The sequence below is a fragment of the Ictalurus punctatus genome, chromosome 2 (assembly GCF_001660625.3).
Source record: "Ictalurus punctatus breed USDA103 chromosome 2, Coco_2.0, whole genome shotgun sequence".
Taxonomy (NCBI): Eukaryota; Metazoa; Chordata; class Actinopteri; order Siluriformes; family Ictaluridae; genus Ictalurus; species Ictalurus punctatus.
In genome coordinates, this window is record NC_030417.2 from 36,283,577 (window position 1) to 36,355,665 (window position 72,089).

At 39.7% G+C, this 72,089-nt stretch overlaps 1 protein-coding gene across 1 annotated transcript; it reads right to left on the reverse strand.

Annotated features, from left to right (window-relative positions):
- Positions 1–10,435: 10,435 nt before the first annotated feature.
- mylk5 (myosin, light chain kinase 5) lies at positions 10,436–55,107 on the reverse strand. The gene is made up of 17 exons (XM_053676419.1): positions 54,805–55,107; positions 34,131–34,262; positions 30,283–30,435; positions 29,757–29,912; positions 28,162–28,197; positions 21,511–21,638; positions 20,792–20,945; positions 19,793–20,104; positions 19,366–19,465; positions 18,036–18,239; positions 17,497–17,714; positions 16,259–16,382; positions 15,291–15,443; positions 15,080–15,209; positions 14,421–14,508; positions 12,239–12,361; positions 10,436–11,100 (listed from the first exon to the last, which is right to left on the reverse strand). The coding sequence occupies exons 1-17, from the start codon at positions 54,932–54,934 to the stop codon at positions 10,883–10,885; spliced, it is 2,559 nt and encodes an 852-aa protein (XP_053532394.1). The 5' UTR covers positions 54,935–55,107; the 3' UTR covers positions 10,436–10,882.
- Positions 55,108–72,089: the final 16,982 nt, after the last annotated feature.

A 72,089-nucleotide genomic window follows, 5' to 3' on the forward strand; every position in this document is an offset into this window, starting at 1 on the left:
TTTTGATAAGTCTCTTTTTTATTTCCTTTAATCAGTGTAGTCCTTTTGTTCGTTCATAGACCTTTCGTCTTCACAAACGCATGCAGCTAAATAAACCGAGTTTCCTTTCAAGACCCCACGAAAACACTCCACTCCTCCCGTCCATTAAAATATAGACGCAAACTGTCATCAGTCACTGTTGTGAGCATCACTGTTTTTCCTCCTATAAAGAATAATAATGCTAATGAACTGTGGCTCGATTTATTTGTATAAAAATAAGCATGTGGAAAGTTCAGAGTTAGGATTTCATATGCAAACAATGAAAGATGTGTCGAATTTCCATAATTCTGTCTGTTCTCTCAGCCGTATGTGATGTTCTGTTCTCTTGTGGTTATATTGTTGCAGGTTCTCAAATTACATAGGATTTTATGTGATTATACGAAACGGATTACTGCCCAGAACAACCAGGACGAGCCACATACAAATAGACTGAAGACAAGAGAATGAGTGTTATTCAAATAACTAGATAAAATACTTCTAACCCGATGACTAGAATCCATATTACCAGTGAGGGCTAAAGTTTGCAAACACTTACTTTTGCAGTGATGAAACCATTTAATGTAGGTTTTACAGATTTACTTCCTTCATTATCACAAAAACAAGCTGTGTATATTAAGATAAATGATACGTGTACTTTTGCATATGTCTCTAAAGATCTTTGCAGGTCTCCTACTGCTTATTTTGGAATTTTGTGAATTTTTGACCATGTTTTGTTGACGTCTTTTACTAACAAAGTAAACCAAAACATTTGCAATGTTTTGTTATCAGACACTTTAACAACGCAAATTCAAATAATCTTGATTATTTAACCTTGTCAATACAAACTGAGCTTGCTAATCAAATATTCTTAAACACACATGGGTTCGTCTGATCTAAGAGCATACATCTACCATCTCACTTGTCTATACGCTCCATCGACTTTATATCACAAGACGCGTCATGTGACGTCATCATGACGCGTGCTCAGCCTAAGCCCTTTTCGATTCACATGTGCTGAACATGAGTACAGCTAAAAGGTCTGATTTACCAACAAACATCACTGCGAAAGTCCATGCAGAACAGTTGCGTGCAATTGCAATTGCGCCAATTCAGTAGTTTGATGCAAAAAAAAGGTGCATCGCAAATTTTGAAGAAAAAAAAACAAACTCCGAGAAATCCTGTACAGACTGATAAAAGCAGATTTGAGGTAGACGGAACATCTGGTCTGGTCTGGATTAATTATAATGAGAAGCAAATTGAATGTAGCTCATTTTTAGAGTATTATTCTAACAAAAATAATGATATCAAGACAAGAATTTGAGTAGATGTGATTAGACACCTAGTTTACATAAACTATACAGGAATACTACAGGCATCGCAAACTCAGAAATCGAAGACAGCATCATAATCACCGGGCCCTCGGAACACTGAAACCTCTGCCAGTCCATTGGCGCTATAGAACGATATACGAGGACATATATTCTGGGTATATAATACAGGAACCAGACCACTATCATGCTCAGAATGATCCGGAAGGCTTTTCTCTTGGCTGGGTTGAGGGTTTGACCGCCATTTCCAGAGTCACTGGAAGACAGGGCTCTCAGCTGGGCGATGCTAAAGAACGTGATGGGAAGAATGATGATGTAGGACAACACCATGAAGACGGGTTGAAAAATGTCAACTTCATAAATGATAATTGCTAAATTTATGGCAAGGGCATAGAGCCAACCGAGTGAGATGACCAGCCACTCCCAATGGCGCCAGGTTTTGGCAGACATGTAGGTCACTGGATGAACAATGGCTAAGTAGAAGATCACACAGATGGCGAGGACGAAGACGGGCCTTGCTGTTAAGCTCGGGCTGAAGAAAACCAGGAGAATTGTCACAGAGAATTGACCGACATGCACGACTTCCAGACAAAGCAGCAAATGCGAGATGAAGAGGCACACGTTAATGAAGTTGATTTGTAGGAGGAAAATTTCAGCTGGTGAGAAGCTCCTTGTTTTATATAACCGCTTCAGAAGCTTCACGATATTGATTATGGTGGTCGGAAAACTTACCAAAAGTAGGATATGGTTCAGCACTAAATAAATGGTATCGTAAGGCTCTTCACAGGAAATGAGAGTCGAGTTTCGCTGTTGGTTTAGCATCAGATCATCCATTTTGAAGTCTGTCTTTTATTTCCTTTAATCAGTGTAGTCCTTTTGTTCGTTCATAGACCTTTCGTCTTCACAAACGCATGCAGCTAAACAAACCGAGTGCCGAAAGTTTCCTTTCACGACCCCATAAAAAAGCTCCACTCCTCCTGTCCATTAAAATATAGATGCAAACTGTCATCAATCACTGTTGTGAACATCACTGTCACCCTTCTCTTCTGAGGCACGTTAATGACTTGATTCATTTCAATAAAAATAAAGCTGTATTGAAATATCATGGTTAGGATTTGGATTTCATGTGCAAACAATGAAAGATGTCAAATTTACATAATGTCCCCGGTTCTGTCATTCATGCGTGTGGTATTTCCTCTTCTGGTTAAACTGTTAAACTTGTGGTCACTACTACTGCTACAAATTTTGTCCAAATTTCACCAAATTTGGCTCAGAAAATCTTTGCACCAATATGCAGAAAAGACATTGAATGGACTTTTGATTTTCGAAACGGTTCACTTGTAACAAGCCAACAAATATGGTGATGAAGTTGCCAATCAGGAAGTGACTGTGTGTCTCATTGAGAACTGTACCATTATCAAGAAACTTGAGACATGTCTTCAGGACTATGACCTGAGGCTACAAATCAAATTTCATGGCAGTGCCACCTACAGGTCAAACGTATCAACCCCGATACTGAAAAAGTTGGGGCAAAATGCAAAAAAACAAACAAACAAAAAGAGCCATTTGAAAATTCAGTTCACCCTGTACTATGTCGAAATATTATTAACACATTATTTGATGTTTTACTTTGCAAATTGAATTTATTTTTGAAAATATACACTCATTTCAAATCTGATGACTGCAACACACTCCAAAAAAGTTGGGACAGTCGACTGTTTACCCCTGTGTAACATAACCGTTTCTTTTAATAACACTTATTAAGCGTTTGGGAGCTGAGTGAAGACACCAGCTGGTTAAGTTTAGCAGGCAGAATTTTCCCCCATTCAGCCATTATGCATTTCTTCAGTTGTGTAATTGTACAGGGACTTCATTGCCTCATTTTGCGCTTCATAATGCACTACACGTCCTCAAGAGACAGGTCAGGACTGTAGACAGGCCATGCTAGCACCCGGACTCTCTGCTTACACAACCATGCGGTTGTAATCTGAGCAGAATGTGGTTTGGCGTTGTCCTGCTCTGTATGGCAGGATATGTTGCTCCAAAATGTGTACATATCATTCTGCATTAATGCTGCACTCACAGATGTTTTCGGCCTCGCCTTTTACGTACCGAGATTTTACCGGATTCCTTGAATATTTTAATTATATTGTGCGCTGTAGAAGGTGAAATGCCCAAAATTCTACCGATTTGCTTGCGGGGAATGTTGTTCTCAAAGTGTTGGATTATTCGCTGACGCATCTGTTGGCAGATCTCTGAGCCTCGACCCATCCTTGCTCTTGAAGGACTAGACCTTTTTGGAGGCTCCTTATATACTATGATTAGATGATTGCCTCACCTGTTTCACATCACCTTCTTATTTCAACTTCACATTGCTATTAGTCCTAAATTGCCCCTGTCCCAACTTTTTTGGAATGTGTTGCATGCATCAATTTCAAAATACAAGTTTATCTTCAAAAAAGTACGCAGTTGATTAGGTAAAACATCAAATACCTTGTCTTTATACGTTTTTTGTTTAAATACAAGTCAGTACATTTACTAATCACCCCTCTTTGCTTTTATTAGCGTTTTCACACTGTCCCAACTTTTTCGGAATTGTAGAAATGACATACACAAAATGATTTAATCTAATGGGTATCTTCGCTACTCCTTCTACAAATTACACCCAAAAAACAACAAATTTGGATAATATCATCTTAACACCTGTCTGCACAATTGTGTGTGAGGCCCTGTAAATGCTGCTTGCAGCTTTAATTCTTCTTCTCCTTCTTTTGCTTCTTCTGGATAGGGTGTCTATGGCAGCCCATAGAACCGTTTTGTAAAAAGTTGTGAAATTTGGCACACTGATTGGGGAAGGTCTAAGGAACATTCTGACAAAATTTGAGCCAAGTGCTGTCAACGCTTTAGCGCCACCAATGGGTCAAATCTAGACCTAATTTGGCAGTATGTTTATGGTCATACCTTTTGAATAGTATGTCTATAATTTAAAAGCCAGGCATTCCTGGATTCCCTGTTTCAAGACAAGTTTAACGCACCCTATGCCATAAATTTTTGCTTAATTAGATTTTCTGCCATCTTGGATTTTGTCCAAAACTGTTTTTTTTTTTTTGCGAGTCCTCAACAAATTTCATCCAATAATCACCAAATTTGTCATTCGTCACTGTCAGGCCTCACAAAAGTTAAAATAATTTGGAAAATTTCAAACGGTTTGTCCGTAATAGGCCACCAAATCTGACAGAGAAGCTGCCAAACAGGAAGTGAGGCTGTATCTAAGCAACGACTCTCCTCACTGACAGAAAACTTGATAGGCAACTTCAGGACCATAACCTGCGTCTATGCAACAAATTTCGTGCCAGTGCCACCTACTGGTCAAAAGTAACAATAACATGCTAAAAAATGCTTACATCTAACACTGTGAATGTGCGGCTCACCCAGTCTGGGTGCTTGGCCCCCAGAAATACTGTTTGCAGCTTTAATTTGATTCTCTCTCTCTCTCTCTCTTTTTTTTTTTTTTGGTAAATTTTACTAGTTATATTTTACTTAGTGCTTGTGAGTTTATGTCTGTGTTTCTAGCATTTCTGAGTGATGGTTTTCACTAACAGTCTCCCTAACTATATGAATGTCCCGTTAACTCTTAACAGGACTGCTTACAGCAAACACCTTGAGAGTCCATTTAAATTAAACATGTTATTAATCATTAATTCTTAAAGCACATTCAATTACTTCAACTAGAACATGCCAACAGGGATGCAAACTTGATAATGAGGGATAAAACTTTGAGCTTGATAATGAGGGTAATTGCTGAGTGAATTCTATTTTGTAAATAAACAGTTGAAAATAAGCAAACAAACTTTTGCTCTCCATTGTATTTTGTATATGATATAAACTTCTACTTCCAGGTTCTCAATGTCAGTAAAAACATTTAAGACTTGAGTTTTATTCTAATCTTGATCTTATCCTGAGACTTGAGTATGTTTAAGCAACAATGTGTCTGGTCTAATCTATTGTACATCATAATTAGCCTAATTCACAGTCATAAGGCTGGATAGTGTAAAATATTGTAGACTGGAGGTGTGCCACAGGAATGGGAATCCACAGGACCCAAGAAAGAAAGTGGCAGGAGCACACTGGGAAGCTTGTGGGATGTTGACAGACAGGATGGGTTGAATGGTCACATGGAACAACACCATGAAGACTAGTTAAGAAGTGTCAATTTTGTAAATGATAAGGGCTACATTTGTGGCCAAGGCGTACAGCCAGATGAGTGGAGTGACCGGCCACTCCAAACGGTTTTGTCAGTCAGAGATGAAGAGGCACACGTTAACGAAAACTTCGACTAGCGAGAAGCTCCTTGTTTTGTTTATTCTTCACGGAGGTTTCATGATAACCCCAATAGTGGTGGGAAAAGTAAAGAAAAGTAGGATATTATTCATCACAAAATAAACTGCATTGAAAGGCTTGCTTCAGGAACTGATAGTCCAGTGTTGCTGTTGGCTTAGCATCAGATTGTCCATGTTCCATGTTCTTGACCCTGGCCTGTTGGGATTACTCTTTTGGATTTAGCATAATTCGAATGGCTTCTCTTTTTTTTTTTGGCTTTGACTTTTGGACTGTATGTTGAGATTCTGTAAATCTGTAAAACATCTGTAAATGTTCTGCAGATGGAACTTCAACCTGTTTTACTCAAATTACTCAAAGGAATTTAACAAAAAAAAACAAAGTAACAAAAAAGCACTAAAACCTATTCAAGACACTGTTTAATCTGGCCTCAATCAAACCTTGAGTCGATCCTGATAATGGTGTACATATGTTTATGCAAAAATGTTTTCTATAGTACCTTATAAACAGCCTAATCCATAATCCTAGCAAGGATAGATTGAATAATATACTGTAGATGCACTATGTTGACAATCAATGATCCTGGGCAACCAAAGGAGGACATTGAGACATAAAAAAAAAAAACAACTATTACGTACAATTGTAAACTTTGAGGGGAATTTCAGGTAGATTGTATACTACGTTTCACCAACTGGACGCTGTGTTACACCTGGAAAAGTCTGAGGTTTATTAAAGATTAAACTGGCCGTTTCTATGTCTCCCTGTTGCCGTCAAAACGGTAAAGATTTTATTAGTATATGTATAGTATATGTTGCTCTAGTGCTGTTCAATTCAGCTCTGGATTAACTACAAGCACAGTATGCTGAGTATGATCCAGAAGACTTTCCTCTTGGCTGGATTGAGGGTTTGGCCGCCATTTCCGGATTCTCTGGAAGACAGGGCCTTGATGGGAAGAATGCTGACGTCCACACAAAAAAGTCAATTTCATGATCTCACATAGTGTGAGATCTTCACAAGTGTACCTGAAAGTGCCAAAAGTTTTATTTCATGACCCCCCCCCCCCCCCCTTCTTTTGCAATAAAATCTAGATGCAAAGACCGTGGAAGGAAGAAGCTGTAAATGAAGTACACGAGTTACACGTGTTAAAACCATCAATCAGTAACTGAAAACGTCCATTTTGATATAATCTCTTCTTCGCTGTGGAACGTTAATGGTGCGTGGCTGGATTAATTTGAATAAAAATAAACATGTCAAGGTTACGATTTGGATTTCATGTGCAAAGCGTAAAAATTTACATAGTTTTCTTCGGTTCTGTCAGCTGTGTGCGGTACTCTCTCCTCTTCTGGTTAAATTGTAGCAGGTTCTCAAATTACATAGCATTTTATTTGATTATGAGAAATAAATCACTGCCCACTGAAAGGAAATGACAGTCCCATACATGCAAGAAAGAAGAAGAGTGCCTTTATTTGTCACTGGTAGGAAGTTGGGGTCAGAGTGCAGGGTCAGCCATGATGCACCCACTGACAATCTCCTTAAAGCAATAATAATAAACTTTATTTTATAAAGCACCTTTAAAAGCAGCTTCTCAAAGCACTGTACACAAAATAAGCAGTACACAGAAAAAAAGTTAATAAGAATAACAACGATAATAATAATAATAATAATAATAATAATAATAATAATAATAATAATAATAATAATAAAAGAAGACATCAGCAGTCAAATGCAAGTTTAAAAAGTAAGTCTTGAGTTGAGCTTTAAAAACGCCAAAGGTCTGAGCTTCCCTAAGTTTGAGAGGAAGCGAGTTCCAAAGGGAAGGAGCATAGATAGAAAAAGCTCCGTCACTCATAGATTTTAAGCGGGTTTGAGGAACAGTTTATAGATTACACTGTGAGGAGCGCAGTCTGCGATTTGGGGTGTAAGGGATTAATAAAGCAGATAAGTACTGAGGAGCCAAGCCATGTAATGCCTTGTATGTCAACATCATGATCTTAAAATGGACACGGAACCTGACCAGGAGCCAGTGCAAGGCAAGTGGCTTGACTGATTTGAATAAAAAACACAGAGAGTTGCAATCAAAATTATTCAACCACCATTGCAAATCAAGTTTATTGTCAAAATGTACAGGCTCAAAATTGATTTCTCCAGTCTCAAAATTATTCAACCCGCTGAACAGAATCCCTCACAGCAGCACAAATATGTAAAGCAGGTGTTGTCTCAAGCACACCTGATGCAACTAATCCAGGGCTTCATTAGTTGCACCAGGTGTGCTTGAGCTGGAACACAAGAAATACCTGAACTGGCTAGGGGTAGGAAATGTGTGAAATACCTGGATGGGGCAGAAAAGGAAGCTATCCACGGCTGCAAGCAGATTTGTGAGAAGGCAGGTTGTGAAAAACCCTCGAGTGACTGCAAAAGACCTGCAGCAGGACTTGGTGGAAACAGGCACTGAGGTTTCAGTGAGCACTACTGACCCAAAAGCACAAGAAAAGTCGCTCAGAATCATGTAAATAAGCCAGAGAAGTTTTGGGATTCTGTTCTGTGGAGCAATTAAATTTTCGGTACGACGGACCAGCGGTACGTCGGGAGGAAGAAGAATGAAGAAAGAACACTCTGTCCACAGTCAAGCATGGTGGTGGCTCAGTGATGTTCTGGGGCTGCTTTGCATCCTCTGGCACTGGAAACCTGCAGCGTGTGGAAGGTGAGATGGATTCATTGAAGTATCAGGAAATCCTAGGAGAAAACGTCATGCCGTCTGTGAGGAAGCTGAAGCTTGGGCGTTATCGGACCTTCCAACAAGACAGTGATCCCAAGCGTACCTCAAATTCCACCAAGGCTTGGTTGCAGAAGACGTTCTGGAAGATTCTACAGGGCCATCACCATCACTTGACTTGAACCCCATAGATAATCTCTGGTGGGATTTGAAGAATGCGGTTGCAGCAGGCAAACCCAAGAATATTACTGAACTGGAGGCCGTTGCTCATGAGGAATGGGAGAAGATTCCTCAGGAACGCTGCCAGAAGATCTGCATCTCATTTGCAGCAGGTCATAACAGCAAAAATGCACTCTACTAAGTACTAAAGATACTTGCCATGAAGGGGTTGAATAATTGTGAGACTGGAGAAATCATTATAAGTTGCATTTTCAGTTGAATTTGGGGAAACGACTTGAAGCGTTCGTTTTGTTGAACAATTTCTACTGCTTTTGTTTGATTTGTTCATCGCAGACAGCTGAAAGTCTGTCATTTTTGACAATAAACCTGATTTGCAGTGGGGGTTGAATCATTTCGATTGCAACTGTATAGTGTAACATTGTCATGCCTATGATATGGATTTCATGTACAAGCGATGAAAGACGTTAAATTTACATAACGTCCATCTGTTCTGTAAGCCGTGTGTGATGACATGTTCTCTTGTGGATAAATTGTAGCGTGTCCTCGGATTAAAGAAAAATTTGATTTGATTAAATTTGCTGAAATACACACACACACACACACACACACTCACACACACACACACACACACACACAAAGCCACTGGACTAGACAGTATCCCTGGCCACGTACTCTGAGCATGTGCCAACCAGAGGTCTATTTCCTGCATTTTAAAATATCCAAAGTGCAGTTACGGCTAAAGTTATATCTGCACTCCGGTTTCTATCGTAGCTGGCATAGGAAATAGGTAAGCGTGAAATAGGTAAGTGTGACATGCTCGTGCATTGTAGGTCGATGTCAGACAGCAGTAGGCACAGTAAGAGAAATCTCCTCAGAGAAGAGAAATGACATCCTCAACTGAGCAAGGGTGCAATGCGATGTTGTCAACAGGGGCTGGTGGGGGTTGTGAACTCATCAGCTGGCCAGAGCAGGGTGGCAACAGCTTCAGCGGGGCAGGGGAAGAGCTATGTCCTCATAGGAACACGGAAGCGGAGCGACATCGTCAGTGGGATGATGAAGTGGTGCGACATCCCCGGTGGAACACGGAAGCTGCCCCGGGGATGGAGACTGACGAGGCTTAAGCTGGAACAGGCGTGTATAAGTTGTGATCGTCCAATGGCAAGCTGGAACGTGATGCATTACAGTGGATGGGGCCTAAACGAGGAGGAGGAGGCAAAAGACACCCATCCCATAACCGACATAGACACACAAATGGCACATAATACAAACAGAAATGCGAGAACGTAACAACATCGGGTCGGAGGAATTTTATCCCGTTCCTCAGTACAGAACAGCTTCAGCTCTGGGATGTTGGTGGGTTTCCTCACATGAACTGCTTGCTTCAGGTTCTTCCACAACATTTCTATTGGATTAAGGTCAGGATTTTGACTCAGCCGTTCCAAAACATTCACTTTATTCTTCTTTAGCCGTTCTTAGATGGAACGACTCGTGTACTCAGGGTCTTTGTCTTGCTGCATGACCCACTTTCTCTTGAGATTCAGTTCCTGGACAGATTTCCTGACATTTTCCTTTACAATTCGCTGTTATATTTCAGAATGCGTTGTTCCATCAATGATAGCAAGCCGTCCTGATCCAGATGCAGCAAAGCAGGCCCAAACCATGATACCACCACCGTGTTTCATTTTTGTCATGGCCTTTAAAAACAAACAAAAAAAAAGAGATAAACTCTGTAGCTATAAGCATGTTTAATTAAAAACAATTTATTGAAAGATGTAAAAAAAAAAAAAAAAAAAAAAAAGATTAAATAAATAAACTGTGGTGTAGCATTTATATAGTTATTCTGATTCATAAATCTGCCTTTATGAATATATTACCGGGTATTTATTTATTTTAAGCCACATGTTACATGTTGATCACATTGCACAAACAAGTCACACAACTCAAAGTGGGATGCAAAAGATACAAAATGGATGCGTGAATAATAACTGCTCTCAAACATCAAAATGACAGTGATGGATTTACACCTTATTCAAATGACAATTTCAGCATTGCATTCACATTGTATTAACTTTCAAATATACTCGACATTTTGTGCAACAACCTCATGCCCACGGGTTACAGGAAACCAACGTTTGTGTAGAAATGAATATTTCTGTTGAATAAAGAGGGATATAAAAAGTGACAGAGACCGTGAGGCACGTATGTGTGTGTGTGTGTGTGTGTGTCTATATATATATATATATATATATATATATATATATATATATATATATATTTAACAGATAGTTAATTTGTATTTAACTATCTAAGTGGTCCTGGCCACTACAGTGATTTTAGCAGAGCAGAGCGCGTCCCCGTGGTCGTTGGTGGCTTTGCATGTGTACGTGCCGCTGTGCTGCAGGCTGATGCTGTCCAGTGTGAGGACACACATCCCGTTTTCCTCATAATCCACCTGCACACTTCCATCCTGCTCCTCCAGCACCTCACCATCCCTCAGCCATAACACTTCGGGGTCTGGGTAACCTGTGACACATACACATACAGAGAGAGAGAGAGAGAGAGAGAGAGAGAGAGAGAGAGAGACAGAGACAGAGAGTGAGAGAGAGTTTGAGAGAGAGAGAGTGTGTGTATGTATGTGAGAGAGTGTGTGAGAGAGCGTGGGAGAGAGTGTGTGTGTAAGAGTGAGAGTAAGAGAGATAGATAGAGAGAGAGAGAGAGAGAGAGAGAGAGAGAGAGAGAGAGAGAGAGAGAGAGAGAGAGAAGAATTGGATTAGAGTGGATTTTTGTTGTTTTTCTGATGAACCACTGAGTCAGTGTACTTTTAAAAACGACCGAAAATGAACTACGGGAGACAAAGAGAGAAAAATATGCACAAATATGGAAATATCTAAAAGTTTCTTTTAGCACTGTTTCGGCAAGATACTTTATGAACAGCGGTGCTTGAAAGTTTGTGAACCCTTTAGAATTTTCTACATTTATTCATAATTATGACCTAAAACATCATCAGATTTTCACACAAGTCCTAAACGTAGATAAAGAGAACCCGATTAAACAAATGAGACAAAAATATGATACTAATAAGGAAAATGATCCAATATTACATATCTGTGAGTGGCAAAAGTATGTGAACCTTTGCATCAGTATCTGGTGTGATCCGCTTGTGCAGCGATAACTGCAGATAAACATCTGCGGTGACTGTTGATCGGTCCTGCACATCGGCTCGGAGGAATTTTATCCCGTTCCTCAGTACAGAACGGCTTCAGCTCTGGGATGTTGGTGGGTTTCCTCACATGAACTGCTTGCACTACATTTCTATTGGATAAAGGTCTGGACTTGGCCATTCCAAAACATTCCAAAACTTTGATGATGTTTCAAAGCATAAACATCTAATGATGTTTTAGGTCACATCTCTGCAGAAATATAGAAAATTCTCAAGGGTTCACAAACTTTCAAGCACCACCGTGCTGTATTTTTAAAAGTGCAAAAAAATAAATAAATAACCCCGGTATTATTCTCCATGGTATTTTTTAGATCCTGACCTGTTTAAACTAGCATGCGGATAAATGATGGCTTCTATGAGTCGCTCTTGATAAGAGTGTTCGCTAAATGCTGTAAACAAGAGACAAACGTGTGTGTATTTGATGACGGTGGCGTGTCTAACCAGTCACATGGCAGACGAGCTGTGCGGTGGAGTCCTCAAAGGCCGACAAGTCAAACGGCGTCTTAATGAACTCAGGTTTGGACTGCATCCTCTTCTCCAGGGACTTGAGGACGTGCTTGTTATCTGCAGCGAGGAGAGTACAGAGACCGTCATCGACCAGGGCAAGATACTCACTGGCACGACAAAGCCTTTTATGAAACACACGTGCTGGACAAAAATACACACACTTAGGTACAAAATAAATAAATAAATAAATAAATAAATAAATATATGAAATGTTCCAAGGTTTCATTTTTTCTTTAATCTTTCAAATATAAAGTCTATAAAGAAAGGATTTGTTCCACTGATATAGTGATGACACTGAATTCTGCAGGTTCTCCTGACATAAAAGTCAACTAAAAATAGGACAGCTTTTAGAAAAACAAACACTAAGAGTTTAAAAGGCTCTTAAATGAAGTGTAGATTAACCGAGGCTCTAAGCCGAGTCTCGAGTGGAGTCTTTAATAAGCATCCAAGACACACACACACAAGAATACAGACTAACCATTCAAGTCGCTCCTTGAACCTGTATTTTAATATAAAATGTCTAAATAAACTGAGATTTTCAGGATTACTTACACTTTGGATCTACTGTAGTTGCTCAGGAGTATAATCTGCACCACTTAAATCCTGACTCTATTTTAAAGCCAGGGCAAGTTAGGAGAAGCACCGACTAGTCAACTGGTCATATAATACGTCCACACTGTAAAACCGGATAAGTTCCTTTAACTCAAAAAAATCGGAGGAAACTAATTACCTCAAAATTTTCAAGTTGATAAATCAATTTCTTTAAGCCAAATCTTCAATTCAATTCTATTTGTATCGCACTTTTTTTTTTACAATGGTCGTCGTCTCAAAGCAGCTTTATAGAAACATATAAACATGGGATACAGGGAAGTTTACTTCAAGAGTCTCTGACAGTTAAGAGTAATGATAATGAGGCTTTACTGCTTAGCTATACATTACAGAAATTCTTTTATTTATACCCCAGCATGTTAGGAAGATGAGGTCAGAGCGCAGGGTCGGCCATGATACAGCGCCCCCTGGAGCAGAGAGGGTTAAGGGCCTTGCTCAAGAGCCCAACAATGGCAGCTTGGCAGCACAGGGGCTTGAACCCCCAACCTTCTGATCAGTAACCCAGAGCCTTAACCACCACGCCACCACACCGCTCCCATGCCTTCTCATGTTCAGGAATCTAGAGTGTCGATAAAATGACTGACAGGCGGCCCATCCAAACACAAGCAAGCATTCCGAGCTTTCCGATCGGGTTTTCTCAGCTGCTTAAAACACTCGTGCTTAAACGATTACTTTTCATCATTTTCTACATATTTTCCAGGTTATTTATATGTACAAGAAGGAAAACCCCCCCCCCCCCCCCCCCAACTAGTAAAAGTTAGTAGTCCTGCTACCTTTAGTCAAGTGTAATGTGCTGATAGGGCACTGCTGTGTTGTTCATTTGAGGCACATTAAGCTCCACCCCCATTTATAAACTCCATCCTTCTGCTGATAGTTAGACCGTAGTTATGACCTAATAAGCATGAGGATAATTTGGTCTTTCTAGCTCTGATCATGGAGATGCATCTAGAGAAGGACTTTTACGATTTGTAGCGCAGTGGATTTTTTGATGCCACTCACATTTTCCGTGAGTTCTACTAGACAGTCTTTTCGTGTCGACGCTCGGTCCTTCTACAGTTTGCCGAAGATCACGTGGACGAGCCAGAATGCTTAAATGAGAAGCGTCATGTTTAGAGAAAGGAAAACACTGCATTCCAGCGTAAGAACCTTATCCTGTCTGTGAAAGAATGGTGGTGGTAGTATCGAGGTTTGGGCCAGTTTTGCTGCTTCTGGGCCAGGACGACCTGCCTCAGAAGCGATTTATGATACAGGGTTAATGACACGCATTATTACGCTTCATTCTTTTTCATCAAACAAGAATTTTTTTCCATTATTACGCAGCGCAGTTACCATCACAACGCTAATTGATGGACATATTTTAAAGGTGGAGTAATGCATCTAATACTAACATTCTAGCATGTTTAAGTCGTATGTGTGTCCTATAGTCCAGAAAATAACGCAAACTTAGGATGATGTAGCTATGTTTGGTTAGGGAGAAGCGGTGTAGTAGGTCTGCGAGTGTATTTACCGTCCACGGGGCTAGGGAGAGACGCAGAGTTGTCGGATTTGGACAGCAGGGCCATCCTCTTCAGAGCCAGCACGGCTTTGCCTGTTTTCTGCACACAAAAGCAAATGGCTCCGTTACTCCCTACAACCGTGATTCACAAACGTTTTCAGCGACCAGACTATGTTTTCTTTTGCTTTTTTAAATAGGAAGTTGACAAGGGAACCATCAGGACTGTGAGTCAGGTAGTTTGATGCCTGAGAACGGATTTATTAACCCATCATACCGATGAACAAATAATCGTGTAGCTTTCTACCACAGCGCTGTCGAATTCTCAAACTGTTAAGTGTTACGAAGGCGTCCATTCATTTTCTCTAGCAGTAGCAGGTTTATATTAACGCACTCGTTCTTATTAGAAAGTCGTTTCTATAGTAACAACTGACACGGTGGACCCGCTACATAACAGTAAACAGGCTAATAGTAGACGGATTGAAAAAACGTGTCATTATTTAGCAAAGGAATGAAATCGAATTGTTGATAGAGCAAAGTTTTCGGTAAGGAGATGTTTATGTTAATAACGTTTACGGAAGGAGTCTCCAGTGTCGGTGAGTTTCTCGGTAACGTAATAATTTTGTGAGACCGGAGAGACTTTTTTTTTGATTCCCCGTATGAATTCTCAGTACCTTCCACTTCTGCCTGGCTAAGAACTTCTTCATCTTGTCTTTGGAGAGGTTCTTGGCAGCGCCGGGGTCTGCAGACTCCGACGTCGCCATCCAGGCATGAGACAGAGCTTCGTCGCAGGACATCCGCTGCCTGTGAGACGAGAGGACAGTGTGTTTCCATGTGTGTGTATGAGAGTGTGTGAGAGTGTGTCCTGATGCCCTGATGTCTAACCTGACATTTTTCTGCAGTAGAGATCTGATGAAGTCTTTGGCTTGGTTTGTAATATCCTCAAAACTCTCCTCGTCAAACTCCCACTGGGCCGCAGTCACTGAAGCCAGAGTCTCTGAATCGCTGTCTCCCTGGAACGGAGATTCCCCGCTCAACCTGTACACACACACCGCATACAAATAATACCATAATACCAAATTGCTACCAGTATTTTACTCATGCAATCATAGTAGGAACCACTAGATGGCAGGCTAGTAAAGGCATTTTTTAAAATTATTATTACTAGGATTATTATTTTAAATTTCCTTGAATGAGAAGGCACACCACAACTAAACAAAACAACAAAATAAATAAAGAACAGATAATCCTGGCTACGGATCCACCGGGTCATGACCCAGGAGCAGGATGAATACGTTACTGAAGTAATTCTGCATAATCCGTCCTTTTAGAAATAGGCTTTTGAACTGCTTATGCAGAAAGAATAGTATGCGTTTTTGTTTTACAGCCCGTACATTGTAGTCGTGTGTGTCTGACGGTATGCGCCTGCTGGTTCACCTGGTTAATCTTCAGGAATGCACAACTGACCGGATTGACTTGTTTGTATTGTTCGCGTTATATTGCATCAGCGGTTGAACTTTTGCACACAACTCCACGAGAACATCTTTCAGGACTTGCTCGAATGTCAGCGTCGCCTAAACCTGGGGTTAGGGTTAGGGTTCGGTTGTCATGTGTACTCAGAGCTACCAACAGCGCTAACTAGAACCACTGTTTGTTCAGCTCTAGATGATCTTAAGACATGGTTTGGAACATCAGGCGCTGATGTCCTCAAGTCCTGTGAGCAATGCATTACAGTAGTCAAAGAAAGAAAAAACAAAACAAAAGAAACACACCCACGCACACACACACACACACACACACACACACACACACACACACACACACACACACACACACACATTGCTGGGACTTACAGTATATAGCAGATCACTCCAATGCTCCACATGTCTGTAGTCAGATGCACAGGTTCATAGTTGATGACCTCTGGAGCCACAAACTCAGGGGTTCCATGCATCACCTTCAGAGGAGTTGAAGAGTCTGAGAAACACACACACACACACACACACACACACACACACACACACACACACACACCTTCTATTCAATCATACCCAACTGAACACACACTATAGCCGAACAGATTGCAATAGATTACACACTGACACACTTGCATGCAATTGCCCACTCGCGCTCTCACACTCTGACCCGTACACACACACTGACCCGTACACACTCTGACCCGTACACACACTCTGACCCGTACACACACTCTGACCCGTACACACTCTGACCCGTACACACTCTGACCCGTACACACTCTGAACCGTACACATACAGACCCGTACACACTCTGACCCGTACACACTCTGAACCGTACACACACTCTGACCCGTACACACTCTGACCCGTACACACTCTGAACCGTACACATACAGACCCGTACACACTCTGAACCGTACACACACTCTGACCCGTACACACTCTGAACCGTACACACACACTGACCCGTACACACACACTGACCCGTACACACTCTGACCCGTACACACACTCTGACCCGTACACACTCTGACCCGTACACACACTCTGACCCGTACACACTCTGACCCGTACACACACACTGACCCGTACACACTCTGACCCGTACACACACTGACCCGTACACACACTGACCCGTACACACACTCTGACCCGTACACACTCTGACCCGTACACACACACTGACCCGTACACACTCTGACCCGTACACACACTGACCCGTACACACACTGACCCGTACACACTCTGACCCGTACACACTCTGAACCGTACACATACAGACCCGTACACACTCTGAACCGTACACACACTCTGACCCGTACACACTCTGACCCGTACACACTCTGAACCGTACACATACAGACCCGTACACACTCTGAACCGTACACACACTCTGACCCGTACACACTCTGAACCGTACACATACAGACCCGTACACACTCTGAACCGTACACACACTCTGACCCGTACACACTCTGAACCGTACACATACAGACCCGTACACACTCTGAACCGTACACACACTCTGACCCGTACACACTCTGACCCGTACACACACTCTGACCCGTACACACACTGACCCGTACACACACTGACCCGTACACACACTCACCCAGCTTGCAGGCAAGCCCAAAGTCGATAATCTTAATCTGAAATCCGGTTCTGTCCTCGCACACGATGTTCTCCGGTTTCAGATCCAGGTGCACGATGTTCTGCTGGTGCATGTACTGAACTCCCTGCAGGATCTGACGCATGTAACCGATGCTCGATTGCTCCGTGTGCTCGAAGTTATCATCCACAATACGCTCAAACAGCTCCCCACCTGCAATGCTAAACACACACACACACACACACACACACACACACACACACAGACACACACACACACACACACACACACACACACTTTAGATTCAGCTTGAGAATAATGATAAAGTTAAGTCCATTTAACTCAAAAAATTGGAGGAAACTAATTACCTCAAAATTTTTAAGTTGATAAATCAATTTCTTTAAGCCAAATACGCTTAAATAACAAGATTGAGTTACATTTTTGTTATATTTAAGCGTTTTTTTTTATTTTTTAATTTTTTAAAAGGTGCTCATTACCCTAGAGACAGTACTACATACTAGTAATGCACTGCGGATACTCACAACTCCATGACCATCACTATTTCAGGCTTGCTATCGTACGCTGCCAGGCACTGCACCAGTTTGGGATGATGGAGGGAGTTCATCAGCTCGATTTCTTTCTTGGCAGCGTCTCTCTCTTTCGCACGCCGACCCTTATAGAACTTCCCAGCAAACACCTCACCGGTCTCCTTATGGCTCAGGCGATACACATGACCGAACTTCCCTCTGAAGGAGACAGAGGCAAAAAAAACAAAAACAAAGAAAGAGTTTAGGCAAGGCGACAGATATGGAGGGAAAAAAAAAAAACGGTTAACATTTAATATCAGTTCTACACTTAGGTTCATGTAACAACAACAAGTAATCTCACCCAAAAACATCAATCGTAATTTTAAAGCTGCGGTATGTAACTTCTTAGCTGTACCCTACATCAGAATACAGTGTATCTCGTGTCTTATCGTCTTGCGTGGAATGATAAACAGTGATAAGAAAGAAAGAAAAAAAAGAGGTAATACAGTAGTTGTCCAAGATGGCCACCACCGCAACGTCCCAGCGTTTAATTTCGATTAATTAGCAATAAGTGTTAGAGCAACTACACATAAACAGGAAACTGACAGGAAGCTCCACTGACATACAGAGGTTCCAGCTCGCACCTTTATATTTCGTATCCCCTATGCATATTATCTCGTTTGTTCCTCTGTGGAGAGCCATTGAAGTCGTCAGTAGGCTTTCCTACTACTGGTTGCCATAGTAACCCTTATCAGCGATTGACGCAACGAGCATTCCATCATCGTCTTTGTTTTTGTAATCGACTTTTTTTTTTTTTTTTTTTTTTTTAAACAAGCCACGTCGTTGTTTCACTAATCCCACCAGAGAGGGTAAATACAAGAAAAACAAAATGGCCGAAAGTCTGTGAAAACGCTTCTCTTTCTCGACGCACTGCCTAAATCTCTTAATAATCGAGTGTTAAAATAAAATCGCCCTCTCGTCTTGCTCTGCATCTTTCAAATCCAGGTCCGCTGGGATGCTTCACACCTCCGATATTCATAAACACCTCCACGCTACGAGGAAATGGAAAACGTCGGTGGTATTGATTCATCTGAATGGCAGCGTGACTGTGGAAACCTGTTTGGTAGTTTCGCATCCTGACCTCCCACAGATTCCCACAGGGGTTCTTTACCTGAGAATATCATCAACACGCTATGGAACTGACTGGAAATGTAAACGATTCCTCTCCCGTCTACATAACACTCGCATGTGTGCACACGCCTGAGCCTAGTCAGGGATTCGCTTTCACGTTTCTTGGCATGCATTGATTTGAGCGAAGTTCCTGGAATGGAATACGTTTACTTACACTCCCAGTTTGTCCAGTACGTCGTAGTGGTCAGTGACTTTGTGTTTCTCATCGATGGTAACGGTGACGTAATCGTTTCTCTTCTCTGTATGTGGCTCGCCTGAAGAAGGACACACACATTAGCGCATGTGATTAGCAAAACCATTAGCACAGAGGATAAAACCATTACATACAGCACGGTTTGTATGTGATGGTGTAACAAGATCTACGCGCTGTTGGAGTTTTCATTTTCATTTGTATTGTAACAACAAACAGAGACGTAGTGGGCATGCTGGAAGAGCCATGTATATCAGAATTTACTTTTTTTAAAAATGTGTAATCGTGAATTTTTCTCTAAGGGGATTTAACTTATTTAACTTTTTTGGAATAGGAAAATATTGTCTTGTCATTGACCTGATGGGTCACATTTACAAAGTTATGGTCTCACCTGCGCTGTCCATCCTGATCACCTGAGACTCTGGACCTGGGGCGCTGAGTCCCACAGCGTTACGGGCTCTGACCCGGAAGCGATACTCCGCCTGTGGCTGGAGTCCAGAGCTCGCCCTGAGGGACGTGCTTTTACAGCCGGCTGAGAGCTCGGTCCAGTGACCTGTCCCGGTCGAGCTGACTTGCTGAGCCTCTACCAGGTAACTTGTGACGGCTGAACCGCCGTCGTAACACGGCCCTGTCCAGGAGAGGACGATGGAGTGTGAGGAGAGCACACGCACCACCGGGGACGAGGCAGGAGGCTGCGGGCGCTCTATAACGCAAACACACACACAAATGACAAATATTATTAAACCTTTCTTTCCTTTAGTTTTAGACTACAAGGCTAATGCTGCTAATAAGTGAACAAAGCCAATAGCTACCAGTTTAGCATCAAGCAAACGTAGGATCAGTGTCTCAAACACACTTGCTGATGTGGTTTCTGACCCTGTATTACACACTGTTATCTTTACAAATGGACAAAAGGACATCACAGGTGTCAGTTCACACGAGCGTCCAACTAAGGTAGGACGCGTGGCCTAAAATTTGAAGAAGGAGTTGTACAGGTGAAGGGATTCCAAAGAGATTTTTTCTTTTCTTTTCATACAAACATTCTACGGACCTAGGCATGTTTCTCGAGTCGTGCCGTTGGTCCGATGCTAAACTGCTAGCTATGAACGTCCCACACTTCAATGCTACGTTTGCTTCAACTCAAGAAGCAAGCTAAAGACCCCGAACATGTCTTAGAGAAAGTGTAATTCTTTTTGGCCAAACAATCGTTTAAAAAAAAAAAAGAATCATAAAAGAAACCATGGAACGGAATTCGTTATTCGGTGTACCCATCAGAATTCTTACTCAACACCCTCGGCAATATAAAACCCATACAATACAACAGTACTTTCAGAATAATATGAACAATTTCCAGAGGACAGATCTGAAGTGCAACGTGGGCGGAGCTTACCGATGACGGACAGTGTGAGGGAGTGCTGGGCGGAGCCTTTACGGTCTCGCGCGACTAGCGTGTAGCGTCCGGAGTCCTCGGGTCGAGTCTCTGAGATGACCAGACTGCTGCTCTCACTGCTGCCCTCTATCCTGAACCTGGAGTCCGTGAGAACCTGCAGACAGATTTCATTCACCTCTATCATTATTTTATTCATAAGCAGTGGGCAACTTGGAATATTTTCAGGGTGATGGTGAGTTGGAACGACAGAGGGATTAGGGGTAGCGTAATATTCAGAGGAGCTTCAGTATATTGTTACTAAGTGAACAGAACTAGAATAAAGAAATGAACTTTTACTACATTTCCGTGACCAAATGCATACATTTTAATCCGTTGATTTTTAATTCCTCATTGCAAATCCCAACATTTGTTTTTCTTTAACACAACTCATCTGAAGTTAATTAACGAATGATATTTACTCCACTGTGCTGTTGAATTCTTTCACGGATGTTCCACGGTTCTCATTCACACACACATTAATGGTAGCAGAGCTGCCATGCAAGGCGCTAACGTGCCATCGGGAGCAACTTGGGGGTCAGTGTCTCGCCCAAGGACACTTTGTCACGTGGAGTCGAACCGCTAACTCTACGATTACTGCACAACCCACTCTACCACCTGAGCCACAGCTGCCCAAGTGTGTGCATGCACGTGTGTGTGTGTGTGTTTGAAGGTTTCAATACCTCTTTTTTGTTATAAATCCAACAGGAAACGATCGGCGGGTTGCCTTTGAACGTACAGCTCAAATGAGCCGTCTCGCCCGCCCGCACCTCCACCTGAGCACCAGAGGACGTAATCTGCAGAGGGACGGCTGCGAAGACAGAGAGCACACGGAATGCGGTCACCAGCCGAGTATGGAACCGAACTGCATTATATATATAAGAATTGTTTTTATATGTAATTATGTTGTACGTTTGTAAAGTTCTATAAGATACGACACCAACACGCTGTACGTCTCTAACATCCTCTTCGCTCGTTCGACCAGCTATCAGAGACGACAGACTGGTAAAGCTTTACATTTAGGTTCCCTTAACTGACATTATTTAACTCATTAGTTAACATGAACAGACAAAAGGCCTCATTTGTCAATCGTTTAGTAAAGTTTTGTGTCAACGTCTGAAAGAAATTTACAAACAAAAAGTGTCCGAAAAAGCGATTTTTTTTTTCTAGTTCGTAATCGCGTGTGCATTTTGATCGACCTTCGAGGGCAAAACGCATTCCCGACACAGCTCATTTGCATGTGGTGACGCCTACAAAACTCCGTAAAAGTACAAGTGCACAGAGGGCTGTGAAAAATGAAAGTAAATGCAGAAAGACAGCAGCGGAAGACATTTTGACTCACTTCTACACCAGTAAAAATATATAACAGTGTAACAACTAGCCCATGTAAAGGTCAAAGTCTAGAGGAAAATTACAGGAAAGGTGAATTAATGGTCAATAACCAGAAAACCAGTTGAGGTGGTTCGGGCACCTGGTAAGGATGCCCCCTGGGCGCCTCCCTAGGGAGGTGTTCCAGGCACGTCCAGCTGGGAGGAGACCTCGGGGAAGACCCAGGACTAGGTGGAGAGATTATATCTCCACACTGGCCTGGGAACGCCTCGGGATCCCCCAGTCAGAGCTGGTTAATGAGGCTCGGGAAAGGGAAGTTTGGGGTCCCCTGCTGGAGCTGCTGCCCCCGTGACCCGATAACGGATAAGCGGTTGAGGATGGATTAATGGATAACCAGAAAACTCATGAAGACTCATGAGTGAAACTCATCGTTTTGAATTGTTTTCAGGAGCATAATTGATATATAATGCGGTTTTCATCCCCCGAAGAAAGTAATACCGGTTTTAAGCATCATTTCACTCATACACGAGTGCTAAATCTTCCATCAGATCGGCCCAGCCTCCGTTTATACGGTGGCATTTCTTTTTTTTTTTCATAACAGAACGATTTGTTTCATTCGTCCTAATATAAAACGAACGGTTTTTCATAAAATTGTTCTCAATGGTATTTTTAGTTTCAAATAATAACCCAAATAAGACAAATACTCAGCCCCTGCATTAGCCAGCATTAATACCGTGATGTTTTTATGGAGCAAAATTAAGCCCATGCCGAACAACACCTTAACGAACACGTTCCTGGTCCTTAAATGGCAAAATTCAGAACTGAACCTGAAAGCCAGTTCTAGTACGTATACCTGCAGACCAGAGCAAGTTCATTAGTTATCATGTACCTTTTTTAATTGACATAGTCATGGACTTAATAAACAGTCAATGCAGGTGTATTTCGTTAACATTTAAACAAATGTCCATTAATATATGTGCTAACTTTCTCTGTTTACATTACTTTGGGTTCATTAATTCATGGTTAGGGTTAACTAATGCGGTAAACCATGCTAATTAAAGAAGATTTCTCAAACACAGATTCTCACGCACTGCATACACGCTACTCGCAGGTGAAAATATCTCGAACTGACGAAGCTGTACTCAACATTTATCATGACGTAATTATTACATCACAAAGACTGTAAGATTATTAAAATGATTGAGCCGGCGTTGTTCAACGTGGATCTAGATATTTCTATGAATTTCAAGTTTTTAAAAAAACATGAACTCATTCTAGAATTAAACACAAACTAAATTATCAGTTTATAAAGCATATCATTGGTCACACATATATTAGAGCACAGGGAAATTATTTTTTTTCACATATCCCAGCATGTTAGGAATTTGGGGTCAGAGCACAGGGTCAGCTATGATACAGCGCCCCCTGGAGTAGAGAGGGTTAAGGGCTTTGCTCAAGGGCCCAACAGTGGCAGCATGGCAGTGCTTGGGCTTGAACCCCCAACCTTCCCATCAGTAACCCAGCACCTTAACTGTTTAGCCACCACTACCCCAATTTAAAGACAGAATTTAAAGCTTGAGACAACAAAAGCATCCTTAGTAACTGCCTGGTCAGACTCACAGTGCTTTAAATTAGACTACTAGTTTGTTTATATTTTAGGAAACCAATTAAATTAGTTTAAAAAAAAATATATTACAGGCACTTTCAAACAAAAGCTGGGCTCAATTCTGAACTTGAGTGATAAGCTGAGGTTGAGGAACGGCATTTCCAGGGGTGTAGTTGGTCGTGCTCATATTTAATTAACCCGATAACCCCCTCTCCCACTGCATGGACAAATCAATGTTTACATTACTGAATCTCGCACATGTCACTGTAAACGTTTGGGTCACGGACGAACTACTGTTTACACACGTACCGACACTTTGTTCACGACCGCGATACCGCACCGCCCCTTTAAATTTCATTTCGACCTGCACCTATTGACCGGGTTAGTGTTTAGTGAGGTGAGCATTTTGTGCTTACTCTTAGTATTTTGTCCTGTGAGATGAAACTTCGGATGTGTCTGGTCGCGATGACTGAAGATCTACTCGAATTCACTAATTAAAACACAACAACAACAACAACAACAACCCTTTCTCCGAGTTTCAATCTGAATACCGATACAGATATGGTTATTTGGAGCACTAAAGGGCTGCAGAAATAAATAAATGCATTGCGTTACACAATTACTATGAGGCAATATCTGCCACTCAACCTTACAGCTCTTCAGTTCACCTTTCCATATCAGCTTTGACTTCGGTAATTAACAACCCACACACCCAGCCCATATCTAACTTTATGGCTCAGGACGCGATAAGACGCTCAGAGGAGCCACCAAATGAGCCACTGTTCAAATCAGAGCACTGTATTTAATCTGTAATTTATTTAATCTTTACCTAATCTATCTCTCTCTCTCTCTCTCTCTCTCTCTCTCTCTCTCTCTCTCTCTCTCTCTCTCTCTCTCTACCTGCCTGATCTGTCCTGATGCCCAACTTCTGGTTGATGATGGCTTTGGACTCCAATTGAAACAGACAGTGATAGCTTTAAGACTCCGACTGTCACGAAGTTGACAACAGAGAACATGTGAAAACTATAATGAATTTCCTGGTTACACAGTCGCACCTTTTGACTATACAGCACACAGTTAGGGGGAATTATTTATAATCGCACTATCCGGTGTCACCCAGTTGAGGGTCTGTTCCCTTTCATGTAAACCCTGAATCGATTTATTTCTGCAAGGCTGATTTGTGACAGTGTCCGCTGTTAAAAGCGCTACACAAATCAAACCGAATCGAATTGAAAATTTTGTGAAAATGTGTTTTCATTTTTGCCTTTGGCTGTCAGAGATATAACCCCCGCTTGGGAAAAAAATGAATATCTGTGGAACAGAAACTGCTTTTAGGTGTGAAATTGAAAGCAGAACTGTGTGGAAAGAGAACTTGATTTAAATAAAAACACAAAACAAACTGTTGATCTAATTGGATTAGTCACGATGTTGGAGCTTCCTAAAAAAAAAACCAAAAACGTAACAGGTAACATGTACGACTATTCTAGAGTAACTGTCGTTCTGTTATCAGGGCATGTTTATTGGGAAATGTTCTTATCTAAAAACGAGCACAAAGACTCGTAGTCACTTACTGTCTAATCGAAATCCTTGTCTCGTTTCAGTCCAGAGTTTATACTGTAATTCCTCAATAAAGCCTTGGGTGTGTATGTTTGGGTCTCTGAATATGTCAGTCGACTGGAGTAGGTTTTCACAGTACCGTTTGTGTACAAAGTATTTATTTATTTTAGATTTATATATTATATTTTATCCAGAGCAACTTACATTCATCTCAATTATACAACTGAGCAGTTGAGGGTTAAGGCCCTCGCTCAACGGTCCAGCAGTGACAGCTTAGCTGTGGTGGGATTTGAACTCACAACCTTCTGATCAGAAGTACAACATCCTAACCACTAAGCTATCACTGCCCTACAAGAACAAAAAATACAAAGTAAAAATTTTTTTTGTAAAAGTGTTTTTTTTTGTTTTTTTTTTGCTTTGACATTGTGGGTTATTATGTGTAGATTGTAACCCATTTCTAAATAAATCTATAGCGCAACAACGAGTATAAAAACTCAAAGGGTCTAAATACTTTTCGAGAGTCTTTTTAAACAAAGGTAAAGATAAAGATAAATAAGCGTCAATAAAACCTCTACAGCACTTACAATACGTGCCATTTTTTTGCCTACTCTATGTACATTTTACCTTCAAATATAATATAATACAGTACTTCTTTTCGCATTCATGTGAGAATGGATTTCATGCTTGAAGCATCCATTTCCTTGAATTATCCAATTGTTACGATCCCGCCGGCAGATGGCGCTGTTTCGACACCGTGCGCGCTCTCAAGCCGCTCGTGCACGTTGTCTCCACAGCGCCATCTGCCGGCGGGATCGTAACACCATCATACTATAGGTTATAAAAAATGTACACTCTGCTACCTGAACACATTCGCCCCTTGTGAAATATCTGGAATATTGCATCATGGAAATTTCCTGAAGATCACGACAAGAAGAAAATCATCTCTCTTTATTCCGTTCATTCTCATGGATATAGTGATATTGGACTGACGAGGCCACTTTGAAAGTACGACCCTGCTACCCAAACTATAGCTCGAGCATAAATTATTCATAAAAAAAAAAATATTGCTATATTGCACCATCCTTAATGTCATCCTGACATTAGCATGGATGCTAGTTAAAAGCGTTTTTATGCATTCGCGAATTCTCTTATAAGAACCTCGACAATGTTACTCATGTACTGTACTGTAAGAGCAAAATGCAGCCCGTCAGCAAAGAAACAACATACTGTTGAGTGCTTTTGAACGATTAAACGCACGTTTTCTAAAATAAATACTAAAAATAAAGTTACAACGGCTACATTGAACCGCAATTATGGAATCATCCGTGTTGTGGTGTGGAGAAAGAAAACATTTACGTCCACACCCTATTTACACATTAAGCCTAATTCAGCTCATTCATTCAAGACCAAGTCAAAGACTGAGAGCTTTAATCTCCAGGGTGCTATATCAACGCAAAGGCATTTAAAAAGATGTGGGAAGAAAAACAAAACTAAACCCATAAGGGCAACAACCTTCTGGCCAGCGAGTCTTTTGAGGTTATGAACACAGAAATGATGCATATTTGAAATACTCCAGCAGTATCCAAGCTAATCTTTATCCAGCACATCCGCAGTGCACTGTATGTGTGTTTACCGCAGAGACGATTTGAGGTGCTGAAAACAGAAAACTCGTAAACTCCAAACTCACTCTTAATGGAGCGCGAAAGATAGTCGCTGCGGCGGCAGGAAACATTGAGGTGAATTTTTAGTTCGCGCTCACGTACAGGCGTCACTCATGGATGCTCTCGGTAAGGAATAAAACAGGACAGGACATGCTGTTATAGGAAAATAATCCACGCTATGGTGGTGTGATGCGTTGACATTCCTATGTTGATTCATTTCCCAAAACAGCACGCCACTGGAGTTACCAGGCTAGGAAAACCGCTAATGTATTCGAACTCGCCCATTAATATACAGTATTATCGTTATAATGATAGGAAAACACTTTCTGATTCGAAAATTCAACAGCACTGTGGTGTAAATCTGTGTTTAATTCATCCATGGAGAATCATGAATGTGAGAAAACCTTTAAATAAAAGTGCGAAATAACTGGAACTACCATTCACTGTATTGCTCTAGTGCTGGAAAGTTCTAGAAAACTCCACAAGAACGTCTTTCTCTGATGAATGGATCGTCGTAAAACCTTCATCTCTAGCGTATAATCGTATCCAGTTAACACACAAACACAATTCAATCATTGTTTCAAACACACTATTGAATAATGCAAATTTAATTTTAGCACTAAACGTGCAGAACATAATACATAAGGACTGCAGGTTCGTTTAAGTCAGACGAGGCCACAAACCCGCGCGACAACATTTTTGGAGGTTGGATTGTACTGTACGCGACTGTGATGGACAGCCAGGAGCCAGATTAAACACGACCAATGGAAAAACAGCAAAGCACAGCCGAGAGTTTTGAACCGTAGAGTGATTTTCTGAGTGAAAGAACTGACCGAGTCAGTTACAGTTTAACCTTCCTTTAACTCATGTAAGACGAACGGCATTAAGCTGTGCGTAAATGTTGCGTGACCAAATAAATAAATAAATAAATAAATAAATGGTTTCACTGATAAAGTGCTTTAACTGCATAGGAAAAACAAACCACGATAACTCCAGGCTGTGGAAAGTTAAAGAAAAAAAAAAAGAAAAAGAAAAAAAAAAAAAACCTCAAACAGAGCAAGATTCTGAGAATTAATACTAAAAAAAAAAAAAAAAAAGAAAAAAAAAAAGAGAGAGAGAGAGTATTGTAAGGTGATAGGATTAAAGAAACAGATGGAGGAGGAGTGGTGGAGTGGTCTTACCTGTCCCTGAGCTGCTTCTCCTCTTCACCGGGAGCTCTGAGAGCCGTAGGGAAGAAGAACAGATGATAAAATACACAAACGGTCAGGGGAGGGGTTAGAGATGCGAATGTGTGTGTGTGTGTGTGTGTGTGTGTGTGTGATGTGCATGTGGCTCAACTGCACGTCCCATAAAAGGGAACAGTACAACTATGCATAACAGAGCAACATAACTGGTATTTGAGCTCTGTGGTATGAAACGCTTTAAAAAGCAATATATATCTATATATATATATATATATATATATATATATATATATATATATATATATATATATATATATATAAAACTATGTTTATATATAACTATATAACTATTATATGTATGTGTGCATATACATATATACATATGTATATATATATATATATATATATATATATATATATATATATATATATATATATACAGTATCTCACAAAAGTGAGTACACTCCTCACATTGTTGTAAATATACGATGATATCTTTTCATGTGACAACACTGTCATCGCTCTCACACTCCCTCATACTGGTCACTGGAAGTTCAACATGGCACCTCATGGCAAAGAGCTCTCTGAGGATCTGAAAAAAAGAATTGTTGCTCTACATAAAGATGGCCTAGGCTATAAGAAGATTGCCAAGACCCTGACACTGAGCTGCAGCACGATGGCCAAGACCATACAGCGGTTTACCAGGACAGGTTCCATGTACTGCAAACCGATAAAAAAAGTATTGTTCGTGTCGTTCTTTAAAAAATAAAACCTTGTTATTGTTCACAGACTACTGTGGTATAAGAGGAATCAAAAACAAAGCAGCAGGATGTGCTGTTATACTGTAGGAAAATCATTTCGGGGTGGTAACAGTAACGCCGCTTAATATGTCTCATCGCGTCGCGCCGTCGTTGCTTATTTTCACGTGTATCACTCCAAGTGTTTTATTCCTTACACAAGGAAGGAACTGTTTGTGTTGTAGATATAACAGTTATCGTATATTTAGCGATGTCGTGATGTGCCGTCTGTTTTTGACACATCGAAGACACTCATATTTATAGACAGTCACATGACTCATGTGTCAGTGTGACATCACTGAACAACTGGATGTGCTTTCAGGAAGATACGGAAGTCTTGTACTAGTACTGCAAGTTGTTAGCGACGTTAAAACAAAAACGATACTGTGTAATTTTGTGGAATTTGTCTCCCTCCACTGGCTTCCTGTAGCCGCCCGGATCAAATTCAAGGCCTTGATGCTCACCTACAAGACCTTGTCTGGAACAGCACCGCCCCACCTTCACACTCTCCTTGAGGTTTACGTTCCCTCACGCAATCTGCGATCGATTAACGACCGACGTTTAGTAGCGCCTACTCAAGCTCCCTTTCCAGAACCTTCACACTAACCGTCCATCACTGTTGGAATGAACTTCCGATCTCAATCCGGACCGCAGAATCTCTCACTATCTTCAAAAAACGGCTAAAGACCCACCTCTTCCGTGAACACTTGACTAACCCCTAAAATGCTAAATGAATAAATGTAAATGATTTGTTCTTCATACTAAACCAAACGGGTGTGAGAACAGAACACTCACCTCTCGGGCTTGTTGGTGTTTGAGGACTTTGAGGTGACTGCGAGCCTCTGAACACACTGATGTCCTCTAAACCGGTCTCATGTGAGACCCAAGTTGCCAAAACAGAGGTACAAGAAGAGGAACGTGCGTGATTGTTTGCGGCGGCGACGGACGTTTCTGAGAAAAGGAAAGAGGAAATAAGGATGAGACGTGATAGGACACCAGGATGTGGATTTTATTTACAGACAAACTCAACTAAAGAGTGTGTGGTGTAAAGATAAGTCCATGGGGGCATCTTTTTACTCAAGGGTAAGAAACCTCAGTGGCCATTTCATGTCAAATCATGAATATACAATATATTACGCCCAAACACAAGCATTCGAAAAACAGAAACCAGGACAAGACTGAAGTTATGGCTGACAAGGAAACAGAGAGATCTTGAAGCGTGTCAGCTTTTGTTCAGAAAGTCACTGAAGCACAACGTCTTCTTTGTAAAGTCCTAACAGCTGTCGTCGTCGTCGTCGTTGCGTGTGCGCGTGTGTGTTACCTCTGACATACACCGCTGAGCTGCTGGATGTTTTTCCTGCAGCATTTTCAGCTACACAAGTGTAAGCTCCAGCGTCCTCTGGGACACATTTCCTAACAACTAGCCTCGCCTCTCCACTGACGAATGAGGATTTAGCGAATCGAGCCATCTGACCTGAGAGAGAAACAGAGAGAGAATGAAGAGCAAAGGGATAAAGGTTAACTCGTGTAAATAATAAAGGGGGGGGGGGACAGGGTTAATGACAAAGGGACCAAACATTTCCGGTTTCTGGCATTCAGGATTTAATAACCTTTTCCTGGAAGGCCGCTTCATGACGCCACCAATCAGAAACCTTACTTGCAATTAGATCGGTTTTCTAAGATCTAATGAGTTTCCTGTGTTTGTGGAAGCATGTAGAGTAGACAGTGCTGGAGAAAAAGCAGAAAAGCCGTGTGGAGAAAAGAAAAGAAGTCAAGAAGTATCTATGTTGGAAGATGCGGCAACATTTTTAACTCCAAATTGGCTGCTGGTGATTCTGATGTCGCCTGATCTTTTTCCAATCTTCACCTGGCCAAATTTGATGGATCTGTCCACACTGACCACGTTCACATGGACAGCGGTAATCTAATTGTTGACCTTATTCTGAATAAGACGTATAATATTGTGGATAAGGTGTTTACATGAGTCGCTTTTAGAATATTCCTTTCTTGTTCACGTTTTACGTGTTATAGAACGTAGATCGATTAACGGTACACGTCATTACGTCCCCGCGCCACGCCGTCCGACGTTCCCTCCAGAATTTCACGTATCGGCATACAGTTCCACTTCGTTATGGGACCGTATACAGTTTTGGGTGTTTCATTTTTAATTTTACGAACGCTTCGAGTGCAGTTAATTATTAGTCGTGCTGTACGTGCAAATACAAGACTTCTTGAAGCCGTGGGCTGCGTCCCAAACCGCGTACTTACCGTCTATATAGTAGCCGAAACACATGTATTTCACCTACTATATAGTAGGTAAGTTTTTCGGACGCAGCCGTGCTCTCTTGTTTGCCGTCAAACGTTTGAGCGCTGCCGTGTGAGCACGTGTCCTGTCGCAAAACGCGGTGAAAACTCCCACACGACGTTAACAGTGTGATTAAGGTGTGTACGTGTCTGTAACACACGTCGATAATGCGACTAAAACAGGAAATACTCCACACGTCTTAATTCCATTCGTGTTTACTTCGAGTACGACTTTATTCGGATTAAGGTCATCAATAATCTCTGTTTACCTGCTAGTTTTTTAATCAGAGTAGCGTCTTAATAGGGTTCATATCGGATTATTGTTGTACACGTAAACGTACTGACTGTAGTGTCAGATTCCTGTTTATTTAATTGACAGGAGTGGAACCCGATGTCTTCTGCTGTTGTGGCTTCAAGGTTCGACGTGTTGTGCATTCTGAGATGCTTTTCTGCTCACCACGGTTGTAAAGAATGATTATTTGAGTTACCATATCCCTCCCGTCAGCTCTGGACGTTCTCCTCTGACCTCTCTCATCAACAAGGCATGTCCACCCATAGAAGTCCCAATCACTGGATGTTTTTAGTTTTTTGGCTCCACTCTGTGTACTAGAGAATGTTCTAGAGACTTCATAAAGTGACCGATGAGTATATATTCGACCATAATGTAGCCCTATGTATACTAGGTGATGCACTTGCACCCATTTGTTACTTTGGAAGATAATTTCCCGGGCTGATTATTTGCTTCCTGTCTACGCCTGTCAGGCAGTAAATATTATTTCGCAAGAAGATTGTAATTTCACGCAGTCACATCATTTATAGATTGAATAACACTCGAGTTCATGTATCATCACTAACACATGCCCTCAAGTGTTCTGTCACTTTATACAGATGTACAAACATGAATTGTGAAAACATTTCCAATTTCTTCTGCCAAGAATGTAGTTCAAGCTCAAGTGGCTTTGTTGCTATACACCAATGTAGCAATACCGCTATCTAATAATCAAAAAGACGCAGTGCCCTTTCAAGTTTCCTTCCTCTTTGTTTTTTATTACACCACTGCTTCCTTTCTCACAATTTCAAAACCAAGGTCAACATCGAGTCATTTGCTAGAAAACATGAACTGTAGGTTGCCAGGGCTGTGAGTCCAAACCAGTCCAGCAGCCAATCGACATCTGCTCAGTGTTCAGTGAACCCAGTGTAATCTGACTCTCCCAAACCCTGTATTAATCTCCAAAACTATGACTACCATTGCCAAGCACAGTGTTTACACAGTAATATCCTGTGATACATTTAATTAAAAACGCTCAGTTTTTCCTAATTATTTCTGTCGAATCTGTGTCCCAAGATCTCATATTATTATGGATATTGTCATTCAGATACACACGGTAGCTGTGCAAATTAACTGACTAAGTAAAGTGACACTGTAGTATAATAATATATTACAATAAAAAGGTATATGCTAAAAAGGTGTTCACAAATAAAGAATAGCTGTCATACTGCTACTACTACTACTACTACTACTAATAATAATAATAATAAAAAGAAGAAGAAGAATTAAAGATGCAGGCAGCATTTTCGGGGGCCAAACACCCAGTTTAATTGAGCCGCAGTCATGCTACAACTGTTGCATAAGCAATCACAGGAAAGCACAGCCATTACGATAGGAAAGGGACTCCAGAATGATTTGTAGTTTCACTCATTTGCTAGCCCATTATGGAAAAATAGTTTTGAGATTTCCTTTGATAACTTTTGTTTAGACAGGTCTCAAGATGATGTGAGCCATATTTGTTGAAGATTAGACAAAATTTGGAGGAGGAGGAGGAGTAGCCGTAATGGCAGTAGAAAAGGAAGCATTTTATGTTATTGTAACTTTTGATCAGTATGTGGTGTTTCAACGAAATTTGATGCATTGCCTTATGGCATGGTCCAGAAGTTGCCTACCAAAATTTGTTTCAGTGTGCATGGTTGTTGCTGAGATACAACCTCACTTCCTGTTTGGCGGCTGTCAGATTTGTTGGCAGATTACAGGCGAACCATTTGGAATATCAACATTCTTTTGGCACCTTTTGTCCAGGTTGGTCTGAATATGATGTATGCCAAATTTGGTGTTGATTGGACATAATTTGGCTAAATTATGACTAAATCCAAGATAGTCGATAAGAAGTACAGTTGAATTTAAGATGTTGGTGTGCGTGCACTTCATCACACTCCAGGAAATTGTAGGAAAAATGAACTGTGAATTTAGCACAAATTCCTCAAATGATATAAGGAAAAAAATGAAAGTTGTTACTGCCACAAAACATCTTGGGTATATTAAGAGCATAACGCATTAAGGGAATTAAGGGCACATTGATGTCATAGATTGTGTTGAATTCGTCTCGACATAGGGAATCCAGAGACCTTTGGACACATGATTCAAAAGTCATGACCATAAACGTACTTACAAATTAGGTCCAAATTTGACCTGATGGTGGCGCTAAAGCATTGGCAGCACTTGGCCCAAATTTGGTCAGAATCAGAATGTTCTTTAGATCCTGCGCCAGTCAGAGGGCCAAATTTCACAACTTTTTACCAGATGGTTCTACGGGCTACCACAGACACCGTGGCCAGAAGAAGAGGAGGAGGAATAATAATAAGAAAAGGTAGAATAACAATAAGGTGCCTATGCACCTTTGGTGCTTGGCCCACTAATAATAATAATACTAATACTAATACTAGTACTACTACTACTACTACTACTACTACTACTAATAATAATAATAATAATAATATCAAGTTTAATGTTATTTATAAAAATGTTTACATTTAGTGCATGGCAGAAACTGCTGATCAGATTAGGTTAAAAAAAAATATTTCTGTACTCACCATTATGCAGCCAGGATACCCTAATTGGCTGACTCCCTGTGATGATGCCCCTTAATGTGATGTCACTTCCTCTGTCAGCCACACAGTCCTGCAGAGGTTCAAGGAAAATTGGCGTGTCCTCATTGTTGTTTCCTTTGTTCAGTAGATTGAGAGATAAGAGAAGGATAAGCTCAGAGCATCAAACCTGATGTCCAAAAATTCACAATGAACGTCTCCTTGTAGAAATATATTCACCATATCAACAACTGCACGTTTTTTTTATTTATCCATTTACATGAAGCGCCTACCACACAAGTCCATGCGTGCGTTGTTGCTATAGAAACGAAAACGTAGTCAAACAGGTGCATTAATTTAAAGCTGTGATTTGAATTACAGTAGGCACTACTGTCAGTGCTGCTGTTCTAGAAAATTAATGTCCAATCAGAATCGAGAATTCAGTGGTAATGTGGTACAATTATGAAGTTTAGTGTATTTTACAGGATTTATCCCCCCCCCATTAGTCATCCTGCAAGTTGCTGGTCTGGAGATGACGGAGGCCTCCGTGCTGTGAGGTTTATTTTGTCTGTGATCACATTTATTTTGTCTCCACTGACAGCCACCTGCAGTTTCCTTCGTTTTATTATAGTTTGAGCCCGACGGATAGACAAAACAAAAAGAAACAGAGTAAAATTTCGTCAAAGAAAGATAATCAGTATCAGATAAGCACTGGCAAAGTTGTTCAGGGGGTGGTGTTTGGGGCATGACTGCCTCCACCTTTACCCCCATGACTGAACAAAATGCCACAAAAATGCTCTTTCAGTGGAGAAAATGTGATGACGTACCCTAATTGCTACCCTTCAAATGGAAAAAAAAAAAAAAAACATGATGAAGTGCCCTCTAGGTTGCCCTTCCAGTAGAGAACACGAGATGCAGAGCCCTACAGGCTTCCCTACATGCGAAAAAAGGAGATGAAGTGTCCTGTAGGTGCTCCTACATTCAAGAAAATGCCGTTTTATTTTAGGTTTATAGTAGAAAAAACAAGAGCTAATGCCTTCCCGGGCCTCTTTTTTGTTTCTTTTTTTTTTTCTTCTATTTTTTTCGCCCCCTGCCTCTCAGACAGCCTGCAACGGAAGACCTAGATCTTGGTATTTAACGCTCAATAAAGACTCTCGGGTCTTAATGAGATTCTAAATGAGTGCTTTATTAAAGACTTCCAGTTAAACTTTGCATTAATCGTATATATCGTGTGCTACAGGTGTTTCATTAGAGCGAAAATGTTGGCCCCCTGCAATCAGAGCTAGATTATTCTCCAATAAAATAAAAACTCACAAACATTTTAATTCACTTTTACCCATTTCCTACAATCACATTTCAAGTTTCATCGAACAATTCTATTTACATGCTCAGATTAGATCTCTCTATACGTATCTGCAATTGACTCACATCTGTCTTTAATATACAGCTGCAATCAAAATGGTTCAACCCCCACTGCAAATCAGGTTTATTGTCAAAATTTGCAGACTTTCAGCTGTTTGCGATGAACAAATCAAACAAAAGCAACGGAGATAGTTCAACAAAACGAATGCACGCAAAGCCAAGAATATTACTGAACTGGAGGCCATTGCTCGTGAGGAACGGGAGAAGATTCCTCAGGAACGTTGCCAGAAGCTCTGCATCTCGTTTGCAGCGGGTCATAACAGTAAAAGGACGCTCTACTAAGTACTAAAGATGCAATTCAATTCAATTAAATTTTATTTGTATAGTGCTTTTTACAATAGACGTTGTCTCAAAGCAGCTTTACAGAAATATCAACACGGTATACAAATATTAAAGGTGCGAATTTATCCCAACTGAGCAAGCCACTGAGTGGCGACGGTGGCGAGGAAAAACTCCCTAAGATGTTTTAAGAGGAAGAAACCTTGAGAGGAACCCGACTCAGAAGGGAACCCGTCCTCATCTGGGTAACAACAGATAGTGTGAAAAAGTTCATTATGGATTTATATGAAGTCTGTATGGCGTTAGGAGCAGCCGTAGTCCCAGCAGTCTGGAATTAAAGAAGATTTGAGCTCCATCCAGAGGCAGAAAGGATCTGGATCTCTAGTATCTCTATAGTTTGATTTGTTCATCGCAACCAGCTGAAAGTCTGTACATTTTCCAATGGGAGTTGAATAATTTTGATTGCAGCTATAAACACACCTCTTCCCTGAAACATTTCGCATTCGCACACTGATTTCTTGGGCAGTTTTTTCGAAATCGACTCAGTTTCAGTAAGTTTCTTCAAGGTTTAATTCCCCAAATATGAAGTAAATCACCAAATTTCCTCATCCAGTGAATATAGTCACTACTGACGCTGTTCTCCATTGTTACAGCCACATGTATTTCCGACCCGACCGTTCTAATTCAACTCACATGCTCACTTTTCGTGTCCAATCTACAGGGTGTCCCAAAATTGTCCATACATAGAGGACTATGTTCGCCAGCACCACATCGGTTGTTCTTTCTTTAGTGTATGTTGGTGGACGTCCACTTCTTGGTCGGTCCGCAACGCTCCCAGAATTTTTGAATTCATTAATATATTTGTGTCGTGCGCGATGTGCTTTCCATGTTTCTTGTTAAACTCCATCGCAACCTTGCGATAGCTTCCCGATACAGCCACGAGAATGATTTCAATACATTCTTCTTTTGTCAAAGGCGTTCTTAAAGGCTATCTGAATAAATTATAAATATATATATACATATATATATCCCATTCTTTCACTTTGGGTCTCTCAGCAGGACCCACACAGACCATACGGTGAGCACCACCTGCTAACCTTCCTAATACTACTTCCAATAGCAACCTTACTTTTCCCCTAGGAGGTCTCCCAACCAGATACTGGCCAGGCTGAGCCCTACTTATCTTCAGCGTGACACCAGGTGAGAACTGCAGGGTGTTAAGGCTCTGGCAAATTGGGCATATTGCCTCGTTAAATTCACTTGAAATAACTTGAGTCAATGGCACCATTTGTACGTAAACAATTTCATAAAACATCAGAGAACTAACAATTCCCGCCCACCAGTCAGCTTTCTCCTATCAGACCGCAGCAGCCAACAACGGAGGTTGAAGGCTGAAACATGCTTCCTCTGAGATACATGAAGCTAGCCAACCATATCCTTTTGAACTGCTGCTCATGCTGCTCCACAGGGCAGCATATCGCACTCGGAGGAAAGTGCTATATGCCCTCTGCCACATTCATGAGCCCACAGACGCCCATGATTGTTTATATAGTCTCATATAGTGTCAGATACCACTTCATATAGTCTCATATAGTGTCAGATACCACTTCATATAGTCTCATATACTCAGATACCACTTCATATAGTCTCATATAGTGTCAGATACCACTTCATATAGTCTCATATACTCAGATACCACTTCATATAGTCTCATATAGTGTCAGATACCACTTGATATAGTCTCATATACTCAGATACCACTTCATATAGTCTCATATACTCAGATACCACATCATATAGTCTCATATAGTGTCAGATACCACTTCATATAGTCTCATATACTCAGATACCACATCATATAGTCTCATATACTCAGATACCACTTCATATAGTCTCATATAGTGTCAGATACCACTTGATATAGTCTCATATAGTGTCAGATACCACTTCATATAGTCTCATATAGTGTCAGATACCACATCATATAGTCTCATATACTCAGATACCACATCATATAGTCTCATATAGTGTCAGATACCACTTCATATAGTCTCATATACTCAGACACCACATCATATAGTCTCATATAGTGTCAGATACCACATCATATAGTCTCATATACTCAGATACCACTTCATATAGTCTCATATACTCAGATACCACTTCATTTAGTCTCATATACTCAGATACCACTTCATATAGTCTCATATTGTCAAACACCACATCAGAAAGTCTGAACAGTTTTGTCCATGCTATTTGTACAGTAAAAAGTTAGGAAGCAAACTTAAGAACAAATAAGTCTCAGCTACAAACGATGTCAGGGGAAATTGTGTAAATTCCAGCTTTGAAATTTACAGTAACTCAGTCACGGCAATAATATTTTACACATGTAGAAGCTGCAGCTAAGAAAGCTTTGAGTCAAAAATAGTACCAGGATTTCCTGCACTATACTGCATACTACTGCATAGACTACTGCATATAGTCTCATATACTCAGATACCACTTCATATAGTCTCATATACTCAGATACCACTTCATATAGTCTCATATACTCAGATACCACATCATATAGTCTCATATAGTGTCAGATACCACTTCATATAGTCTCATATACTCAGATACCACTTCATATAGTCTCATATACTCAGATACCACATCATATAGTCTCATATACTCAGATACCACTTCATATAGTCTCATATAGTGTCAGATACCACTTCATATAGTCTCATATACTCAGATACCACTTCATATAGTCTCATATACTCAGATACCACTTCATATAGTCTCATATAGTGTCAGATACCACTTCATATAGTCTCATATAGTGTCAGATACCACTTCATATAGTCTCATATACTCAGATACCACTTCATATAGTCTCATATACTCAGATACCACATCATATAGTCTCATATAGTGTCAGATACCACTTCATATAGTCTCATATACTCAGATACCACTTCATATAGTCTCATATAGTGTCAGATACCACATCATATAGTCTCATATAGTGTCAGATACCACTTCATATAGTCTCATATACTCAGACACCACATCATATAGTCTCATATACTCAGATACCACTTCATATAGTCTCATATACTCAGATACCACTTCATATAGTCTCATATAGTGTCAGATACCACTTCATATAGTCTCATATAGTGTCAGATACCACTTCATATAGTCTCATATACTCAGATACCACTTCATATAGTCTCATATACTCAGATACCACTTCATATAGTCTCATATACTCAGATACCACATCATATAGTCTCATATAGTGTCAGATACCACTTCATATAGTCTCATATACTCAGATACCACTTCATATAGTCTCATATAGTGTCAGATACCACTTCATATAGTCTCATATAGTGTCAGATACCACTTCATATAGTCTCATATACTCAGATACCACATCATATAGTCTCATATACTCAGATACCACTTCATATAGTCTCATATACTCAGATACCAATTCATTTAGTCTCATATACTCAGATACCACTTCATATAGTCTCATATAGTGTCAGATACCACTTCATATAGTCTCATATAGTGTCAGATACCACTTCATATAGTCTCATATACTCAGATACCACTTCATATAGTCTCATATACTCAGATACCACATCATATAGTCTCATATAGTGTCAGATACCACTTCATATAGTCTCATATACTCAGATACCACTTCATATAGTCTCATATACTCAGATACCACATCATATAGTCTCATATAGTGTCAGATACCACTTCATATAGTCTCATATACTCAGATACCACTTCATATAGTCTCATATACTCAGATACCACTTCATATAGTCTCATATAGTGTCAGATACCACTTCATATAGTCTCATATACTCAGATACCACATCATATAGTCTCATATAGTGTCAGATACCACTTCATATAGTCTCATATAGTGTCAGATACCACTTCATATAGTCTCATATACTCAGATACCACATCATATAGTCTCATATAGTGTCAGATACCACTTCATATAGTCTCATATACTCAGATACCACTTCATATAGTCTCATATACTCAGATACCACTTCATATAGTCTCATATAGTGTCAGATACCACTTCATATAGTCTCATATACTCAGATACCACTTCATATAGTCTCATATAGTGTCAGATACCACTTCATATAGTCTCATATACTCAGATACCACTTCATATAGTCTCATATAGTGTCAGATACCACTTCATATAGTCTCATATACTCAGATACCACTTCATATAGTCTCATATACTCAGATACCACTTCATATAGTCTCATATACTCAGATACCACATCATATAGTCTCATATAGTGTCAGATACCACTTCATATAGTCTCATATACTCAGATACCACTTCATATAGTCTCATATAGTGTCAGATACCACATCATATAGTCTCATATAGTGTCAGATACCACTTCATATAGTCTCATATACTCAGACACCACATCATATAGTCTCATATAGTGTCAGATACCACATCATATAGTCTCATATACTCAGATACCACTTCATATAGTCTCATATACTCAGATACCACTTCATTTAGTCTCATATACTCAGATACCACTTCATTTAGTCTCATATACTCAGATACCACTTCATATAGTCTCATATTGTCAAACACCACATCAGAAAGTCTGAACAGTTTTGTCCATGCTATTTGTACAGTAAAAAGTTAGGAAGCAAACTTAAGAACAAATAAGTCTCAGCTACAAACGATGTCAGGGGAAATTGTGTAAATTCCAGCTTTGAAATTTACAGTAACTCAGTCACGGCAATAATATTTTACACATGTAGAAGCTGCAGCTAAGAAAGCTTTGAGTCAAAAATAGTACCAGGATTTCCTGCACTATACTGCATACTACTGCATAGACTACTGCATATAGTCTCATATACTCAGATACCACTTCATATAGTCTCATATACTCAGATACCACTTCATATAGTCTCATATACTCAGATACCACTTCATATAGTCTCATATAGTGTCAGATACCACTTCATATAGTCTCATATAGTGTCAGATACCACTTGATATAGTCTCATATACTCAGATACCACATCATATAGTCTCATATAGTGTCAGATACCACTTCATATAGTCTCATATACTCAGATACCACTTCATATAGTCTCATATACTCAGATACCACATCATATAGTCTCATATACTCAGATACCACTTCATATAGTCTCATATACTCAGATACCACTTCATATAGTCTCATATAGTGTCAGATACCACTTCATATAGTCTCATATACTCAGATACCACTTCATATAGTCTCATATACTCAGATACCACTTCATATAGTCTCATATAGTGTCAGATACCACTTCATATAGTCTCATATACTCAGATACCACTTCATATAGTCTCATATACTCAGATACCACTTCATATAGTCTCATATACTCAGATACCACATCATATAGTCTCATATAGTGTCAGATACCACTTCATATAGTCTCATATAGTGTCAGATACCACTTCATATAGTCTCATATAGTGTCAGATACCACTTCATATAGTCTCATATAGTGTCAGATACCACTTCATATAGTCTCATATACTCAGATACCACATCATATAGTCTCATATACTCAGATACCACATCATATAGTCTCATATAGTGTCAGATACCACTTCATATAGTCTCATATACTCAGATACCACATCATATAGTCTCATATACTCAGATACCACTTCATATAGTCTCATATAGTGTCAGATACCACTTCATATAGTCTCATATAGTGTCAGATACCACTTCATATAGTCTCATATAGTGTCAGATACCACTTCATATAGTCTCATATACTCAGATACCACATCATATAGTCTCATATACTCAGATACCACATCATATAGTCTCATATACTCAGATACCACTTCATATAGTCTCATATAGTGTCAGATACCACTTCATATAGTCTCATATACTCAGATACCACTTCATATAGTCTCATATACTCAGATACCACATCATATAGTCTCATATACTCAGATACCACTTCATATAGTCTCATATACTCAGATACCACATCATATAGTCTCATATAGTGTCAGATACCACTTCATATAGTCTCATATAGTGTCAGATACCACTTCATATAGTCTCATATACTCAGACACCACATCATATAGTCTCATATAGTGTCAGATACCACATCATATAGTCTCATATACTCAGATACCACTTCATATAGTCTCATATACTCAGATACCACTTCATTTAGTCTCATATACTCAGATACCACTTCATATAGTCTCATATTGTCAAACACCACATCAGAAAGTCTGAACAGTTTTGTCCATGCTATTTGTACAGTAAAAAGTTAGGAAGCAAACTTAAGAACAAATAAGTCTCAGCTACAAACGATGTCAGGGGAAATTGTGTAAATTCCAGCTTTGAAATTTACAGTAACTCAGTCACGGCAATAATATTTTACACATGTAGAAGCTGCAGCTAAGAAAGCTTTGAGTCAAAAATAGTACCAGGATTTCCTGCACTATACTGCATACTACTGCATAGACTACTGCATATAGTCTCATATACTCAGATACCACTTCATATAGTCTCATATACTCAGATACCACTTCATATAGTCTCATATACTCAGATACCACTTCATATAGTCTCATATAGTGTCAGATACCACTTCATATAGTCTCATATAGTGTCAGATACCACTTGATATAGTCTCATATACTCAGATACCACATCATATAGTCTCATATAGTGTCAGATACCACTTCATATAGTCTCATATACTCAGATACCACTTCATATAGTCTCATATACTCAGATACCACATCATATAGTCTCATATACGCAGATACCACTTCATATAGTCTCATATACTCAGATACCACTTCATATAGTCTCATATAGTGTCAGATACCACTTCATATAGTCTCATATACTCAGATACCACTTCATATAGTCTCATATACTCAGATACCACTTCATATAGTCTCATATACTCAGATACCACATCATATAGTCTCATATAGTGTCAGATACCACTTCATATAGTCTCATATAGTGTCAGATACCACTTCATATAGTCTCATATAGTGTCAGATACCACTTCATATAGTCTCATATAGTGTCAGATACCACTTCATATAGTCTCATATACTCAGATACCACATCATATAGTCTCATATACTCAGACACCACATCATATAGTCTCATATACTCAGATACCACTTCATATAGTCTCATATACTCAGATACCACTTCATATAGTCTCATATAGTGTCAGATACCACTTCATATAGTCTCATATAGTGTCAGATACCACTTCATATAGTCTCATATACTCAGATACCACTTCATATAGTCTCATATACTCAGATACCACTTCATATAGTCTCATATACTCAGATACCACATCATATAGTCTCATATAGTGTCAGATACCACTTCATATAGTCTCATATACTCAGATACCACTTCATATAGTCTCATATAGTGTCAGATACCACTTCATATAGTCTCATATAGTGTCAGATACCACTTCATATAGTCTCATATACTCAGATACCACATCATATAGTCTCATATACTCAGATACCACTTCATATAGTCTCATATACTCAGATACCAATTCATTTAGTCTCATATACTCAGATACCACTTCATATAGTCTCATATAGTGTCAGATACCACTTCATATAGTCTCATATAGTGTCAGATACCACTTCATATAGTCTCATATACTCAGATACCACTTCATATAGTCTCATATACTCAGATACCACATCATATAGTCTCATATAGTGTCAGATACCACTTCATATAGTCTCATATACTCAGATACCACTTCATATAGTCTCATATACTCAGATACCACATCATATAGTCTCATATAGTGTCAGATACCACTTCATATAGTCTCATATACTCAGATACCACTTCATATAGTCTCATATACTCAGATACCACTTCATATAGTCTCATATAGTGTCAGATACCACTTCATATAGTCTCATATACTCAGATACCACATCATATAGTCTCATATAGTGTCAGATACCACTTCATATAGTCTCATATAGTGTCAGATACCACTTCATATAGTCTCATATACTCAGATACCACATCATATAGTCTCATATAGTGTCAGATACCACTTCATATAGTCTCATATACTCAGATACCACTTCATATAGTCTCATATACTCAGATACCACTTCATATAGTCTCATATAGTGTCAGATACCACTTCATATAGTCTCATATACTCAGATACCACTTCATATAGTCTCATATAGTGTCAGATACCACTTCATATAGTCTCATATACTCAGATACCACTTCATATAGTCTCATATAGTGTCAGATACCACTTCATATAGTCTCATATACTCAGATACCACTTCATATAGTCTCATATACTCAGATACCACTTCATATAGTCTCATATACTCAGATACCACATCATATAGTCTCATATAGTGTCAGATACCACTTCATATAGTCTCATATACTCAGATACCACTTCATATAGTCTCATATAGTGTCAGATACCACATCATATAGTCTCATATAGTGTCAGATACCACTTCATATAGTCTCATATACTCAGACACCACATCATATAGTCTCATATAGTGTCAGATACCACATCATATAGTCTCATATACTCAGATACCACTTCATATAGTCTCATATACTCAGATACCACTTCATTTAGTCTCATATACTCAGATACCACTTCATTTAGTCTCATATACTCAGATACCACTTCATATAGTCTCATATTGTCAAACACCACATCAGAAAGTCTGAACAGTTTTGTCCATGCTATTTGTACAGTAAAAAGTTAGGAAGCAAACTTAAGAACAAATAAGTCTCAGCTACAAACGATGTCAGGGGAAATTGTGTAAATTCCAGCTTTGAAATTTACAGTAACTCAGTCACGGCAATAATATTTTACACATGTAGAAGCTGCAGCTAAGAAAGCTTTGAGTCAAAAATAGTACCAGGATTTCCTGCACTATACTGCATACTACTGCATAGACTACTGCATATAGTCTCATATACTCAGATACCACTTCATATAGTCTCATATACTCAGATACCACTTCATATAGTCTCATATACTCAGATACCACTTCATATAGTCTCATATAGTGTCAGATACCACTTCATATAGTCTCATATAGTGTCAGATACCACTTGATATAGTCTCATATACTCAGATACCACATCATATAGTCTCATATAGTGTCAGATACCACTTCATATAGTCTCATATACTCAGATACCACTTCATATAGTCTCATATACTCAGATACCACATCATATAGTCTCATATACTCAGATACCACTTCATATAGTCTCATATACTCAGATACCACTTCATATAGTCTCATATAGTGTCAGATACCACTTCATATAGTCTCATATACTCAGATACCACTTCATATAGTCTCATATACTCAGATACCACTTCATATAGTCTCATATAGTGTCAGATACCACTTCATATAGTCTCATATACTCAGATACCACTTCATATAGTCTCATATACTCAGATACCACTTCATATAGTCTCATATACTCAGATACCACATCATATAGTCTCATATAGTGTCAGATACCACTTCATATAGTCTCATATAGTGTCAGATACCACTTCATATAGTCTCATATAGTGTCAGATACCACTTCATATAGTCTCATATAGTGTCAGATACCACTTCATATAGTCTCATATACTCAGATACCACATCATATAGTCTCATATACTCAGATACCACATCATATAGTCTCATATAGTGTCAGATACCACTTCATATAGTCTCATATACTCAGATACCACATCATATAGTCTCATATACTCAGATACCACTTCATATAGTCTCATATAGTGTCAGATACCACTTCATATAGTCTCATATAGTGTCAGATACCACTTCATATAGTCTCATATAGTGTCAGATACCACTTCATATAGTCTCATATACTCAGATACCACATCATATAGTCTCATATACTCAGATACCACTTCATATAGTCTCATATACTCAGATACCACTTCATATAGTCTCATATAGTGTCAGATACCACTTCATATAGTCTCATATACTCAGATACCACTTCATATAGTCTCATATACTCAGATACCACATCATATAGTCTCATATACTCAGATACCACTTCATATAGTCTCATATACTCAGATACCACATCATATAGTCTCATATAGTGTCAGATACCACTTCATATAGTCTCATATAGTGTCAGATACCACTTCATATAGTCTCATATACTCAGACACCACATCATATAGTCTCATATAGTGTCAGATACCACATCATATAGTCTCATATACTCAGATACCACTTCATATAGTCTCATATACTCAGATACCACTTCATTTAGTCTCATATACTCAGATACCACTTCATATAGTCTCATATTGTCAAACACCACATCAGAAAGTCTGAACAGTTTTGTCCATGCTATTTGTACAGTAAAAAGTTAGGAAGCAAACTTAAGAACAAATAAGTCTCAGCTACAAACGATGTCAGGGGAAATTGTGTAAATTCCAGCTTTGAAATTTACAGTAACTCAGTCACGGCAATAATATTTTACACATGTAGAAGCTGCAGCTAAGAAAGCTTTGAGTCAAAAATAGTACCAGGATTTCCTGCACTATACTGCATACTACTGCATAGACTACTGCATATAGTCTCATATACTCAGATACCACTTCATATAGTCTCATATACTCAGATACCACTTCATATAGTCTCATATACTCAGATACCACTTCATATAGTCTCATATAGTGTCAGATACCACTTCATATAGTCTCATATAGTGTCAGATACCACTTGATATAGTCTCATATACTCAGATACCACATCATATAGTCTCATATAGTGTCAGATACCACTTCATATAGTCTCATATACTCAGATACCACTTCATATAGTCTCATATACTCAGATACCACATCATATAGTCTCATATACTCAGATACCACTTCATATAGTCTCATATACTCAGATACCACTTCATATAGTCTCATATAGTGTCAGATACCACTTCATATAGTCTCATATACTCAGATACCACTTCATATAGTCTCATATACTCAGATACCACTTCATATAGTCTCATATACTCAGATACCACATCATATAGTCTCATATAGTGTCAGATACCACTTCATATAGTCTCATATAGTGTCAGATACCACTTCATATAGTCTCATATAGTGTCAGATACCACTTCATATAGTCTCATATAGTGTCAGATACCACTTCATATAGTCTCATATACTCAGATACCACATCATATAGTCTCATATACTCAGATACCACATCATATAGTCTCATATAGTGTCAGATACCACTTCATATAGTCTCATATACTCAGATACCACATCATATAGTCTCATATACTCAGATACCACTTCATATAGTCTCATATAGTGTCAGATACCACTTCATATAGTCTCATATAGTGTCAGATACCACTTCATATAGTCTCATATAGTGTCAGATACCACTTCATATAGTCTCATATACTCAGATACCACATCATATAGTCTCATATACTCAGATACCACTTCATATAGTCTCATATACTCAGATACCACTTCATATAGTCTCATATAGTGTCAGATACCACTTCATATAGTCTCATATACTCAGATACCACTTCATATAGTCTCATATACTCAGATACCACATCATATAGTCTCATATACTCAGATACCACTTCATATAGTCTCATATACTCAGATACCACATCATATAGTCTCATATACTCAGATACCACTTCATATAGTCTCATATACTCAGATACCACATCATATAGTCTCATATACTCAGATACCACATCATATAGTCTCATATACTCAGATACCACTTCATATAGTCTCATATAGTGTCAGATACCACTTCATATAGTCTCATATACTCAGATACCACTTCATATAGTCTCATATACTCAGATACCACATCATATAGTCTCATATACTCAGATACCACTTCATATAGTCTCATATACTCAGATACCACATCATATAGTCTCATATACTCAGATACCACTTCATATAGTCTCATATACTCAGATACCACATCATATAGTCTCATATACTCAGATACCACATCATATAGTCTCATATAGTGTCAGATACCACTTCATATAGTCTCATATACTCAGATACCACTTCATATAGTCTCATATAGTGTCAGATACCACTTCATATAGTCTCATATACTCAGATACCACATCATATAGTCTCATATACTCAGATACCACATCATATAGTCTCATATAGTGTCAGATACCACTTCATATAGTCTCATATACTCAGATACCACTTCATATAGTCTCATATAGTGTCAGATACCACTTCATATAGTCTCATATACTCAGATACCACATCATATAGTCTCATATACTCAGATACCACTTCATATAGTCTCATATACTCAGATACCACTTCATATAGTCTCATATACTCAGATACCACATCATATAGTCTCATATAGTGTCAGATACCACTTCATATAGTTTCATATACTCAGATGCCACTTCATTTAGTCTCATATACTCAGATACCACTTCATATAGTCTCATATAGTGTCAGATACCACTTCATATAGTCTCATATAGTGTCAGATACCACTTCATATAGTCTCATATACTCAGATACCACATCATATAGTCTCATATAGTGTCAGATACCACTTCATATAGTCTCATATACTCAGACACCACATCATATAGTCTCATATAGTGTCAGATACCACATCATATAGTCTCATATACTCAGATACCACTTCATATAGTCTCATATACTCAGATACCACTTCATTTAGTCTCATATACTCAGATACCACTTCATATAGTCTCATATTGTCAAACACCACATCAGAAAGTCTGAACAGTTTTGTCCATGCTATTTGTACAGTAAAAAGTTAGGAAGCAAACTTAAGAACAAATAAGTCTCAGCTACAAACGATGTCAGGGGAAATTGTGTAAATTCCAGCTTTGAAATTTACAGTAACTCAGTCACGGCAATAATATTTTACACATGTAGAAGCTGCAGCTAAGAAAGCTTTGAGTCAAAAATAGTACCAGGATTTCCTGCACTATACTGCATACTACTGCATAGACTACTGCATATAGTCTCATATACTCAGATACCACTTCATATAGTCTCATATACTCAGATACCACTTCATATAGTCTCATATACTCAGATACCACTTCATATAGTCTCATATAGTGTCAGATACCACTTCATATAGTCTCATATAGTGTCAGATACCACTTGATATAGTCTCATATACTCAGATACCACATCATATAGTCTCATATAGTGTCAGATACCACTTCATATAGTCTCATATACTCAGATACCACATCATATAGTCTCATATACTCAGATACCACTTCATATAGTCTCATATACTCAGATACCACTTCATATAGTCTCATATAGTGTCAGATACCACTTCATATAGTCTCATATACTCAGATACCACTTCATATAGTCTCATATACTCAGATACCACTTCATATAGTCTCATATAGTGTCAGATACCACTTCATATAGTCTCATATACTCAGATACCACTTCATATAGTCTCATATACTCAGATACCACTTCATATAGTCTCATATACTCAGATACCACATCATATAGTCTCATATAGTGTCAGATACCACTTCATATAGTCTCATATAGTGTCAGATACCACTTCATATAGTCTCATATAGTGTCAGATACCACTTCATATAGTCTCATATAGTGTCAGATACCACTTCATATAGTCTCATATACTCAGATACCACATCATATAGTCTCATATACTCAGATACCACATCATATAGTCTCATATAGTGTCAGATACCACTTCATATAGTCTCATATACTCAGATACCACATCATATAGTCTCATATACTCAGATACCACTTCATATAGTCTCATATAGTGTCAGATACCACTTCATATAGTCTCATATAGTGTCAGATACCACTTCATATAGTCTCATATAGTGTCAGATACCACTTCATATAGTCTCATATACTCAGATACCACATCATATAGTCTCATATACTCAGATACCACTTCATATAGTCTCATATACTCAGATACCACTTCATATAGTCTCATATAGTGTCAGATACCACTTCATATAGTCTCATATACTCAGATACCACTTCATATAGTCTCATATACTCAGATACCACATCATATAGTCTCATATACTCAGATACCACTTCATATAGTCTCATATACTCAGATACCACATCATATAGTCTCATATAGTGTCAGATACCACTTCATATAGTCTCATATAGTGTCAGATACCACTTCATATAGTCTCATATACTCAGACACCACATCATATAGTCTCATATAGTGTCAGATACCACATCATATAGTCTCATATACTCAGATACCACTTCATATAGTCTCATATACTCAGATACCACTTCATTTAGTCTCATATACTCAGATACCACTTCATATAGTCTCATATTGTCAAACACCACATCAGAAAGTCTGAACAGTTTTGTCCATGCTATTTGTACAGTAAAAAGTTAGGAAGCAAACTTAAGAACAAATAAGTCTCAGCTACAAACGATGTCAGGGGAAATTGTGTAAATTCCAGCTTTGAAATTTACAGTAACTCAGTCACGGCAATAATATTTTACACATGTAGAAGCTGCAGCTAAGAAAGCTTTGAGTCAAAAATAGTACCAGGATTTCCTGCACTATACTGCATACTACTGCATAGACTACTGCATATAGTCTCATATACTCAGATACCACTTCATATAGTCTCATATACTCAGATACCACTTCATATAGTCTCATATACTCAGATACCACTTCATATAGTCTCATATAGTGTCAGATACCACTTCATATAGTCTCATATAGTGTCAGATACCACTTGATATAGTCTCATATACTCAGATACCACATCATATAGTCTCATATAGTGTCAGATACCACTTCATATAGTCTCATATACTCAGATACCACTTCATATAGTCTCATATACTCAGATACCACATCATATAGTCTCATATACTCAGATACCACTTCATATAGTCTCATATACTCAGATACCACTTCATATAGTCTCATATAGTGTCAGATACCACTTCATATAGTCTCATATACTCAGATACCACTTCATATAGTCTCATATACTCAGATACCACTTCATATAGTCTCATATACTCAGATACCACATCATATAGTCTCATATAGTGTCAGATACCACTTCATATAGTCTCATATAGTGTCAGATACCACTTCATATAGTCTCATATAGTGTCAGATACCACTTCATATAGTCTCATATAGTGTCAGATACCACTTCATATAGTCTCATATACTCAGATACCACATCATATAGTCTCATATACTCAGATACCACATCATATAGTCTCATATAGTGTCAGATACCACTTCATATAGTCTCATATACTCAGATACCACATCATATAGTCTCATATACTCAGATACCACTTCATATAGTCTCATATAGTGTCAGATACCACTTCATATAGTCTCATATAGTGTCAGATACCACTTCATATAGTCTCATATAGTGTCAGATACCACTTCATATAGTCTCATATACTCAGATACCACATCATATAGTCTCATATACTCAGATACCACTTCATATAGTCTCATATACTCAGATACCACTTCATATAGTCTCATATAGTGTCAGATACCACTTCATATAGTCTCATATACTCAGATACCACTTCATATAGTCTCATATACTCAGATACCACATCATATAGTCTCATATACTCAGATACCACTTCATATAGTCTCATATACTCAGATACCACATCATATAGTCTCATATACTCAGATACCACTTCATATAGTCTCATATACTCAGATACCACATCATATAGTCTCATATACTCAGATACCACATCATATAGTCTCATATACTCAGATACCACTTCATATAGTCTCATATAGTGTCAGATACCACTTCATATAGTCTCATATACTCAGATACCACTTCATATAGTCTCATATACTCAGATACCACATCATATAGTCTCATATACTCAGATACCACTTCATATAGTCTCATATACTCAGATACCACATCATATAGTCTCATATACTCAGATACCACTTCATATAGTCTCATATACTCAGATACCACATCATATAGTCTCATATACTCAGATACCACATCATATAGTCTCATATAGTGTCAGATACCACTTCATATAGTCTCATATACTCAGATACCACTTCATATAGTCTCATATAGTGTCAGATACCACTTCATATAGTCTCATATACTCAGATACCACATCATATAGTCTCATATACTCAGATACCACATCATATAGTCTCATATAGTGTCAGATACCACTTCATATAGTCTCATATACTCAGATACCACTTCATATAGTCTCATATAGTGTCAGATACCACTTCATATAGTCTCATATAGTGTCAGATACCACTTCATATAGTCTCATATACTCAGATACCACTTCATATAGTCTCATATAGTGTCAGATACCACTTCATATAGTCTCATATACTCAGATACCACATCATATAGTCTCATATACTCAGATACCACTTCATATAGTCTCATATACTCAGATACCACTTCATATAGTCTCATATACTCAGATACCACATCATATAGTCTCATATAGTGTCAGATACCACTTCATATAGTTTCATATACTCAGATGCCACTTCATTTAGTCTCATATACTCAGATACCACTTCATATAGTCTCATATAGTGTCAGATACCACTTCATATAGTCTCATATAGTGTCAGATACCACATCATATAGTCTCATATACTCAGATACCACATCATATAGTCTCATATACTCAGATACCACTTCATATAGTCTCATATACTCAGATACCACTTCATATAGTCTCATATAGTGTCAGATACCACTTCATATAGTCTCATATAGTGTCAGATACCACTTCATATAGTCTCATATACTCAGATACCACTTCATATAGTCTCATATAGTGTCAGATACCACTTCATATAGTCTCATATACTCAGATACCACTTCATATAGTCTCATATACTCAGATACCACTTCATATAGTCTCATATACTCAGATACCACTTCATATAGTCTCATATTGTCAAACACCACATCAGAAAGTCTGAACAGTTTTGTCCATGCTATTTGTACAGTAAAAAGTTAGGAAGCAAACTTAAGAACAAATAAGTCTCAGCTACAAACGATGTCAGGGGAAATTGTGTAAATTCCAGCTTTGAAATTTACAGTAACTCAGTCACGGCAATAATATTTTACACATGTAGAACCTGCAGGGAAGAAAGCTTTGAGTCAAAAATAGTACCAGGATTTCCCGCACTGACCTGAACAACCTGAAGCCTGTATGAACATTAACATACCTAAACAATATGCTTTGTTAGATTTCAGTATACAGCCAAAGTAAAAAAACAAAAACAAAAAGCTAACATGAATGCTATGAACATCTATATAAACAAACAGGCGCACAGTTGGGTTTAAACTTAGAAATAAAAGTAAAAAGAAGAAAAAAAGTAATTTACAGCAATTTAATAGAAGAACAACTTTGTTGTTGCCACACTAAACTAAATAACTACTTTTCTACCTTAAAGATCCTTTCCCAAAAAGGTGAAAAGATGGAATTGGTGGAATTTATGGTGGAACCAACATAAAAGGCTAAAGGTTCATCAATAAAAAGCTTCTTTAGCATAATTGTCTTCTCTAGCATCGCTCAGAAGAACCTCTGCAGGTACCTTCACTTTCGACGGTGCATGTCAATGTTAAATGATATATCACATTAAAGCAAGTTGAAGTTGAATTCTTGATTCTGATTGGTCAGAAGGTTTCTTTAGCAACAGCTCTGACAATAGTTCTAGCTTCAAATCGCAGGTATACATTAATGCGCTCGTTCTAATATGTTATCGTTTCTATCATCGGGGATATGCATGGTAGATGCTCGACATACAGTAATCTAAGACAAATAATAAACAGATTAAAGATGTAATTTAACAAAGACAAGTGTAGAATTGTTGATATGGTGACGGTTTCTGTTAGGACACATTTTACAACGTGGGAGAGTTTTCGGGACTGAGAGGTTTACACTTTATAGTTTCCTGGTAACATAACAATTAAAAGAAATATATATAAAAAAAGGAAAAATTTCCTTGTTGATGGAACGATCTAATATCGGTAATAACAGGAACTGGTTTCATGCATGTTCATTAACATTAAATGTAACATCCATCTTCTATACCGCTTATCCTTTTCAGGGTCACGGGGAACCTGGAGCCTATCCCAGGGAGCATGGGGCACAAGGCAGGGTACATCCTGGACAGGGTGCCAATCCATCGCAGGGCACAATCACATACACATTCACACACCCATTCATACACTACGGACCCTTTAGACATGCCAATCAGCCTACCATGCAAGTTTTTGGACTGGGGGAGGAAACCGGAGTACCCGGAGGAAACCCTCGCAGCACGGGGAGAACAGGCAAACTCCACACACACAGGGCCACGGTGGGAATTGAACCCCTGACCCTGCAGGTGTGAGGCGAATGTGCTAACCACTAAGCCACTGTCCTTTAAAATTTTTTAAAAATTTTAAACTTTAATTAATAAAAACATTTCATATTTGGCAAATTACTGTAGTATAAGAGGAATAAAACACTTCAGGACATGCTATGCTTGGAAAAGAATCCACTTCGGCATTACACCATTCAGTCGTTGATAATTTCCCTGTAACATCACATCCCCAAAATGTTTCATTCCTTGCTATTACTATTAAGTTTGTCAATGGCGTGATATACAACAAAAAGCACAAGCGTATCATATTAGCACAACATATTAACCTCAAGTGAAGTATATAGAGAAACACAAGCTTACCAGAGTTGGGTGGTCTTTCCCAGACCTTCCTCTGTGTAGTGGTGTTGTGTGAGACTCTTCCAGATGTGGGTGCTGACAGCTGGATCCTGAGAGTGGACACATAACGTTTTTGTTCCCCAAGCACACTCATAGCATTTGTCTCTGGATGAATAAATAGACACTGGCTGGACCTAATCAAACAACAAACACATTTCCGCTGCCTGCTTATCAGACTTCCTCCCTTTCTTTTCTGCCTTGTCTTACTTTACTTTCTCTCTCTTGCAGACTCATAATCTCTCGTTTCATGCTATGCTCTCTGTCTCTCTCTTCTCTGAACACACGCCTCCCTCCCTCCCTCCCTCTTTCCCCTCCCTTCTCTTCGGTAGCCTCAGGGTCTCTTTCACATTGGGGGACTTTGTCATATGGATGGATTTTGGCAACTTTTTTCCTCATTCCAGTGCCAGGTAACCACGAGATTATCAGCTGAACTTTGGCTTCGGTTACATCACTCTACAACACAATCGTTAAACCTGTCAAGAAGACCTGCTGAGAGAGAGTGTCACTGTCAGTATAATCCAAAACTACTGCTGCCATAACCATTGTGCAAAACCAGTACAAAAACTGTAAACGGTACTTGGCCAGGAATAGGCTCAGAGACACACTGTCTCAACCTGTGTTTATGTGTGTGTGTGTGGGTGTGTGTGTGTGTGTGTGTGTGTGTGTGTGCAGTGAAGTGGAAGTGAATGTGTTGACAGCACTAAACGAAACCCACACAGGCAACTAAAAGCCATGAACAAACAAAAGCAACCAGTAACAAAGAAGAAGACCTGCAATCACACCGGCACACTGGGACCACCCCCTGTCGACGGGGGCATGATAATGGGGGGAATAGTGGAACGACTAGTCAACTAACCATGATCCGCAAGTGAAAGGGGTTATTAAGAAGCGTGGAATAAAATCTTAGAGAGTGTCCATAGGGACTCTATTTGTACAGGGTGAAAAATTCATGGAATGCCCCCTGACTGTCAACCAGAGACCTCAGTCGGATCTTGTTCAGCTGCTATAGTTACAGATGTAGTATACCTGAACCTCATTAACTCACCACCCATACAAATGACACTTTCAGTTAATCTGACTGGAAAATCTCGCTATGCACTGCGCACGTTCTGAGCTTATTCACGTCCCTGATTGCCTCAGGGATTTTCTCCAAAGAAAAGAAAGCGGAAGGTCTACATGCTTGTATGTCTCTTACAATTAAAGAAGAAGAAGAAGAAGAAGAAGCCTTTATTTTGTCACATATACATTACAGCACAGTGAAATTCTTTTCCCGCATATTCCAGCTTGTTAGGAAGCTGGGGAAAGAGTGCAGGACCAGCCATGAGCCTTGCTCAAGGGCCCAACAGCGGCATTCATTACACAGTAATTCTTGTGCCAGCGGTGCTTAAGCAAGCACAAAGGGCCAACTTCTCCACAGAGCAAGCTCTATGCAGCACATACCATTTGGACAACATCAAATCTATTGGTCTATTGGTTTCCTTTTATCTCTCTCATAGTTAAGTACCATTACCCAGTGCCTGTGATACTTAAGCAAGCACAAAGGCCCAAGGTCTCCACCAGGGTTCTCTGCAGCACATACCATTTGATCCACATTTGTTAAGGCACTGAACAGCATATATTACTATCTCTGGTCACTATGAGTAACTTGCCATAGTCAAGACAAATCCAAGATCAGGACTGCCCGAGAAAATGAGGCCGAGTCAAGATGGAGACTGAACACCGTTAACATATATATATATATATATATATATATATATATATATATATATTTATATATATATATATATTTATATATATATTTTTAGACCAAGCCTTTACCTCAAAGGAGGAAAGAAATGTTCAGTTGTGCCAAAAGATTACTTCTTTGTTGCGGATGGCGGAGTTTTTCTTCCTGATGTTGATGTTTCTTCCTGACACCCATTCTTAATAAATTAGTTGTATTTGGCTCATTGGACCAACTCTTTCTTATACTTTCAACTAGTTGTCTTCATTTGTGCATCTCGCAATGACAATGCTGTTTTCTAGAAGAAGGAATTGCTTCTTATCAAACTTTGTGCATGTGAAAAGAAAAGACAAACTTTTTTTTAAAACTCTTGGTCGAGACCAAGACCATATTTCGGCCACGTACGAATGCCACCAAGTCCAAACTTGAGACCAAACTAGATTCCAAGAACAGACTCAAGTCCTACAGTCCTAGTCAACGATTCCTTAATGTTGCCTGTGTACTTGAGGTTCCTAGAGGCATCCTTCATTGTCCAGGTCCAAATATACCTTGACAGGCCTCTCTTTATAAGAATATCCTCAGCTTTCACCCTCTATTGTTCCCCTGGTCATGTGAGGCATAAAAAAAAATTGCTAGAATAGATGACTGAACAAGGAAAAGCAAGCAAACTTAGGAGGAAGTTCAGTAAACTGCACATGGACCACTGAATCACTGTCAACAAGATACATCTGGCTATAAAGTGCTGGGAAAGTATCCCACATTCCTAGTATTTACAATTGCCAAATTATCTCAGAATCTCTCACACATATCTTTGATCACAAACCTATCGCTTCCATGGTGCAGGGACTGCTGCATAAAGCTGAGCCACCCCTTTCTCGTTCATGGTTCAGGTCCTGCTGGAATAAAAGTGCTAGCACGAACATCTGGTTGATTCAGAGCGGTACAGTTTGGCGGATCACGGATATCATGGACCATGTGATCATTGATGACTCCCACATGGGGCATCCCAGAATCAGGGAGGGTTGCCCCAACACAGGAAGCCATATGGTTTGGCTTCAAGCATCCTGAGACTCCTGAAGTCTCAGTGAACATAGCTCTGTGAACGCAGACCAAACCTGTAGCTCATTAGTGTGTCACACATAAAAGGCATTCATAGTGTGTGATGGCTTGGCAGAGATTGCATAAATCCTGAGCCATATTTTCTAGTTATATCCATCCATCCATCTTCTATACCGCTTATCCTTTTCAGGGTCACGGGGAAACCTGGAGCCTATCCCAGGGAGCATCGGGCACAAGGCGGGGTACACCCTGGACAGGGCGCCAATTCTAGTTATATCATAAATGCTCATTATCATTTTGTGGTCCACCCTGGACTGTATTTCCTCCCGTATGGTTTTGAATACCTCTGTGAACTTTGATTGTCTGGAAGTCCATTCAGTGCAAACGTTTTAATAGATTTTATTTAAATTTCAGATCTTTACAGCCCTGATGAAAATCACCGCAACTTCTGTCCGATACAAAGTGTGACGTCTTTGTTCTCTTGAGAGCTTTGCCTGCTCTCGATCTCTGAGAATCCTACTCAGTAATTATGTTGCTGAATGCCGACAGAGCTAATCGTAGGGATGAAGGTATGCGTAAAAGCTGAGAACCGGCCATAGACATCTGGAGAGACTGGCACAACAGGAACGCAGTCACTAAAGCAAAGGGCACAAAGACATGTTCAAACATGCCAATCATGACATTATGACATGCATTATGTCTGCAGGAAGTATTTACTGATTACACACTCTGATAATGCCCATATATGTAATACAACACCCATCACAGGAACTAACCTGTAAGGAACATAACAAGTATACTTGTATGGACTAGATTTTAATCAGACTTTAACATTTAAACATACTCTATTGTTAATCATTAAAGTAAAGTCACGTACTCCGGTTCATAAGCAGACCTGAAGCGCGTGATGCCGAGCAAGCTTCAAATTTAAGAGTTATAGTTCTGCCAAATGTTGTCGATTTCTTTGGTCCTCTAAAATTGATCAGAAAGGAAGTAAGGAATAAAACACTTCAGGACATGCTGTTATATAGAAAATAATCAATGACAGATTGGTGTGATGCAGCCGGACACCAAGCTGAGTTACCGTTATCACCCCAAGCTTTGATTATTTTCCATCAACCTCATGTCCTCAAAGAGTTTTATTCCTCTTATACCACATAATTTGCCAATGATTGCTTAGAACGCATTTATCTGGGGTCAGCTCATAACAAATAACAGTTCGATTATTCGTTTAATGATAAATAAGGTTTCATTTATGGTCATTTATCAGAGCCTTTAAGTGGTTTCCCCATAAGATGTTTGCTACCACACGATAAAACCAAGTTCATTTACCTCAAAAAATTTGAGGTAACTAATTACCTCAAAATTTTTAAGTTGATAAATCAATTTCTTTAAGCCAAATATGCTTAAATATAACAAAAATTAATTTTAAATGACAAAGTTTGAGTTAAATTTTTGTTATATTTAAGTGTATTTGGCTTAAAGAAATTGATTTATCAACATCAAATTTTATGGTAATTAGTTTCCTAAATTTTTTTTTTTGAGTTAAATGAACTATGCGGCTTTACAGTGCATATAATTTTCTTCCATTGCTACGTTCAACACAACAGCATGCATTTATCCGTTCTGTGTTCACTTTTTTTTTTTTTCACGTGTTAATTCGGCGCTTTTTGTTTAGCTTATTATTCACGAGCAGTGCCTATTCATTTCTTAGTATCTTTTAGTTGCTGTGATATCTACTCTTGCATGTCTAGCGTTAATAAAATTCCTTTTATTACAACTATGTCCTCCTTGTGTTGATGATCAAAGGCTCTACTAGTTCTCCAGAATCTCAGATAGGTTAGTTAGCAACCTCGCTCTAATTCATATTCATTCTAATTTACTGAACAGCCCTTTTGGATTGTTCTCATACTGTTCAGGTGAAATTCCTTAGCTGGTGCCCCAAGGTAAAAGGACGGAGGGGTCGTCTGACTCACTCATACACCCACCTTAAGTAAATGGCGCACTTATATAGCGCTTTTATCCAAAGCGCTTTACACTGTGTCTCATTCAAACATTCACACACACACACCAATGGTAGCAGAGCTGCCATGCAAGGCGCTAACTTGCCATCGGGAGCAACTTGGGGTTCAGTGTCTCGCCCAAGGACACTTCGGCATGTGGAGTCACGTGGGCCGGGAAACGAACCGGCAACCCTACAATTAGTGGACAACCCGCTCTACCACCTGAGACACAGCCGCCCGAGTGACATGTGACTGAAACTCACTACGTGATCGATGCCTTGAGTGGAAAATCACTACAAATGTCGTCGCCGTCACACTTGGAACAAAGTGAAGAACTTTATTTCGGCAAGACATTTCATGCATTACATTTCACGGGTGTTTCTTCATTACTACAACCAACAAAATGGTCAGATAGTGTTTGTTAAAATATTCAATGATGAACGGCTTTTCAGTTATGATGCTGTGGAAAGAGACGACAATCGACACCACGTGTTCCTCTTCTTGCTAATGCTGATGCACTGAGAACGTTTATAGACGTAAATAAGCCCAAAATCTGCAAGAGACTCAAACAGCCGAGTTAATCCTCATGGAGAAATGAGACTGCATATTTTAAACCAGATCTTCATCCATCCATCTTCTATACCGCTTATCCTTCCTTCAGGGTCACGGGGAACCTGGAGCCTATCCCAGGGAGCATGGGGCACAAGGCGGGGTACACCCTGGACAGGGTGCCAGTCCATCGCAGGGCACAATCACATACACACTCACACACCCATTCATACACTTTGGACACGCCGATCAGCCTACCATGCATGTCGTTGGAGAACATGCAAACTCCTCACGCACAGGGCCACGGTGGGAATCGAACCCCCGACTAACCACTAAACCACCGTGCGCCCCAATGTTAGTTCCGTCGGCGCAGCGGGGCGCATCGGGCAACAAGCATTCACCAGCGGGCTCGGTCGGAAGCGTCGATTTCCACATCTTCCCACTTGACATCGAGCGCTCGTAGATCTTCCATGAATGTTCGTTGCCATGTATTCTGTGGCCGCCCTACTCTTCTCTTCCCCCGTGGCGGCGTCCAGCGCAGCGCGATCTTTGCGTGGCGGTGGTCAGACATCCGTAGAATGTGTCCTGCAAAGCGCATTCTTCGCTCTACGACCATTTCTGCCAGGCTGCGGGAGTTTGTTCTTCTTAGAATTTCTTCATTTGAAATACGATCACGGTATGATACACCGAGTATTCTTCTCAGGCATCGTTGTTGAAACACGTTCAGCTTGTGGATGACTGCCCTCGAGCTCTTCCAAGTTTCAGATGCATAGATGGCGGTTGGGATGATGATGCTATTAAACAGGCGAAGTTTGCTGTTGGTGTGGATAGTTCGCCTAGCCCAAATCGGTTGTAGCTGTTGGAAGACTGCAAATGCTCTGCCGATTCTGCGATTGACATCCGCGTTAGTCCCACCATCCGCAGCCACAATGCTGCCAAGGTAGGTGAACTATTTGACTTCTTCGATCAGCTGCTTGCTCACCGTGATCCGCACCGGCGTCATCCGGCCGACGGCCATGACGTTGGTCTTGTCAGTGCTGATCCGTAACCCAACTTTGGCTGCTTCGTGCTCCAGGCTAGTGGTCATCTCCTGTAAGACTTTCCCATTCTGCGCCAATAGCACAATATCGTCGGCGAATTCCAGGTCGGTCAGGCGTCCCTGGCCTGTCCACGGAATTCCAGACACTGGCTGTGTTAGTGCTCGTCGCATGACGAAGTCCATCATCATGAGGAAAAAGAATGGTGAAAGAATGCAGCCCTGTCTGACTCCAGTCTCGATGGTGAAAAAGGCAGTATGACCTGTGTCCGTCCGGATGCAACAGCTAGAATCCTGATATAAGTTCTGGAAAATGCCGATAAACCGCTGTGGAATGCCATATAGCCGTGCGCTGTTCCAAAGCGATTTCCGGTGGACGCTGTCAAACGCCTTCTTAAAGTCTATAAAGTTGACGAAGAGCGGTTTCTGATATTCGGAGCTCTGTTCAATGATGTTTCGAAGAGCAAAGATTTGTTCAGTGCACGACCGACCGCTTCTAAACCCGGCCTGTTCGTCCCGTAGAGCCTGATCGACTGCTCGCAGTATCCGTTTGAGGAGGACGAGACAAAATACCTTGCCTGGAACAGACAGAAGGGTGATGCCTCTCCAATTGTTACAGTCTGCGAGATTACCTTTCTTAGGTAATTTGACGATGACACCCTGTCTCCAGTCATTTGGGACACGTTCCATGTGCCAGCAGTCATTGAGCAGCGTAGTGAGCACCCGTACAACTTCATCACCACCCGCTTTCAGCATTTCTGCCGAGATTTGGTCAAGACCAGGTGCTTTGTTGTTTTTCAGATGACGAATCGCTGCAGCGACCTCAGCATCCATGATGTCGCTCATGTCCACTTCCAGCTCACAGGGAGGAGGAAAGACTGTAAAGTCGTGCGTGGCTACGGGAGCCGGCTGGTTTAGGGTGTCTTTGAAATGTTCCACCCAACGCGCGTCCTGCTCTTCTTTGCTAACTAGCATCCTGCCGGTTGTATCCCTTATCGGCCCTTCGTATTTTATTTATTTTTAAATCTCCTAAAACATACAAGTACACTCGGATCCCAGTAGATGACAAATGGATGTTTTCATTCTTGAGGAAAAGGAATTCTAGACCTTAAAGGGCAAGTTCTGAGTTGTCTAGATCGTTCTGCGTGATAATCCTGTTAAAAAAGCGATGTTGAAATGATCCAAATGAAACCCACCGAATCAGAACGTTAGTCTTTCTGCCAAATGAAAAAAAGCCTGTTTGATGATTGGCTGATTGGATAACTGCATGAATGTGGAGGTGAAAGTGTTACTAATATAATATAGAGTAATACTGTAATCACATGGGCTTTGCTGAATAAAATAACTTAACTAGGCTAACGGATCGAACTTCAATCTTTTTTCCTCTTACACTTAATGTCGTGGAATGTCCACGAAACCAGTTAGTTCCTGTTATTACTCATGTTAGGGCAGGTCTATTTTCACCAGCCTCTATTTTTCTCTAATTTCAAGGTTAATAAATAAATAAACAAACTTTAACATGGTAGAAAACTCACTGACGCTTATTTAAAAAACAAAAACAAAAAAAACCCTGACACTGGAGACTCCTTTCACAAACATTAACTAAAGATCTCCCATCACCTATCGATAACTACGTCTTAGACACGCCAATCAGCCTACCATGCATGTCTATGGACTAGGGGAGGAAACCGGAGTACCCGGAGGAAACCCCCGCAGCACGGGGAGAACATGCAAACTCCACACACACATGTCCCCGGTGGGACTGGGAAGTGATTCCGAAGCTCATTAATGTGACCATCTCTCAGTCTCAGGGGACCAAAAACAATTATTTCGGTTTTGTCTTCATTACGTTGGAGAAAGATATTTGTTAACCATTTTTAATATCGTCGAGACAGTTCAACAATATCGTCCAGACAGAAACAATAAAGAAGTGATTTGTCTTGCAGTCATAGAAAATGAACCAACAACTTCTGACCAATCGTAATCAAGAATTCAGAAGCACTATGGTGAAATGTCATTTTTTTACACTGGCCCAAACCTAATGTTGAAGGAACACTCACAGAGATTGGTCTTCATCTGACATTTCAGGAAAATCCTAACTACACGGTGTCCCAAAATTCTCCATACATAGGGGACTGTGTGCACCAGCATCACGTCGGTTGTGCCTTCGTCAGTGGATGTTGGTGGACGTCCACGTCTCGGTTGGTCCGCAACACTTCCGGTCTTTATGAATGTGTTACTAAGTTGTCGTGCGTGATGTGCTTTCCATGTTTCCCATTAAAGTCCATGGCAACCTTACGACAGCTTCCCGATCCAGCCATGAGAATGACGTTCTTCTTTTGTCAAAGGCGTTCTTAAAGGCTATCTTAAAAAATGAAATGATAATATAAACTAACTATGAACAATTTCAAAGGCATTTTGTTAAAAAAGTGTTCATTTCCCTTGTGTATGAAGACTTTTGGGACAGCCTGTATTGTCAGAGCTGCTGTTAAGAGAAAATTAATCAACCCCGTTTGACCATCTGGATTCAAGATTTCAACAAAGCTGTGCTATGATTTAAAATATCCCACTGAGCAATACTGTTCGCTTTTAAACAAACTTATGACACGGCACATGGTCTACCTTTTCACAAATATACTTCTCCTTTGCTATATTTTTAACTGCTTCATTTATTGACTGATTCACAAGCGCCACCTTTCAGTCATAAGTGGAAGTACAGAAATGAGGACGTATGACATCATACTTTTTGCATAAAAACAAGAAACAATCATTTTAATAATGTAATTATTTAGGGCGTCTATTATTATTATTATTATTATTATTATTATTATTATTATTATTATTACTATTTATTTCTTAAACGAACAGCCATGGGCTGATGTTAATGTTTTTTAAAAAACAACTCTGACATAAAAGTCACACACATAAACGTCTCACAACGTTTAGCACAAATGTAAACTTTTCTTCATCCCACAGTTATTTTCTTCTGCAGGCTTCCTGTGGGGACGAAGGAAAACAGTGCGCATGCGCGGTGCTGACTGGACGCGTGTAATGGCCACCGTTTTTTCTTTCTTTCTTTCTCACATTTCTATTCTATTTTTATTATTGCTTTTATTCTGTAAGCCACCCCCCGAATTAGAAACCCGAATACGAGTGTATTAGTGTGTTTAGTTTAATGGGTGATTCCATGATTGGGAAGCCATTTGGTGTCCCACTGATTACTGGGGCGGCTGTGACTCAGGTGGTAGAGCGGGTTGTCCACTAATCGTATGGTTGGCGGTTCGATTCCCGGCCCATGTGACTCCACATGCCGAAGTGTCCTTGGGCAAGACACTGAACCCCAAGTTGCTTCTGATGGCAAGTTAGCGCCCTGCATGACAGCTCTGCTACCATTGGTGTGTGTGTGAATGGGTGAATGAGACAGATGTAATTATTTTCCCAATTTTATCAGGTGATTCGAGATACTTTAAAAAAAAAAAGCATCTGAAATTGTAAGTCATGAGTATTAAAAGCTTAGCCATAGCTATTTCCATATTTAGAACATGTTCTTTTGTTACTGCAGAGCTACTGCACACTCGGTCAATGCTAAATAGTTAAAACATCATTGGCTTTGCTATTAAACAGCTAGCTCGTTGCTTGCGGACAGCACAATCTTACTAATAAGTAATAAATGTTAGTAATACTCATCTTTATTATCGAGATATATTAAGGGAGAATGCCTGAGGTGGGGTTCGTTGTCGGCACAAATGATCAGGGTGTGTGACTTCATCGACTGAGCAGGTTTGAAACATTCAGATACTGCACATCTATAACAGCATCTTATTGTGGGGGCAAAAATCAGTCCGTGGTGTGTTTAACCATTAGCATTTTAAAGAATTGGACAGAAGTCAACCGATCCCGATCTTCATTGTAAAATCTACATAATTTAACACCAGAAAAATAACAAATGATGTAGAAATTGTGATAAGCTTACCTTTTTTTCTTCAAAATTGAGCTCACGATGGTTTTTGTCGCTTTATTTTGCATCTCAACGAACAATCTCGATCGCTACTGGTGGTAATACATCAGCAGCAAAAATTCTACCATGATCAGTATCAGCCATAGTACGGTAAAAAAATTTAATCATCATCACTGACACTCACACACTTTGCAGTCACACAAACACACCACCGGTGATGACCGATAAGTATGATGTACTTTTTTTGGTGATGAGTGCCCTGTTGCACAGCCTTGCACACACTACCGCTTACTTACATCGGCACTAGGGGGCGCCAACAAACCAATTTGACCAAACGAAACACATGAGGAATGTTAAATGTGGTTCAGTACCGTTAATCGGATTCGGCGGGCGGCTAGGCGCCTGCCTATGATGCCTAATGGATTGACCGGCCCTGGTTGCGGGCGAGCCTGGAGCCTATCCCAGGGAACTCGGAACACACTGTACTGGACAGGGTGCCAACCCATCGGAGGGCACAATCACACACACATTCACACGCTACGGACAATTTAGAGAAGCCAATCAGCCTACAACGCATGTCTTTGGACTGGAGGATGAAACCGGAGGAAACCCATGAAGCACGGGGAGAACATGCAAACTCCACACGCACAGGGCAGAGGCGGGATTTGAACCATCCAACCCCGGAGGTGTGAGGCAAACGTGCTACTCACTTAATGTTCATCTGTTTTTGTCTTTATTAATTAATTAAGATTAATTGAAGTGATTAGCAGCAACACTATTGTCAGGGCTGATGTTAGAAAATCGATCAACACCTTCTGACTTTCTGATCAAATGTGAGAATTCAACAGGTGGAATGTATTAGAACAGGTAGGCTGGGTCAGTTAATCTGGATTTGCATTCCACGCCCAAAAATGAGAAGACGTGGCGTGGGTCCAGCAGGGGGCGGTGGTGTTTCTCGTGCACACTCAGACTGGTTTGGATGACAAACTGGAACCTCCACAGACACGAACAGAAGCAAGGCCAAGAGTAGAGAAGTTTATTTCAGATTTCTGCTGGTTTTATGGTCCTCTGACTCTACTGTAAACGTTTTAAATACTCCCCCCCGCCCTTCCTGTTCATTAGTCAGGTTTTTTAGAAAAACACCGCTAACCTGTAACCTTGTAGCTGTTGTTCTTCCTACTTTATCCTTATTTGACTATTAACAGAAAAACATGACTAATATGTTAATCTGTACCCCATTTGAATATCTTAAACAAATTTAATCAGGCAAAAATAGTGAAGGAATAGTTTGTGTTTGGCAAACACAAATAACGCAACAGCAGCACATGCGCCTGCAGCTTCACGTCTTCTCCGAGAGGATTAAGATTGACTGCATGGCTCTGTGTGTGTGTGTGTGTGTGTGTGTGTGTGTGTGTGTGTGTGTATGCTCACCTCCATTTTGGGGGCCTCTCTCTAGGCAGGTCCCACATGGAAGTGATTACAGCAGGAGGAGGAAATTACAGAGTGAATGTACAGCCCATCAGTTTTACACACACACGCACATACGCGCATGCACGCACGCACATAAGACACACACAAACACTATAGGACACTTTTTATTCCGGTCTCATCTTCAATCTGACATGTACATATGCGTGCACACACACACACACACACACACACACACACACACACACACACACACACACTGCGTGTCCACTTAAACCTCGGTCTGGAATATGTGGTCATATATTAACTCGCCTCTCTTAAGTTTCTCAGTGTGTGTGTGTGTGTGTGTGTGTGTGTGTGTGTGTGTGTGTGTGTGTGTGTGTGTAATGGATGTAAATGCAGGACTGTAAATTCCTCAGGAGGAGCTGTTTTGAAGGCCTCCATTAAAGCTGCGGCGCTGGTCGGCTCGTCTGTCCGGAGCCAGGGGCTGTAATTCATCACCTGAAACGGATCACAACAGGCCTCGAGACCAGGGGTTCGAGTTACACATCCACCCCTGCCTCCTCCCTCCGTATCCGGGCACCATGCTCCAGTACACAGGCTGCCTGTGGATGTCTCAAAACCTTGCACTGTGAAAAGAAAGGCTGATTCTAAAATGCCTTGTACCTTGATCTAGTCTTTTCTGGTTCTGACGTGCTTGAATTATGGATCAGCTGTGGATTATACCCTGAGGGTATGAATTTCGTAGGTATAACACCATATAGCCTTTGGCTCCTTTGTGTGTAACTGTGTGAGAACGTCCTGGTCCGAACGCAGCCGTGTCTCAGATGGAGGGATGTGGAGAAAAAGTACACGAGCGTTAAAAACCATAATGTCCATCTTGCCTTCACCCTAAGACTCATCTACTAACCACAGTTTATTTCACTGAGTTTATTTAACTCGGAGTCACTCACACAGTTGGAGCACAGGGGACAGCGAACAAACCCACAAGCCTGCATCTGTCTGTCTCTCTCTCTCTCTCTCTCTCTCTCTCTGTGGGTGTGTGAGAGAGGAAGATGCATGTTGTAAAAACCTTGTAAACATGATGCAGATGATAAACCTGACCTCACACACACATCAGATTGCCGCTCTTTTACCAGCTTTCAGTTTCAAAGACAATTAAAAAATAGAAAGAAGACAAAATGAACAGAACTCATGCTAATATCTCTGCTGAAAAAAAGAAAAAAAAAAACCCAAAACAAACATACAATAGAAACCATTACAGAAATTCTAATGGTTTCCACTATATATACCGTTAAAACCATTAACAAATGTAGTGTGTTTTGGGCCATATTTTATTAGGATTTAATGGTTTGGTTGTACTGGTTTCCAATAGACATAAACATGCCACTAATGGAACTTAACACATTACAGTACCAGTAGAGATCCACAAGGACCATTATAGTGTCCATTAAAACCAATACAAGTCCCATTATAATCATTAAAACCATTAGAATTTCTGTAATGGTTTTTATTGTTTGTTTGTGTTTTTTTTTCCCAGCAGGGATGGTGATTCTGGGTCAATTGATTGGCGTTCTGTCCACCACTAGCCTTTTCAAACACCGAAATACATAAAATACTGGATTAAAATACAAAATAGACGTGTTTGGCAATGTTAGCTAGGCTAGCCAGCTAGCTAAACACAGTGCAGAGCTAACTTATAGCCACCAGGTAACATAACTTCACAGTTACAGTCACATCCAGCTGCAGTTACCTTACTTAAGCGGCTAGTCAGTGGCTAGTTTGCTAGCTAATGTTTACTAGCCACTGAGTGACTAGTCAGCTAATGTTAGGTTAAGTCATTTGTCAAAACCAGTAAACATGACTGCTAGCAAGTCAGTTATCATGTTGTATTTCGTACTGAGCCACATAAACTACTGCTTTTATCATGAAGTTTGTGACTGGTTGATCAAATTTAAGCTCTGCTCTTGTTGAACAGTTTCAGGGTTTTTTTAAAAATTTTTATTTATTATTATTGAATCTTTCATCTAAGTTTCACATACTGTATTTATTTCTTTTTAACCATCCATCCGCCCCTTTTTACTTTCAGCTAATTAGCTCCTCCGTTTATCGTTATCATGTAGCTAAGCTTGTTTTCACTAAAGTATACGACCGGTCTCATAAATGAAAGTGCTCATAAATAAAACAGTGATGAGGCAGGACATAATGCAACAGCATTATTGAAATTTTTTTCCATGACCCACAGACAGAACTAGCGTGACAGACGGAGTTGCCTTCGAGCGTCCCTATCTGTCAGGTTCCACAGAAACAAACAAACAAAAGCTGACTCGAGAAAGAGATAAAGCAAAAACAACAACGGTAGAAATATGTCTTATCCGCACATATAAACGATAAGGGTCCCAAGATTTTCCAGTAATACTTGAAAGCGCTTTGTTTCGCTCGATAGTTGCTACTTCCTGTTGAGTTTAGTGTTCATTTAGAGAGGAGAAGCTTTGTTTGGTTAGCTCAGCCACGTTAACTAGCTAACTAGCAAAAAAAAACAAACAAACAAAACAACGACTCAGCTAACAACGACAGCTAACATATAGGCACTTAATATTTTTTTTTTATATTTATTTTTGACTTATTATAACCTATAGGTGTGTTAAATATGAAATTTCCTACAACAGGAAAAGACTCATAAACAAGCTCATATTAATCAGGGGTCTAGTGTTGCAACTCAGACAATCTTAAAGCTGTTCAGAGGACGTGATAGAGCATATTATGAGATAAATTATATTTAGAAAGGGAGATGCAATTTGTACTTTATTTGACCATTTTGGTTACATTATTTGACCATTTGAAGAAACGTCTGTGAAACTGCCAATTTGTCCTAGGGTATACAAACTTTTGCACTCTCTACTGTAGATGGTAATTTAGGTTGTGGGTGCATGAATATGACACATACTTATATAATTTAATCCAAGCTTTATTTATTTTTGTAATGCTATTGTACTACAGTGTGTGTGTGTGTGTGTGTGTGTGTGAGAGTGTGTGTGTGTGTGTTAGTTATGTAGCTACTGTCCTTTGCTACTTAACTATATAACTGTCATCACTTTGGCCCTCTGTTGGTCCACATCTACCCCTTCATATCTACTCCCCCCACAGACACACACACACACACACGCGCACACACACACACACCCTGCTGAGCGTGATACACTGAAAATAGCCACTACAACCATACACACACACGTGCAAACACACACACACTGAGAGAGCCATAATACATCTGTCGGCACCTCTCTGAGCAGCAGCTGGTAGCAAAAGTTGGCTTTACCACACACACACTCACACTCACACTCACACTCACACACACACACACTCACACACACACTCCACGTCTGCCACTTGGAAACACAATGACCCAATTATAATAGCTGAACACACACACAACCTTATGCACACACACACACACACACACACACACACACACACACACACACATCATTATACACTTAAAAGTTTAAATGGGTTTAACGGGCACAAATATGTAGACACTTACACAATAACACACTACAAGTCTGTAACTTCCAAACACAACAAAACTAAACTAGAATAGTTTAACACACACACACACACACACACACACACACACACACGCGCACACCCTTTTTATTCTGGTCTCATATTCAGTCTGACATGTACACACACAGACTCTCTCTCTCTCTCTCTCTCTCTCTCTCTCTCTCTCTCTCTCACACACACACACATACACACACACACACACACACACACACACACACACACACATTATTTTACACTTAGAAGGGTTTAACATACACAAACACATAGACACTTACACGATACATGTCTGTATTGTTACAATACACAATGGAATCAAAACTAGAATAGTTTAACATGCACACGCACGCACGCGCGCACACACACACACACACACACACACACACACACAGACACACACATACACAGGGAACAATTTTTAAACAGGAAGCAATTTCTGATAAGAGAGGTGGTATCACGAACACGGCCCCATTTCCTGTTTGTTACTACTGATGTTGTTATCGTTGCCCCTTCCACTGTTGCTAAGTATGTTTTGCCAAGACAGCTATCGCAGATTAAATTAAACTGAACAGTCCTGTGCGTAAGTTTGCATACCCTTATGGCAGACAAAAATCTTTTCACAACAAAATGTCATTTATTCCAACAAGACCTTCAGTGTGTGCTACTGTAGGTCTCAGAGATTTTTATTACAATGAATAACAACGGGCAAATAGTGTGTGTTCAAATATTTCAAAAATGAACGCGATCTGTTAAAAAAGACTCAGCATATGATATAATGATTCTCTTCGAATTCGTAGTTTGCCTTTAAACATGCCTTCAACATGGACTTTGCCCCCATTCATTCATTCATTCACGGTCAGGGTCGTGGTGGATCCGGAGCCTATCTCCGGGAACACTGGGGTCCCATCCAGGGGAATAAACCCTTTCATTGACACATGGGGCAATTTAGAATCGCCAGAGCACCTAATGGCATGTTTTTTTGGGAGGTGGGAGGAAACCAGAGAATCCTGAGGAAACCCACACAGACAGAAACCCGAGCTCAGGATCGGACCAGAGATCCCGATTGATTTAAAAGGCAACGATCAAAATGAATACAGGCAACAATTATAAATCGCTTATTAAATAGGCTAGAAGGTGAATTGCCCAGAATTCTGATAGAACAGTCTTTCCCTACTCATCATACAAGACACAAGAATACAAGAGTTCCTACAAGAGTTCATACAAGAGTTCACACAAGACTTACAAGAGTTCCTACAAGAGTTCATACAAGAGTTCACACAAGACTTACAAGAGTTCCTACAAGAGTTCCTACAAGGGTTCACACAAGACTTACAAGAGTTCCTACAAGAGTTCCTACAAGACATACAAGAGTTCCTACAAGAGTTCCTACAAGAGTTCACACAAGACTTACAAGAGTTCCTACAAGAGTTCACACAAGAGTTCCTACAAGAGTTCACACAAGACTTACAAGAGTTCATACAAGAGTTCATACAAGAGTTCATACAAGAGTTCATACAAGAGTTCATACAAGAGTTCATACAAGAGTTCACACAAGACTTACAAGAGTTCACACAAGACATACAAGAGTTCATACAAGAGTTCACACAAGACATACAAGAGTTCATACAAGACATACAAGAGTTCCTAAAAGAGTTCCTACAAGACATACAAGAGTTCCTACAAGAGTTCCTACAAGGGTTCACACAAGACTTACAAGAGTTCCTACAAGAGTTCCTACAAGGGTTCACACAAGACATACAAGAGTTCCTACAAGAGTTCATACAAGACATACAAGAGTTCCTACAAGAGTTCCTACAAGACATACAAGAGTTCCTAAAAGAGTTCCTACAAGAGTTCCTACAAGAGTTCACACAAGACATACAAGAGTTCCTAAAAGAGTTCCTACAAGACATACAAGAGTTCTATAAG

Excerpts from the sequence above, each read along its gene's own strand:
- mylk5 (XM_053676419.1), bottom strand. The coding sequence starts at position 54,934 with ATGAGTGTGCTTGGGGAACAAAAACGTTATGTGTCCACTCTCAGGATC. Across the intron at positions 34,263-54,804 it reads GGAAAGACCACCCAACTCTG|GAAACAACAATGAGGACACG; the intron begins GTAAGCTTGTGT and ends TACTGAACAAAG. Across the intron at positions 30,436-34,130 it reads GGTATCCTGGCTGCATAATG|GTCAGATGGCTCGATTCGCT; the intron begins GTGAGTACAGAA and ends TTTCTCTCTCAG.